This window comes from Pocillopora verrucosa, chromosome 1 (assembly GCF_036669915.1).
Source record: "Pocillopora verrucosa isolate sample1 chromosome 1, ASM3666991v2, whole genome shotgun sequence".
In the NCBI taxonomy this organism is placed as follows: domain Eukaryota; kingdom Metazoa; phylum Cnidaria; class Anthozoa; order Scleractinia; family Pocilloporidae; genus Pocillopora; species Pocillopora verrucosa.
The window spans coordinates 26830503-26900177 of NC_089312.1; the positions used below are offsets into that span (position 1 = coordinate 26830503).

At 38.3% G+C, this 69675-nt stretch overlaps 8 protein-coding genes, 1 long non-coding RNA gene and 2 pseudogenes across 24 annotated transcripts in view; 6 read left to right on the forward strand and 5 right to left on the reverse strand.

Moving 5' to 3' along the window:
- LOC131771671 (uncharacterized) overlaps positions 1-557 on the forward strand; it is a 2686-nt pseudogene extending 2129 nt beyond the window's left edge.
- A 4581-nt stretch (positions 558-5138) lies between these two features.
- Positions 5139-12003, forward strand: LOC131771622 (endoglucanase A-like). Of its 4 annotated transcripts, none has more exons than XM_066172461.1 (3): positions 5139-5221; positions 9616-9714; positions 10886-12003. In XM_066172461.1, exons 2-3 carry the CDS (start codon positions 9645-9647, stop codon positions 11902-11904), a joined length of 1089 nt encoding a protein of 362 aa, XP_066028558.1. In that variant the 5' UTR covers positions 5139-5221; positions 9616-9644; the 3' UTR covers positions 11905-12003. The 4 variants fall into 4 exon arrangements, with proteins under 4 accessions (XP_066028558.1, XP_058943444.2, XP_066028555.1 ...); XM_059087461.2 differs by lacking the exon at positions 5139-5221 and adding an exon at positions 7978-8086; XM_066172458.1 differs by lacking the exon at positions 5139-5221 and adding an exon at positions 8516-8782.
- A 145-nt stretch (positions 12004-12148) lies between these two features.
- On the forward strand, positions 12149-13959 carry LOC131771670 (uncharacterized; annotated as a pseudogene).
- Positions 13960-15106: 1147 nt separating this feature from the next.
- On the reverse strand, positions 15107-23116 carry LOC131771559 (uncharacterized). Its single transcript, XM_059087371.2, has 8 exons — positions 22865-23116; positions 22068-22207; positions 21456-21500; positions 20823-20932; positions 20239-20361; positions 19776-19931; positions 19291-19510; positions 15107-16464 (listed from the first exon to the last, which is right to left on the reverse strand). The coding sequence occupies exons 1-8, from the start codon at positions 22971-22973 to the stop codon at positions 15442-15444; spliced, it is 1926 nt and encodes a 641-aa protein (XP_058943354.2). The 5' UTR covers positions 22974-23116; the 3' UTR covers positions 15107-15441.
- Positions 23117-25860: 2744 nt separating this feature from the next.
- Positions 25861-30177, reverse strand: LOC131771557 (synapse differentiation-inducing gene protein 1-like). The gene is given in 6 exon segments (XM_059087367.2): positions 25861-26036; positions 26039-26096; positions 26529-26636; positions 26962-26988; positions 27630-27689; positions 29142-30177. Coding segments are annotated over 5 exon segments (318 nt in total). The 5' UTR covers positions 27666-27689; positions 29142-30177; the 3' UTR covers positions 25861-25947.
- A 291-nt stretch (positions 30178-30468) lies between these two features.
- LOC131771558 (uncharacterized) lies at positions 30469-34894 on the forward strand. Its single transcript, XM_059087370.2, has 4 exons — positions 30469-30636; positions 32293-32341; positions 33230-33340; positions 34091-34894. The coding sequence occupies exons 2-4, from the start codon at positions 32303-32305 to the stop codon at positions 34238-34240; spliced, it is 300 nt and encodes a 99-aa protein (XP_058943353.1). The 5' UTR covers positions 30469-30636; positions 32293-32302; the 3' UTR covers positions 34241-34894.
- A 7945-nt stretch (positions 34895-42839) lies between these two features.
- Positions 42840-47622, forward strand: LOC131771632 (annexin A7-like). The gene is made up of 5 exons (XM_059087472.2): positions 42840-42978; positions 45168-45208; positions 45391-45689; positions 46700-46819; positions 47331-47622. Exons 2-5 carry the CDS (start codon positions 45181-45183, stop codon positions 47463-47465), a joined length of 582 nt encoding a protein of 193 aa, XP_058943455.1. The 5' UTR covers positions 42840-42978; positions 45168-45180; the 3' UTR covers positions 47466-47622.
- On the reverse strand, positions 43610-45893 carry LOC131771635 (uncharacterized). The gene is made up of 2 exons (XR_009339209.2): positions 44527-45893; positions 43610-44389 (listed from the first exon to the last, which is right to left on the reverse strand). It is a non-coding gene; the product is annotated as an uncharacterized lncRNA (long non-coding RNA).
- Positions 47623-50690: 3068 nt separating the features above from the next.
- LOC131771631 (cysteine-rich and transmembrane domain-containing protein 1-like) lies at positions 50691-59356 on the forward strand. 2 transcript variants are annotated; one of them, XM_059087470.2, is made up of 5 exons: positions 50691-50848; positions 57421-57499; positions 57637-57923; positions 58059-58181; positions 58790-59356. In XM_059087470.2, exons 2-5 carry the CDS (start codon positions 57478-57480, stop codon positions 58925-58927), a joined length of 570 nt encoding a protein of 189 aa, XP_058943453.2. In that variant the 5' UTR covers positions 50691-50848; positions 57421-57477; the 3' UTR covers positions 58928-59356. The 2 variants fall into 2 exon arrangements, with proteins under 2 accessions (XP_058943453.2, XP_058943454.2); XM_059087471.2 differs by having other exon boundaries at positions 57640-57923.
- On the reverse strand, positions 58790-62561 carry LOC131771634 (uncharacterized). Its single transcript, XM_059087482.2, has 3 exons — positions 62398-62561; positions 61025-61387; positions 58790-60487 (listed from the first exon to the last, which is right to left on the reverse strand). The coding sequence occupies exons 2-3, from the start codon at positions 61357-61359 to the stop codon at positions 60313-60315; spliced, it is 510 nt and encodes a 169-aa protein (XP_058943465.1). The 5' UTR covers positions 61360-61387; positions 62398-62561; the 3' UTR covers positions 58790-60312.
- Positions 62562-62728: 167 nt separating this feature from the next.
- LOC131771633 (uncharacterized) overlaps positions 62729-69675 on the reverse strand; it is a 9209-nt gene continuing 2262 nt past the window's right edge. For 2 of the 12 annotated variants that reach the window (XM_066160720.1, XM_059087476.2), the window contains exons 4-8: positions 67239-67285; positions 66562-66641; positions 65016-65239; positions 64710-64862; positions 62729-64047 (exon numbers count right to left, since the gene is read on the reverse strand). In XM_066160720.1, coding sequence (XP_066016817.1) covers positions 63889-64047; positions 64710-64862; positions 65016-65239; positions 66562-66586 — 561 coding nt within the window. In that variant the 5' untranslated portion in view covers positions 66587-66641; positions 67239-67285 and the 3' untranslated portion in view covers positions 62729-63888. Of the gene's footprint in view, positions 64048-64709; positions 64863-65015; positions 65240-66561; positions 66642-67238; positions 67286-68787 lie in introns of all 12 variants that reach the window. The other 10 variants (XM_059087478.2, XM_059087475.2, XM_066160724.1 and 7 more) reach the window with 10 other exon arrangements.

Below are 69675 nucleotides of genomic sequence, written 5' to 3' on the forward strand. Positions count from 1 at the left end.
AATGTGACAAAAGCGATCCGGAAAACAGGAGGGAACAACGCTCAGCGAATACTGATTTTGGGATCTCCTAAAAAACTGCCAAGGACTTATCTGAAATCGATCCAGAAATCTATGAAAATGATCACTATACGATGGCTGAGTGGCATATTTATGCATCTGGTCCAAACAAAGTGCTCGGTTCCAAGAAGTACTGGAGCGACAATGGCACTTCTGGAGGCCGAAACAATGTCAAAACAGCAATTAAACACGCAACAGATTACACAAAGAAATCTGATTTGCTGACATACCTCGGTGCGTGGATGCCGCAAGATAACGCAAATGGTTCGATAACGGAATCAGAAGCCATCAACTTCGCACGGTTCTTTGTTGCCGAGCTGGGCAAAGTCAACATACCATGGTCTTTGAACGCCCTGGATAACTACTATAACACTAAAAACAAGACATGGTTGACAGGGGACCAGGAGATCCAAAAGAGAAAATTGAATATGTCCATGATTTTGGACAATATTCGTGAACTAATGCCACAAATTCTGAGAACATACTGTAGACGAATCTAGATTAGCAATCGTCTGCACATCAAACGCAACTCGGATAATTTCAGTTACTACAACACGACTGTAACTAGAATAAGATCAAATACATTGAAAACCAAATTCAGAGGAAACTAATACTGTATCCTTCTTTTCTGTGGTCTCTAGTTTGGTTAGATCCTGTATGGCAATCCTCGTCAATTACAAAATCGGCATCATCGATCATTTGGGTTGAGAAACCATGACAGAGCATAGACCTGCTCTGACTGAGGGGTGCTGAACCGGATGGATAAAGTACCCATTCGCTATGAGATTTTCGTTATTTTTGTTTAGATTCCTTTCGCATTAAATTGCATATGAATAAGAAAGGGATCAGTTTTCATCCAATGCTTCACTTGAGATGGTCGATTTTAGCTCCACTACTCAGTATGCAAAATAAACAGAAAAACCATTACGTTTATTTGGCAGTTTGGGCCGAGCCCCCGGCACCTTATTACATATGATTACACTACCGTACCATACAGAGCCGGGAACTTTGACAACGTTGTAGCATGTTACAACTTTAGTTCTTACAGTTCTATGCGAGTGAAAAGAGTAACACTGTAAAAGAAAGAGTAGTGCTAAGCGACAGAAATAGTTATTGCCTCAACGAAGGCTAGAAAAAAAACCTGCCGGAAAAATCCTCTAGGAACCATGGCTCACGCTCTGAATAACCCATTCCACGAAGGCCACACTGCTAAAACAGAAATGAAAACATTTACTACTACGTACACTATGGTCTAGAGTGGTCTCTCACGTGACAAACCTGTCTTACCTAACTCTCATCATATCCCATGATGCACTGACCAGGCACGGTCCTTACTGCTCTCGTGCCGTAGAAATATTTAATTTCCGGCCGATTCAAATTCAACGCCGGAAATGACCATATCGTCGTACGTGAATTCTATTTCCCAATAGAGTAAATAGATCCCTTTTTGTAGGGTGGTGACACTTCCAAGTGTTCTAAGCCACAGTCGGACAGAAGCTTTTGAAGTTTAGGTTCAATTTCGTGTCCTGTTAAATTTTTCCGACAAAGGAACGGCTCAATTAAGGCTAGGTAGTCCCGAGGTAGATCATAGCATATTGACTGGTCAGTATTTTGTCATACGGACCGTCTCCACGGAAACGGTAATAAGCCGTGTATTTTTGTTTTCGAAAGCCAGCAAATTTAGTAAACAACTTTGGTCCGAATGCTTGCTCTAGCCGTTCTGGGGGAATATTGGCCCTCGGTCGTTTTTGTACGGGTTAAAATTCTCCAGCGCGCGCTCGGTTGGTCAGGAGTAATATTCTGCATTCATTTGTCTAACTTTGGTAGCTTGCCGATTCCACCGACAAGCTCTCAAAGGATAATTCGAGTTGGGTTCAATACAAACTGGATCAAGCCGAATGAGAATTGGACTCACAATGACCCTCTAAGGTACTCTGAGAAGAAAGTTACAGACGTCTGCGAGAAACGGTTTACCAACTTACGAGCTAGATGCAGGGCAGATTTGTACCATACAACTACTCCGCCCTCAACTTTACATGGTTTCTTGACAAACTGACGACCATAGTTGATGACTGTTTGAAACATGATGTGGTTTCAACTATCTCTTAGTTTCATCTTCAAGTCGGAGGCTAACGCCACAGAGAAGGATCGCATCGCCTTTGTTGCCTGGTGGTCAGCCATGGCACGACGGTTAAAAGACAGTGACTATAGAATGAGTTTTAATCTTCTCATAGAACTGGGATTTGGTGCGCGTAAAACTCATGGAATACGTTGCAAAAATAGTTATCGCAAAAGTGTCGTCAAATACACTCAATGGACCAAAAATGTAACAGAAGCAATCTGAGCTACAGGTGGAAAGAACGCTCAGTGAATACTTATTTTGGCGTCGCCAGGAAAAAAAGCCAAGGAGTTATCTAAATATAATTAGATTCAACGGTTTATCAAAATGATGCATATATGATGGCTAAGTAGCACATTTTTACTTCAGGGTCAAACTAAAAAGATAATTTGTCAGTGTACTGGAGAGGAAATGGTAGTTCTAAATGCCGAACAAATGTCAGAAATGCAATTGAAAAAGCGACTAATTCCACGAAAGAAACAGGTCTGCTGACGTATCTTAGTGCGTGTGTGGCGCACGATAAGTTATTTGGTATGACAGCGGAGTCGGAAGCTATCAACTTTTCCCGTTTTTTATATATCATTACAGAGCTGCATCAAGTCAACATATCATGGTCCTTTTTACGCTCTGGAACACTTCTACGACACCATAACGCGCGAATGGAAGAGGGGGAATCAGAACATCAAAAACCAAGCACTAAACATGCCCAGGAATTTGGAGAATATTTATGAAGTTATACCAAAATAGCCATAAAATTATAATTTACGCCAGATTAGTTTAGTTATCGTCATTACGCCTCAGTTGCTGGTATAGTTTATGTTTTCATAATTTTGTGGTCCAAAAAAAAAAAAAAGGGAAAAGAAAAGAGAAAAAAGGGAAAATGAAATACGTTTTCTGAACGGCAAACAGTTAGAGACGGTAGCATGTAAGATATGGGCTTTCACATTAGTTGTCATCTTAAATAAAATACATACATACAGGAGTTAGTGAAGAGGGCCTCCGCCAGATTGTTTCTTTACCCTTTGGTGTAGAGCCTAACTAACGATTTCATATCATGTTTTCCTAAATCATCATAAAATGGTTCAAGAACTCCGAAATGAAACATTTTCTGGAACAGCTCAATAGATAGACGTCTAAAAACCTGATTTGCTTCAGCGTCAATGGATTTTCATTGATTCATCCAAGATCACTATAGTTCAATATATTTCGCATTTTATGAAATGCAGACAATCTAAACTAAAATTCAGGACTCGTCTTTAGCAAAAAGATATTTTTGGAATTACCATGACGCTATTATTGTTATTACGGAATTACGCTTCCTTTCAAGTCCTTACTATTTTTCTGTATGGAGCTTTTGCCATTTAGATTACTACAGGGATGTAATTTTTCCTTGGAATATTTAATTTGAAGAGTTAAGAGATGTGATGACATCTTGACCTCAATGACTAAGTAAGCTGTCCCTACTAACATTATATATTTACTGTTTTTCCCATTAGAACATGTTAACCAGGTGATTATATCCATCCTAGACCCACATGACAAAAGTCACTAACTTCCATTCTAGTTTTTAAAACAACCAGAAAATGACCAGATGAGCTCAGGTAGGCCGCAAACATTGGCATTTGAGTTGTCTCAAAGATTTCCTGACCAAATTTGACGAGAAGTTTTGCAAGATTTAACCCCTTTGTCACAGCTTACGGAAGCAGACAGGTATTTTTATCCTTCCAACTTGGGAACCTGGAGCGGAAACTTCGTGCCACGATGACATTAATTTGTTCATATTTTTTGTCGAAAGAAGTGAAAGTTGCGCTTCCTGTCATACTCTTTGCCGTCGGTTTTAAGTTTTTGAACATTTAAGATATTTTTCGGGAATTGCAAACTCATCATTAAGTAGTGAATAGTTTATTTTTTTTCGGTGCGATACTTCTTGGTTGAAAGTGCAACTACACTCTATTTATTATTAATATGCCCCGCACTCAGACGGGCTGGCACCAGGGTATTCACACTGCTCATAAGATAACTCTATTCTTGGTGATTTTTATATCTTTGCTATGTCGCAGCAGGGTTGATTTTCAAATAAAAAATTCGCTGAAAGCCATTTTACGAGTTCTTATTATGACCCCATTAAGATAAATATCCATCGGATAAATATAATGTTGGAGGGAATTAAGCCTGTCATTTCATTATTAATAGGCTTTTTCTGTGCGTCCTCTTGGTCCCAATGGCGAATACTCCATCGCCGAAAAACATAACATCGATAAGCTGCACTTAGGAATGACTAAAACCTCCCCTTTATTTCAAAAACAGGGAAAGGTAGACAAATGCTTTGTTTGAGTAATGAGCTTCTTCAGTGCCTGTTATCAAGCAGCTTCCATGTCTTAATCGGAGCGATATTTTTTAACTGAAAATGCCGTCACATTATGTTCATTATTCAATTTCCATTTTTGCTTCACTCCGCAATCAGAAGGGCAGACACCAAGGTATTACACCTTTCAAAGGGTAGTTCTCTCCCTGGAGATTTTTGCCTGTGACAAGTCGTTACAGGAATAACTTTCCATTCTCTACGTGGCCGATCTTTAATTTTTTTCGGAGTTTGTCAAGACTTAGTTGCACATTTTCGTTTTAAGGTCTGGTTAAGTGAATCGGAAAAAGTTTTGGTTCAATTTCCCTGTTTTTCCGAAAAACGTTAATCTGTCCGGCAGGAAAGACTTTCATTTCATTCTCTGAACAATCAGCACTAAAGTGTTATGTGCTGATAATCTGGGAAAAAGTAAGACATGAAACCCTAGGGAATTTTCCACATGTGAACTTAACAGACCATAAGATTCGGAGTATTTCGAGTACGTTGGTCTCAGGTCAACCTGTTATGGTCTGGGGACCTTGATGAAGTAAGACGTGGGCCGCAGGCCTGATTTTAGCAACACTCATTACTATAAAACGTAGTCCCCACTTCAGATGGTCTTAGATCATTAGTGCCTCGCTGCAACTGAACTGCTCCTGATCTCGGTTGCCTGATCTTCAAAAAACAAGTCAGCACCGTGACAAGTAAGTAACTTCACAATGACAAACTCTCTCTCTCTTCAAACTCATGATATTCTGCGTATATTATTTTCTTTTATCGCTTTAATGAAAGATCTCTCAAGATCAGATTTAATGTTTATCTTTCACGGCTTTCCAGCTTCAGGGTGGATGATCGCGCTGAAATTCTAGAACGTTTTGCGATTGGGAATCCTAGCAGGAATGAAAAAGCTAAATAATCAATTTTTACAATATTTCTGAAAGTTCTGCCTACACTACTGCAAATTCAGCTTGAAAATGAGTATTCATGCGTTAACACGGTCTTCACTTCCCGATCGTGCTTTGTTCTGAGAACGACTTAGAATGCACAATAATTTCTCAAGCATTAAGAAACTCTGTTTACTTTAACTGGGCGCTGGGTTACTTTTCAATTCAAAAATATGGTCAAAAGTCATTTCTGATTTGTTGGTAGGACCAAAAATTCAATTTTCCCTCCGTCGGATAAATATATCGCTTGATGGCTATAAGCCGTCTCATATTTAAGTATTTGGATGCCTTGTATATACGCCATCTTGGTCCCAAAATTGAATGCATGAACGTCGAAAACACAAAATCGATGAGCTGCTCTCAGGCATGATTAGAACCTTCCCTTTTTGCAAAAGCTGGGAAAGGAGAGACAAACGCTGTGCTTCGGTAATGGCTGCTTAAATGTCGATTTCTGCGCAATAAATGGTGCTGTTCTGAAAAAAAACAGAAAAACGTGTATTTTAATTGGAGAAGAAATCGTCATCGCTTGGAATCGCTCCTGGGACCTTTCACTTGAGCGGGGTTGTACTGTCCATTGCCAAAGTTTGTAATATATTTCTATGTGATAACATGTTTCCGCTAGTAGACTGATATTGATAAAACATTTTCTTCCTTATACGCGTAAATTTTACAATACGAAGTCCTTTCAGTGGCCTCGACGTTTCACCCCTCCGGGATAGTTCAATTTACGAGCCTAGGGGTTCGCTGCCACTTCGATTTGTTCTCTTAGTGGACATTTTGGAATTATTTCGGACTGAGTTAAGACTGAATTAAACGTTTTCGGTAACCAGGTTTTGGGTTAATTTCTATGTTTGACCAAAAATTACATTTATCTAATAAATTGGATCTGTGACAAGTAAGATTTGTCACCAAAAATTCTCATGTAGCGATCCTCTATCGTGAAAACAATGGACATTTTTGCCTTCTGTGAACTTAACATAGAATAAGATTCCAACATTTTAGAATCTATTGCCCTTTGGCCAACCTGTTATGGCCACAGGTCTTGATGAGGTCGGACGCTGGGGCCGCGGGCCTAACTTTAGTAACACCTATTTCCTTAAAACGTAGCTCATCTTAGATGGTCTTAGATCATTAGTGCCTCGGCAGCTGAGCAATTTCAGACCTCAGGGGGTAAGTTTCTTAAGAAACATAGTATGGTGTTGTGTCGGTTGGAGGTATAACAAGATATTTAGCTTATGTAAATAGCCCTTTATTTTCAAAGCGAGTCCTGGTCCACAACTCCTCACAGGATTATAAGTTTTCATTCACATGCAAATTAAACTTATTTTCATTCGAGTACCAGGCCTCATTATGAAAAAGAGGCTAAAGGTAATTCGGAAATGGCCTATTGGCCAATGTAAGGGTTAGCCCTCCAGATCTCATTTGCTTGATCTACAGAATTATGTCAGCAGCAACACCTTGACTACTAGGTAACTACACTAGGGACAAACACTATCACTCTTCAAAACCATTTTTTACTTCATAGACGACTAGATTTTATCTACTATCCTACGAAATACTTGGGATTAGGGATCGAAAATGATGGTTTTGGTTGAGTATGTAGTGACAGAAATGTCTGTCATGTTCTGGTGGTTAAGTCCTATTTCAAGTCCAATAATAATAATAATATAATGATAATTATGTATCATTGTAACCGATGTTTCACGGGAATAAAGGTCTTCAATGACTTGAAATCAGTTCTCCTCTGAACAGGGACATAAGTTGCATGTTTTTTGTCTGAAATATCTAAGCGAACACATCCATAATTCCTCGGTTAGAGACAAAACAAACCACAAGATTCCTTTGTTTTAAAATCCGATTCTATGAATTTGATATAAACTTAAGTGTGAATAAAAACAAGCCACACGCCTCGGATACTTGCTAATTTCATGAAGAATAGTCGATAATGGCGGATGTCACGCTAGAGTTAATTCAACAAAGCTCAACTTTCAAGCTTTAGTACTATCTTGGAGTAATTGTTCCAAAAAGGATCTAGCTCCCGTGACATTAGCGATTTATTTATTTCAACCAACATAGAGCCAATTCTAAAACATACTCAGGGGTATAATTGGTATAGAATGGCAGAATTATCATGAAAACTCTTCTTCGTACTAGGCCGCACTCTCTGCCAATGCCTGAAAGATTTGGTTCATGCTTAGCGTGCGTATATCGAGTTGTGGATGCATGCAAAAGTTTGGAAGGCAATCAAGAAGCTTAAGTTGCTCTCGGCCGCGCCTCGAGCAACTATTACGCTTCCCTGGTGCTTCCCAGACCTCCTGCGTGTATTCATTACTCGTTCTACGCAAAACTAAAAGCATGACTTGTGCTAGCAGATAGAGTTTTTTAAAATATCACTATTGTGTCGGGTTTCCCGGGTAATCGAGATCTACCCGAAAACTATGACTTAATGATAAGGCAAAAACGACCAAGAAATATTTAAGACCAAAAATGTATTTAAAGAAATTTAAATATGATGAGAAAAAGCTGAAAGAGAAAAACGCATCATTTGCATGTACAAGACCGCGTCGTAGATTCAGCATGCTTGAATCGTTGTTTACTAGCATTCACGGCCACGAAATTGTGTAGGTTTGTGATGAAAATTCTGAATTTGTGCGATTTCAAATTAATATCATCTATTTAACAATATTTTTAGGGCACAGCAAGATTTAAAAGCAATACTCACCAAAAAAAAAACAAAAAAACAAAACAAAGCGCAAAACGCACGAGTTTATTGTCTTTACGAGACCCTCCAAGTTGATTCGCCTTACTTGAATTTGTGTTTACTAGAAGTTACGATTCGAAAATAGTCCATTTCACAGTTGTGTGCTTGGTTGCCAAGCCTTTGAACAGGAATGAAGCTGTAAGGGTGACCTTGTTATGATACAAACCTTCCTGCTTTTCAAATGCAAATTACTTTGTTATCATGCTAACTAGATACTGGTCTCTATCACAGCAAGGTCACCTTCAGCCTCACTCCAAATAAAAGGCTTGGCCTAGTACACAACTGTAAAATGGCCTATTGCAAGGCTTTGCGCTGAAATTCGTGAAAAATGTACGATTTTAGTCAAAATCTCCTATTGAAAATTACTTTTGGTCCCTACGTCGCAAAGCCCCACTTGAAGTCAGAGAGATGACTTACATTCTCATAAGTTTTGTTTAGTATATCTGCTTTTCATTTTGAGCTCCAAAAGGTCTATCTCAATCAAGGAGGAAAGGAAACAAAATTTTGAAAGGTTTGAAACCTCGTGGCTATACTCAACGGGCACTTGCAGCTAAAATAAGGTGAAACTGCACACGTCGTGTTATGGATGCATGGCAGTGCGTACATAAGGATTTTTTTACCATAGTAGCTCCTTAGGAATTACGTAGGACTTGCCCCCTTGATATGTTATAAGAAAGAATTGGCTCATGCTTAGCGTGCGTATATCGAGTTATGAATGTACGCGGGAAGTTTGGAAAGCACGAGATAAGCGTAAGAGTTACTCTCGGCTACGCCCCGAGCAACTTTAGCTTCTTGAGTGCTCTCTGAACTTTCCAAGTGCATCCATAACTCGATATACGCATAACTAAAAGCATGAACCAGCTCTTTTATAACATAACGGACTCAACCCGTGCTTGAAGAAAGAGTTTTATTCTTATTGTGTCGGGTTTATCACTTAATCGCGATCCGGCTCAAAAGCTATGAATAAAAGAAAAGGCAAAAAGACCAAGAAAATATTTCGAGACCAAAATTTTATTTCAAGAATGTAAATTTGCTTAGGAAGCTAAAAACGAACGAATTTCTTACATGCTTAAGACTGCGTAGTAGATTCAGTATGCTTTGTTTAATAGAACTTCGGCCAGTAAATTGCGTAAGTTTGTGATGGAAATTGTGAATTTGTACGATTCTAAAATTAAAATATCCCATTGAATTCTGCTTTAGGGTATATCAACATTTTAAAATAATATTCGCCGTTTGAAAAACGAAGCGAAAAACGTACGAACTTCTTGCGTTTACGAGACCCGTCATATGTTATAATAATTGCTTCTTCGCTTAGCAATCCTGTGGCTCACCAAACGACACTTTCCTCTCGGACACAAGGTCTTAAATGTATCTCTCAAATTCCCCTATACAGATCGACAGGAATCGACGAAAGAAAACAACATGTTCGGATCATTGGTCCTGTTACCTTCAGCTTTCCTGCTGTTTATGGTTTTCATAACCGGGGAAACAGGTGGGTCCATCAACAATTTTTAATTAAAATGTGACGTGAATAGTTTCTTTAACAAAGATATAGAGAAGCCTTGACTGTGCTTTGTTCTGTTGTAAAGCACGTAGAAAGCAACTGGAGCACGAAAGAAGTGCAGGGAGAAACACTAGTGGTAGTCGAGTGTTTCTCCCCACTTCTTGAGTGCTTCTTGAGTCAAGACTTCTCCATTTGTTTTATAGTAAAGAATCCGTTTAGTTCCCTACGCATTAAATTCAATTTTCAGAGCAGAGTTTATTTCTAAAGCCAACAATAGTGTCGTAAGCTTGCTCTATACTCTCATAAAGCACGCAACAATAAGCCAATCACAATCCTCGTTAGAATGGATCAAATAAACTGATTGGTCGCATATCTGCAATAATTCACAAATTGAAATAGTTCGGCAGGTCGAATTGAACACTTTTTCCTGAAGTTTTCAGTTTTAATACAGAATCTTAAAGTGAAATGTGCAGTGAGATTCGGCGGAATTGTGGCTCATAAAAAACACCCCTTTTTTTTCATGACAATTGGAAAACAAATTGCTAAAATCATGTGTTTTATGAATGAATGACAACCGAATTCACAGGAATAGGGGTAGACTTTTTTTCTTACCACAAAGCTTGCGTTTTCCTTATCCAAATTGAAGAAAGCCTAATGGTAATGATGTTTTTTTTTTTTGCCTTCATTGTGCAGGCTAAACTTTCTCTTGAGCTTGTATCACCACGCTCATTAATTTGTTCGCACTCGCCGATTGTTCGCTTTTTTGACCGGTTTATTGAGAATCAGCGACTTGATTTTCAAATGTATAGGTCCCTCTCCGTGCCAACCCACTTACGATGCTAAAAGAACACTCGAAAGTTAAAAAAGCACCCGCTCCACGGCTGATGAGTCAAACCTTTTACCTGCGGATTCCGCACCCTAATGCTTGAGATCAAATTTCTAAAACAAATTGAGTGTTTTTGTCTGGTTTGGACTATTTTTAAAAATTGAAATTGTTTTTTAAACGACGTTTCGATGTGTACCTCTTGTCTTCTCTCGGTATAGTACTAAAAGTCAATATTGGGGATCGTTGTTTTTGCTTGGTGAACGAACTCTGAGGCATACCGAACATACAATAACATTCTATCTAATGCTCTTGGTCGATTCAATTTTTTTTCAGTAATGAACGTGAATAATCCGATTTCTCCGAAAGAGTACCAAGCTAAGATTCGAGCAGGATTTTCCACAAATTGGTTCAAATCAAAGTCGCCACAGAAAAAGTACTCGGAACAGAACATCATAGACGTCCATGAGAAAGGCTTTCGTAACTTAAGGCTTCGATGCAGGGCAGATCTATATTCATACAACTACTCCGCTGTCAACTTCACATGGTTTCTTGGCAACCTGACGACTGTTGTCGACTATTGTCTGAAACACGATGTGATTCCAATCATCTCCTGGATTCACCATCAAGCAGAGGCCTGCGCCATGAAAGAAGACTTTATAGCTTACGTGGATTTGTGGACAGCGGTGGCAAAGCAGTTAAAAGACAAGGACTACAGACTGAGTTTTAATCTTTTTACAGAACTTGGAAAAGACACTTGTAAACGAAACAACAAAAGTAGCGAGAGTCTTCGCAAGAAAACCCACAAATACAACATCTGGACCAGGAATGTGACAAAAGCGATCCGTAAAACAGGTGGGAACAATGCTCAGCGTATACTGATTTTGGGATCCCCTGGAAAAACTGCTAAGGACTTATCTAAAATCGATAAAAAAATCTATAAAAATGATTCCTATATGATGGCTGAGTGGCATATTTATGCATCTGGTCCAAACAAAGTGCTCGGTTCCAAGAAGTACTGGAGCGACAATGGCACTTCTGGAGGCCGAAACAATGTCAAAACAGCAATTAAACAAGCAACAGATTACACGAAGAAATATGATTTGCTGACATACCTCGGTGCGTGGATGCCGCAAGATAACGAAAATGGTTCGATAACGGAGTCGGAAGCCATCAACTTCGCACGGTTCTTTGTTGCCGAGCTGGGCAAAGTCAACATACCATGGTCTTTTAACGTCCTGGATCGCTACTATAACACCACAAACAAGACATGGTTGACAGGGTACCAGGAGATCCAAAAGAGAAAATTGAATATGTCCATGATTTTGGACAATATTCGTGAACTAATGCCATAAATTCTGAAAATATACTGTAGACGAATCTGGATTAACAATCGTCTGCACGCCAAATGCAACTCGGATAATTTCAGTCACTATAATACGACTGTAACTAGAATGAGGTCAAATATATTGAAAACCAAATTCAGAGGAAACTAATACTGTATCCTTCTGTTCTGTGGTCTCCAGTTTTGTTAGATCCTTTATGGCAATCCTCGTCAATTACAAAATCGGCATCATCGATCATTTGGGTTGAGAACCCATGACAGGGCATAGACCTGCTCTGACTGTGGGGTTGGTGAACCGGATGGAAAAAGTACCCATTCTTTATGAGATATCGGCTACCATTTTCGTTAAATTTGTTTAGATTCCTTTCGCACGAAATTACGTGTGAATAAGGAAGGGATCACTTGTCATCCAATGCTTTACTTGAAATGGTCGATTTCAGCTCCACTGCCTAGTATGCAAAATGAACAGAAAAACCATAGCTTTTATTTGACAGTTTGGGCCGAGCTCCCGGCACGTTATTACACACGATTACACTACCGTACCATACAGAGCCTGGAACTTTGACAACGTTGTAGAATGTTACAACTTAAGATCTTACAGTTCTATGCGAGTGAAAAGAGTAACACTGTAAAAGAAAGAGTAGTGCTAAGCGACAGAAATAGTTATTGCCTCAATGGAGGCTAGAAAAAAACCTGCCGGAAAAATCCTTTGGTGGAGAAAAATTAGGCGGGAGATCTGGTTAGGAACCATGGCTCGCGCTCTGAATAGCCCATCCCACAAAGGCCACGCTGCTAAAGCAGAAGCATTTACTACCACGTACACTATGGCCTAGAATGGTCTCTCACGTGACAAACCTGTCCTATATAACTCTATCATGTCCCATGATGCACTGACCAGGCATAGTCCTTATTGTTCTCGTATTATTAATATTTAATTTCCAGCTAATTCAAATTCAAGGTCGGAAATGACATTATCATTGTACGTGAATTCTATTTCTCAATAGAGTAAACAGATCACTTTTTGTAGGGTGGTGACACTTCCAAGTGTTCTAAACCACAGTCGGACAGAAGCTTTTGAAGTCCAGTTTAAGTTTCGTGTCCCGTTTCCACGGAAACGGTCATAAGCCGTGTATTTTTGTTTTCGAAAGCCAGCAAATTCAGTCAACGACTGTGGTCCGAGTGCTCTATAATAAACTATTTACTAAACTTGCTAACTCGAGCCGTTCTGGGGGAATATTGGCCCTCAGTCGTTTTTTTACGGGCCAAAATCGGGCGAAAATTCTTCGGTGCAGCCCTCGCGCTCGGTTAGTCAGGAGTAAATATTCTGCGTTCATTGGTCTACATTTGGTAACTTGCCGATTCCACCGGCAAGCTATCAAAGGATAATTCGAGCTGGGTTCGGTACAAACTGGCTCAAGCCAAATGAGAATTGGACTCACGATGACCCACTAAGGTACTCTGGTTTACCAACTTACGAATTCGATGCAGGGCAGATTTGTACCCAAACAACTACTCCGTCCTCAATTTTACATGGTTTCTTGGCAACTTGACGACCACAGGTGATGACTGTCTGAAACGTGATATGTTTTCAATTATCTCTTAGTTTCACCGTAAGGTCGGAAGCCTACGCCACAGAGAATGATCGCACCGCTTATGTTTCCTGGTGGACAGCCGTGGCACGGCAGTTAAAGGACAGGGACTATAGACTGTGTAGAGCTGGGATTTGGCGCGTGTAAAACTCATGGAATACGTTCCAAAAATAGTCCTCGAAAAAATATCGTCAAATACACTCAATGGACTAAGAATGTAACAGAAGCAATCCAAGGCCCAGGGGGAAAGAACGCTCAGCGAATACTTATTTTGGCGTCGCCAGGAGAAAATGCTCAGGAGTTATCTAAAATCGATTCAACAATTTATCAAAATGATACATATGATGGCTGAGTGGCACATTTATACTTCAGGGTCAAACAAAAGAGATAATTCGTCAGTGTACTGGAAAGGAAATGGTAGTTCATGCCAAACAAATGTGAGAAATGCAATTGAAAAATCGACTATTATAACATAGCGCGCGTGCTTACCCCATATAAGTCCTATTGAGCCGCTATTAACCAACTTCTTTTTTCACCCACGCCCGTGCGTAAATAAGATGACGTAAGAATTGGGCGATATTTTTCAGTGCGAACTCTCTTTGACTACCATGTTACCTGCAGGCTTTATGAAACTTCCCAGTGAGTATAGTTCTCGGTCCTCGACGAGCTATTAGAAATTTGTCTTTTCTCAGAGTTTAATTACAAAACGCTTAAAGAGATGGTTGGAGGCGCCATTCGCGATTTTGAATAAACTATTTAAAAGTGATTATGATCTCTACAAAGACACACGCTATTTAGTAGCACTCAGAGACAAGCGGTTCCTTCATATTCTGCTCCATGATTAAATTTGAGGTATACGCCATTTTTCATGGAGTGAGAAGTTATCGTCCTGTCGGCCATGGTAGTGCGCCTGCAGCTTCCCTGGCCGTGACTGATCTGGCGTTAAACTACTCAAAGCCGCCATGGTAACAGTGAAATTTCGCGTGAATGTGGATCCACAACGGGATGTAGGATCAATAACGACTCTTGTGAACGAACGAAAGGCGAAGGAATTAAAGTTTGCTGCTATAAAGACGAATAAGTTCCTTTTTGTTTTGTATGTTTTTTTCTCTCTCTTGAAATGATAACAACTTTGATGTTCTGGCATAACATTGGTTCAAACTTACGTCTCACTTAGTCAATAACTTGTAAATATTTTGAACCTACAGTACTCAATTGCTTGTCGTTGTTGTTATTGTATTAATCGGGAATCTAAATTGGAAGGCTTTCTTGTACCTCTTGCTTAGACACGCAACAGTTTTGAGCCGGAAGAGGCGTGTTACAAACCTCAACTCATGCACCTCCAACTGTACTAGAGACTATGAAGACATCAAGCATCATGACAGCAAGCTTTTCTGAAAAAAGTCCTCAAAATTGAGAGAACCCCCAATTATGAGAAGGAGGATTTTTTTTCTAAAAAGTGGACGAAAAAAGTTTGTCGCAAGTTCTGATCTCTATCAAGACAGTCAAAACGACCAAGGTTATAAAGGAATATAATCTACGGTTGAAGGTCTATTTTTTCCGTTGATTTATTAAAATTAATCGATGATTTGAAAATAATTCCGCAAACAGTCGTATCTTCCCTAAAAGCAACAAATAACGAAAAAAGAGAATTTAGACTAAAATTTTTATATTTTTAAGCGCCCAGAAATTATACTCCCAACATGATGATTTATGCAGAAAACGAATGCGTCAGTACTCCTTTTAAAATGATTTATTACGATTCCTCAGCAGTTTGCATCACTCTAAATCCATGACTGAAATTTTCATACGGAGTGCAACATGCCCCAGAACACGACTAAAATTACTCTAACTTATTACTTTTTTGTGACCCAGACGAAAAAAATGGCTGACACGATCTGGGCTTACTTAATGAAGTAGCTCAAATGTACCGATGTAAAGTTAACTAATAAATAGCCTTATGGCATTTCTTTACGAATATTGTTCAAAATCTTGGCCATCTTTAACTGCTGACCTTTGATGACTTGAGTCTCTGTCCGCCATTTGCTTTCCTTGGTGTCGTAGTAGTTGTCCAGAACGTTCAGGGACCATGGTATGTTCTCTTTACGCAGCTCCTTAACAAAGAAACGGGCAAATTTTATGGCTTCTGTTTCTGTTATGCCTCCGTTTGCGTTATCGTGAGGCATCCAAGCACCAAGATAGGTCAGCAGACCAGTCTTGTTCGAAAAACTCGTCGCGTAGCTAATTGCTTCTTCGACATTTGCTTGGCCTCCAGATTTACCATCACCACTCCAATACTTCTGGGAATCCTTCTCTTTGTTTGGCCCTGAAGCATAAAGATGCCATTCAACCATCATATATCGATCATTTTTGTAAATTTCTGGATCGATTTTAGGTAAGTCCTTGGCAGTTTTTCCTGGTGACGCAAGAATGAGTATTCGCTTTGCGTTATTTCCACCCGTACCTCGAATCGCTTTTGTTACATCCTTTGTCCACTCGTTGTATTTGTCTGTTCTCCTGCGAAGACTTTTGTCACAACTTTTGCCTTCCTCTTTACAAGTGTCAATTCCAAGTTCTGTGAAGAGATTAAAACTCAGTCTGTAGTCCCTGTCCTTTAACTGGCGTGCCACAGCTGTCCACCAACCAACATAGGCGACACGATCCTTCTCTGTAGCGTAGGCTTCTGCGTGGTGGTGTATCCAGGAGATAATTGGAATCACATCGTGTTTCAGACAATGGTCGACAACGGTCGTCAGAGAGCCAAGAAACCGTTTGAATTCGACGGTGGAGAAGTCGTATGAGTACAGATCTGCTCTACATCGAATTCGTAAGTTACGAAACCCTCTTTTGTGGACATCTTTGATGTTCTGCTCAGAGTACTTTTCCATTGGTTTCTCTGTCTTAAACCAGTTTGTGGAAAACCCTGCCCGAATCTGACTTTGATACTTTTCAGGCGAAAGTGGCTCATCTGAAAAAGAAAACTCAAAGAACATTGAACCAGAAAATGAAGCTTTTGTTTCGGGCATTTCTTTGCTTTTTATTCGCGTTTTAGTTCATTGTATTGCATGCTCGAGTATGCACACAATATGAATATTTTTCAAAGAAAGTACCGGTATCTCTTTTTCTAGGGAAGTAAACCTTGATACTTGCATCAAATTATGGACAATACAAACAAACTGAAGTTTCTCGATAAAACCACATTTAATTTAGCCTAATAACAGAGACTAGAAAAACTGTATGATGACCCACCTTGTCCACGAACCACAGACACCATAAACAGCAGGAAAAACAATGGAAGTGGAACCAAGAATCGGGACATCTTTTGTTCGGTGAGTTCCTTTGGATCAGTTAAAAGAAAAGACAAATAAGTCAGAGACAATTAAGTTGGTTAAAAATACTCAACCACCCGCAGAGGGAGGAAAGTCTTGTAGAACTTTGGCTTTCGTAGCTCTCGAACCTTTTCGAGGGGAATTCTTTTTTTCCAAAGGCCAGTTGAACACAATACATGACCATTCCTCAAATAAGCGAGAAGCCAGACGCGCTCTCATCGGTCAATAGATATACTTGGTTGCAAACAAGGTTTAACTCCTTTAATCTGGGCTGTTTTTGAGGAATATTTCATTTTAGTCAGAGAGAACTTTTTCTGCGTTTACATGGGCTCGTGCTTTTCTACACACGAGGTGTATGGACGAGCCCAGTGGAAGTAAACGCTTGAGAAAAGTTACAACATCAGCAAGGAGATTGTAAGGTTTATATGGGTGCGGATATATTCAACCTTCTTTAGACGTACATTAGTTGACTAGTACCATGCGAAAAAGTAATAGACTATTAAGATGGCTTTTGGAAAACTCTACGTTTGAATGGAGCTATTACCTCACAGAAGTGCACAGAGTTTTCTTCACGGGCTTCTTTTTGACGGTGACGGTAAATACTGCATCAGTCGTAGTTTTCCTTCACGGCCTAATTTATATTTATACCAGGGGACCAATAATTAAGATAACTAAGAATGAAACAAAACTAAACAGAGGTTTAAAAAGCTTGAGAAATTTTTTTGTTTACTCAGTTGCTAGAAAACAAACGCGCACTACCCACATGCAAAACCTATCTTCTCATTTAAAAATAACTTGGACATCTAGATACAAATAGCTTACAACTACCACAATAGGTTTTTTTCTAGTATATTTCACACAAATTTCGCGCACATATCGCTTTATTCGTGACAAGCGTGATTCTGCTAAGAATTAAAACGAGGCTCAATGTAGTTTTCTCCTACTTATTCTTCATAGGTGTTTTCTGAAGGGATCAAAGCCATCCATTCTACCAATAGTTTACTCCGTTCAGCCAAAATAAACATATTACCGTTATTATTTCCTGCGACATGATATCATTCCGTTCATACCGCCTAGCGAGGATTTTGCGCGACTCGTACAAAAAAGTTAAAATAGGATCAAAATTTAATCCACCGAAGTTTGAAGAATGTATTGAAAAGCTTGGGAAATTCTTGTTGATTATTCAGTTGTTCGGCAGAAACATATGCTATGTATTGAAAGATGGTTAAACTTTCATCAAATGAAGGTCAACACGAGTATTGTAACGCATGGGAAATTTTTGCGCTAGCTCAGTTGCACAACAACCAAAAATTCAGCTATTGAAAATTGGATTGATTCATAATTAAATGACAGTCAACACATGTGTTGCAAGGCTTGGGAAAATTATTGCATTATCTCAGCTGCAAAACTTGTGATTTCAAAGCGAACTTGTGCTGCGCTCTCGTTCGATTTGAAATTCACGCGTATGCCGGATTTCAAATCAAATTGCTTTCCACTCAGTTCAATTAGCATTACTAATCACTTTCCTCGTTTTGGCTGCTTTTAAAAGAGGCGCAATGGGAGATAAAAATGGCACTATATATATATATATATATATATATATATATTGTGGTGATTGGCAAAAAAATTCTCTCTCGTAAGGTCTGTCCGACATCGCAAGGATGCTACTTTGCAGCTGGGGGAGGGGGGGGGGGGGAGAGGGAGGGTGGATTGTTTAAATATTCGCAGTCTAAAGAATTTCTCCCCTAGGGTCAGGGGATGACCTGAGTTTGTCGACCAGGAAGAGTCCATTTGAGCAATTTGTTCATCCTGCATCATCTTGATTTTTGCATAATTTTATTTTTCTCTTTGTTTCCCTACTTTTTCATTGTCTGGGTAGGCGTGTTGTTCATTTTGCTGGCCTCCTCTCGCTCATAAATGCTGCATGCCAGCTAGACAAAGGGAAATCTTCCTTTGATTTGAGCACTGGAGAACGCAAGTTTCTCAAGAAAAGAAAAAACAAAAAAAAAAAACACTTCTCAAAACAAAAAAACAAAATAAAACAAAAACGGAACATAAAAGTCTTTGTATTTTGCAGTAGGTTTTGAATGACTACATAGCCTGTGTTACACTGATTTCGTACTAGTGTGGGGCTTGGTAAAAGAAATACAATGCCACCACAGTAATTATGAATGCAAAGAAAGCCATAAAGAACTTATCCAGAATACTGGCAGCAATCTTCCATTCGTTCGTTCTTCCACTCATTGACGTTCGCCTTCTTTTTCCAGAATTGTTGGATGACCCAAAAACTCGACCAAGACAGTGCAGAATGATCATTCGAACCCACATGGGCATTTCACCATCGCAATGACGGCCGTAGGAGTAGTTTAACACAAGACAAGTGGCAGCCAGTGAAAGAGCGATCAGAAACATTGTGACGATATAGAACTTTCCTAAAAGGGGAGCGCTATTTGAAGTCGACGGAAGATTTTGGTATACGAGCTGAAGGAACACTATCATAGCCAACAAGACAGTAATTCCAAGCTGCATCCTCTCTCCGGACTCTGGAGGCAGGTAGAAGCCCACCAGCACCATGGCTGTGATTATTATGGCGGGAACGATCAAGTACAGTGTATAGAACAAGGGCTTTCGGCGGACGTGGATAGTATATGTTATGTCCACGTACGGTTTTGGGCAGCAGTCGTAAAACTTTGAGGTCCTGAAAATGAAATTAAACTTGCTTTTGAGGTTTCTATTTAGAGCGTGAAGTTCTTAGGGTGTTGGAACTTTTCTCTCGGCCTCGTAAGAAGTTTCAACTTTGCTTTCGCTTGGATCTAATGGAAAATTGCTCGAACGTAGTAAACTAGATATGCTGAATTTTGGAATGAATATAAAGGAAGCCGTCAAAAAATATTGTGATAAAAAAAATCATAGTCTAAAGACTCTTTAAATGAGACATCTCAAAGCACAAGATGGACCACTACCTTTTCTGCTCCAGTCCTAAGAGCTGCCACTCGCCATGTTCCGTGTAGATGTCGTCACTGGAGGCATTGGTAAGAATGCGCATGTCTAAACGTGTTTCGTCGTGGGTCCAGCTTCCAAATTTCATCGGGCACTTCTGGTCATCGAAAGGAAAATATCTTGAATATAAACAGAAATGATACTTGAGAAGGGACTTCCATGCTTAACTAAGTAGTGACTTTTTGCAGGATTGAAGAGCTCATATATTTTTGCAAAACATGAAGTGAGTACTGCTACATGCCCTGAAAGTAGAACCCGCTTAGTATTTTCCTGAACCCATCCATACCTATGCCTAGAAGGAGTAAGAACGGTGGCGTGGAAATACAGCTGGGGGAAGATGGCTCTGGCGTAGGGTATAATTTTTAACGCTAGATTATCACCCAGTCGAAATGTTACAAATCAAATAAGCGTGTGATAAAAATTTACCGCACGTCGAGGTGACAGACCGTGATAAACATCGCGGGTGCAAGCCAAATTGTGCTTCCGTTCCAATATATGACAACATCCGTTTTGTACTTGTGAGTTCCACCAGAGAACGTAAACTCTGCGCTGAGTTTTGAGGAAGAAAAAATGAAGATAGCATTTACAAGTCTCAACCTTTTTCTTTAGCCGTAATTAAAAGTGCAATTACTCTTGTGCCAATGATAACAGTAATCGCCAAAATCGTCGTGATTATAATGGTAATTATAACAGGAAATACAACCACGACTTTCCTAGTCAATAGTTAACTGATCTATTTTTCTTGGTCCTAAGCTCTTGCAAATAAAATGCGCGGGTCTTAGCACCACATGCAATTATAATATCAGTATAGCGTTGTAACTGCGGGGAAGATTTTCTCAAATGCAATAGTAAATTTGATGATATGCTAAGAGTAAAAGACCTTTCTGCCACCACAGCGTATATTAGAGATCCCTAAAATTGATACGAATGTTGGGAATAATCTAACAGCCAATTATAATTAACTTCAACGTCACGTGGTATTATGCTTATTAATTGGAATGCACAAATACCTATTGTATAGCACAATATCCGGCACCCAAACCATCGAGGCGTCGACGTTGATTTCTTCCGTTCCACCGTAAAGAGAGGCGTTCCATGTGAGTAATGGGTTAGTCCATTCCTGAAGGACATTTCAACGGATTTGATTACACCAAAAGTACTAAACCGATTTTTCAAACAGATCAGTATGGGTTGAGGTTGCTTGTAGATTACATGCGAAAGGCAAGATAATTAGAAACCTTGCGTCCCAAAAGAGACTCTCGACTCATTCGTGGGCTCTACCCACACTTTGCTACATATCCCTTGACAATGCTACGACCAAAAAATTTACTTAATTTTCTCGACCCAGAGGTAAATTAAAGGAGAGTTTTGGTGAGTTGAAGGAAAAGGAAGGTTATACGTAAGGAAAGTTGGAAAAGACATGCTTGAGACGATTTGACACTCTTTTCTCAGTCTCTTTTATTTTTGCTTCTTTTCTTCGTTCGTTTTGAACTTGAAAGGTAGATGTATCTAACATGCAGCGTCATTTTCTTTGAGATGCAGTGGAAAAGGGGTAGCTCACGATGCCAGGAAATCAAAGTATTAGACTAAGTATATGAATAAATCACATACATCTCAGAACATGACATTAGAAAAATTTGTACCTGATATGTGTAGAGAATGACTTGTAGAAGTTGTTCGTTGTCCTTCTGGATAAGGTTGAAGAGCATGTAAAAATACGAAAACAAATTCTTCGCCGATATTTGTTATTTTAAAGAGAGGTGTTTCGCTAAATAATGGTGACATTTACGTTCAAACTTAAAAGCAAAATGTTCAATCAAGAGACAAAACTGAGTTGAAACTAAAAGTCTAACTGATCATGACAGAAGTAATCCAAAGTTTGGAATACCTCGGTCATTCAGTCAGTCAAGAATTATGAATTATTGACTTACTTGAGGAGCAGTCATTTTTAATTTCCTGAGAGGCGCGGGGGAGGAGGAGAATGGGGACAGAGGATTGTTTGGCGGAAGACGTGGGGGACGGAGGAGGGAAGTTCAGTCGTCGCCAACATAGTATAAGGGGGGGGGGGGGGGTTCGTAAGAATATTACAGAGCCTTCTGGGGGATCAGGTAAATTTTATCGTGAAACAACAAAAGACCTCAGACCCACCTCCCGTGATAACCAATGAACGGCCTTTTACAGCGGTCATCCTCTATAGTCAGATATGGTAATCGCCCCCAGTTCACTTAATTTCTTTGCAACTTATTCACACTCACCAAGTCGATTATTTGCTTGAGTTTCGCCCTGAATGTGACCACAACCTGATCATTTCTGTTCACCACTGGACGAGAGAACTTGCTGTAGTTTTGAAACAGGTCGTGAATTAGCCTCTGCTCGTCCCATAAGGAGGCCTCTGCTAGAAAATAAAGCGAGTATATGATTTTGTTATTGAAACCAGCGAGCTTTGAATGTTTATTTTTTTATCTACAATCAAAAAATTAAAGCTGAACTTCAACAGTAGGATTGGCCTTTTCAGATACATAGATAAAGATCGAAGCGCGGAATCTGAAGGTTTGAGGTGCGATTCCTTATGGGGACTCAGAATTTTTTCTTTGTCCCACGCTCGTGACAAGACGAAAAATATATTCGCTATAAATTAAGGTATTAAGAGAGGGGTGACGACAAATATTTAGGCCACCAATCAGGATAATAGCAAGTGCAGATAACAATACCTGCAATCGTCAAATGACCTCTTAAATATCAGACGCCATTAGCGAACAAGATTTTGTTCACCTAACAGTACATTAGGAGGGGTTGTCCTTAAAAAGAGTCTCCACTGAAGCAATATCTTTTTGTCTCTCATGTCCAGGTAACAGGAAAAAAAACCTTAATCGTCTTTAAGTCGTTTTTAAGCCAATCAATCTGGCCAGTACCTCTGAACATATTTGTTCAATTGGACACTAAGTGCAGGAGTATTAAAATCTAATTAATCACTAAATTATAAAATGCTTTCAAGAAAATGCCATTAAAACATGTGAAGAGAATTTTACTCAAAAAGTCATGAAATTCTTACCACCCGTTGTAAATATGATGACCAAGGATGTCATGAACACAGCAATGATATGAATTTCTACCGTCATCTTTAAAATAAACATGAATAACATGTTGGTTACCTGGTACATCCATTAATAGAACAGAGCATCTAGCGGTGGAACTGGGCATTCATTTACAGCTACGACAGTTCAAAACAAATCAAGAAGTAACAAGCAAAAGCGTTAAAAACTTCGCCTGGAAATTACCCGAAACAGCTGTGTTCCAATAACTCTCCTTTGATAGAAGGAGCCAGTCAATTTTTTTAATTTGTGGCAAAGATGAACTCGTAATGAAAAATTCATTTTTTTTAGAAAAAGGTTTTTTTTTAAACGGACTTACAATTACAACCAAACACATTTCAATTACATCAAACTTTATAAATGAGTAGTGACAAACACAAAACTCATAAAAAGTAAACCGAAACTCACGATCATGGTCGTCTTATTTTTACGGTCCGACTGGATAAATTTAAATAGTGCTCAGGAAAAAATGACACTCTTACCTGAAAACGGTTAGAAAAGGAAAAGTAAACAACCTTGTAAACTAAAACTTTTTTTAACTCGTTCTTTTTTAGTTGTCTTTTCCCATATAACGGAGTTTTTGTCGCCATGCAAAGAATGCCAAAAAATAAAGCAAACGGCAAACGCCGTCGCGTAAAAGAGAGAGAGTGTTTTCACGTGTTCACTGAGAAGATTCCGAGTTTTCTGGGAGAGCTTAGGGGCTATTTTTCATTATCAGTAACGTTCTTTGTCTTGCGTGGGATGAAAGAGATTAAGAAAATGATTCCTGGAATCCTATGGATTTTGAACTATTCAACTGCATTTATTAACTTGGGTATTTGTGTCTATAGTAAAGACGAAAAACTCAATAAAAGTCTGAAACCCGGAGGTCACTGAGAACTGTTTACGCAAGTAGCCATCATCCTCATATATCATCGCCAGAGACATCCTTACCTTGTGAGAATTAGGTTCTTTTACTGAGGTTCTTGTTCAGAATCGTTCTTACTCAAGTAATACAGTACCAGCTTAGTCAAAGCAGAATATAAAGCAAAAATTTGCATCACAGTTCACTGACTAAAACTCGTCAATTATGAACGAGCCTGTAATCAGCTTTAAAAACGTTACCACGTAACCAACAAAACGCCGTAAAATGTATCACTTGTAATCTTTTTTTAAGATACCAAACGGAATAAAAGTGAATAAAATTGTCTAGAGTTATTTCTGTTGAGTGAGATGCATGTCAACGTTTTTTACCTTCATTTTATCTCGCTTAATGGGCACGAATGTTCCCTTGAGTTGTGATGTTTTAAATATTTATGACTGTTTGATTTGCTGTCTGTAATAACGCCAATCTTCCCTTTTGAAAATGTTGATAAACTACCACGAAAACACAAGCTGTTCATGCAAAACTTTGACAGTCATGGGCATGCGATGTCGAGAACTGAACACTCGAAGCTTGAAAATTGAAATTAACAGGAACTTTTTAAAAAGTAAGTTGCCTGGTTTCTCTCTCTCTGTCGTCAAAAACTAAAAGATAGCGAGATTGAGGTTTGTATTGCTGCGCTACCAACATCAACCAGTAAAATCACTTAGCATTATAACGCGTTTAAAGTTTGACAGACACTTTTTTTGTGATGAAATTATTACGACTACGTCAGTGCAATCACTTATCGAGTTCCATAAGTAATTTCACACGCTAAAACTTTACACTGGCAGGGTAGCAAAATAATCATATACAGACCAAAAAGCAGTAATAGTAGCTGAGAGCTCAACAATAGACAAACTGGTGGACAACACAGCACGATATACTGTGACACTGAATTAAAATATTGACTTTGACGTCTGCATTCAAAAACGCTCGAAAGCAGGCAAACGTTTCTCCGTATGCGGTACAATGTTTCTCCTAACCGGAATTGAAAAATATCTTTGGAGTCAGTTATTTAAACTCGGAATTGGTTTTCACCCAGTCATATGGTTCCGAGTTCGTTCAGATTACAATAACTTTTCTGAAAAAGAGTTATTGAAGTGAGATAGATATCCCTCATTGTAGCGGGAGGGTTGGGGTAGGATTAGGAGAGAAGGGCTTTCGGTCACAGCAATGTCAGCTCGGGGTTGCCCAATTCATTCTTTTATGCCGGTAACATTCTCAAATCTCGCTAATATCACTCTGGCTTTAGGAGGCAAAGCCTGATTTCTGATTTATTACAATAACGATACAGTGCTTTATTTTAATAAAAAAATAATTGGTGTAACATGAGGGGAACAGTCCTCGACTTTTAGAATTTAGCCCTTCAGAATCCCTATCCGTAATGTGGACAACTTAAATTCCACAGGATGGAAAAGAAGCGACATTTACACGATAATGTAAATTGGAATGAGCTTGCGTATACTTCATTAATAAAATACATAAATTTTAATTGCTTGTGAAGAACTGAGAAGGCGAATCGTGTGTCACAAACATGATCTTCGTAATTGGTCTTACTGGAAATCTCCATGAACACGATTTCCGGTCTCTTGAAGACGGGAGAAATCCTTCGGTATAACTCAACAGTAATTGAAACTGAAGATTTGCATTTTCTTCTCTGTTAGACATGTTTCCAGGAAAAATACAGTTATATAGAGCGGCAGAAAACTGTTTCCGCAAAGCACAAAAAATAGCCAACCCGTCAAATACAATGGTGCAAAGTTTCCGTGCTTCTCCACGATAATTAAACTTGGGCTTGAGGAGAAGTTGATGGCTAAAAAAACTAGATTGCCTAAACTTCCTCGGATACGATAACACATGTTAATTAATAAGTAAAAATATATATGGTCTTTCGAGGCTGATAACTAATGGGAAGAACTCTAATATAATCATACTTCATCATGCATTTTGTACTGAAGTCATTTGTCTCTGATAATCGCATATCCCTTTAGTAAACGAATACATTATTAGGTTTATGAACATAAACATACGTAATTTCTATGCTTTCAAATGAGTGCAAGTTCGAATTAGACTACATTTTTCTCAACTTTACAATTTGAAAAGACCTCGAAAAGCATCCAAATGAATTCACCAAAATTTCTAAGCGAATTCTGGCACGATAGCTGCAATGAAAATGAAAAAGAAGATGATGCCAACTCCGAGGAAAATGGCAAAAAATGCTGAGACCGCGCATCTTTAGAAGCATCATTTGCTCTTTTTATGTCGTCTTCTTCGTATCGCGAATTAGTCTGAAATAAAAAATTAATTTTGTTTGGATCAACAATTAATCCAGTAGTAACTGAGAAAATTATTTGCAGATTGATATGCGCAAATTAATAAAAAGTTTGATCTAAAGACTTTAAATTTACGTATGAAATATGAAGTAAATGGGGTGACCATCGCGCTACCGTCGGTTTCTGTAGCGTGAGAAAACCTTCACATCTCTTGTGGGGGAATGCCAATCCAAAGCATTTTACTCCACAATTTCACCAAGTTTTCTTGACATTTTACAAATTGTCATTCTCAGTTCCCAAGGACACATTGCAGTAGATATCTGCTTCCGTTAGATCGATATGTCTCTTCCTGTAAAGTAGCTCCAAAACAGGGCAATTAAGATACAAGGAATTAATTCAAGGGACAGCCTGAATCCCTATTCAAGAGAAAAATATCACTCGACCTACCAAATGTGACATGTAAACCGCCAGGGCACCAATCAATGGACAAAAGAATACGGACACCACAGCCAGTTTGAAGTAGTCTTTCGGCGGTTCCTCTCGGAGAGGTGCATGCTGGGAAAAATGTGCAATTTTACGTTTAAGTTAAAACGTTTAACGAAATAAAACTTCTTCGCGATTCTGCAAGATTGCATATTAAATTAAAATTCGTAAAAAATTCTCTTGATTTTAGATTGGCCCGTTAACCTCGTAACCGAGTTATACCCAGCGTTAAACGGATGAGATTGTACTTATGGACATTTTTATACAACGATTGGACCCTCTAGGCCACACCGCGTAGTCATATGATATGAAGTATATTTGTGATGGTCTAAAGTTCATTGTTGTAAGAATATCACGGAAATTTTTGATCAAATTACTGATGTTTAATAACACTTACACGCTCCATCTGAACAGCAGCAGGTACCTAGATCAAAAAATTTTCAATAGCGGTGAATAAAAAAAAAATTCAAATCAAAACGAGAAAGGTTGATCAGATATGTAACTGACTGAATAATCATCGATTCTATAAATTTGATTTGAAAAAGCGAACTGATGAACGCAAATTGATGCTTGGTATTAACACAGAGAAGTAAAGTGCGAGGCCTTCCATAGCTGAGCAGTCGAGGTGTGGGCAGAAAAAGAATCGTTAAAAATATACTTCATGAACCTGCAATTATTCAGACCTTTTAATTGCAGAAATTACTGATAAGATAATTTCTCCGCACAAATTCTCTCGCAACTCTGAGACAAGTAGATGATGGGAATGGACACATTTATCATTTATAAGGATGTAACACAAAATGCTCTATAGTAAGTGATAGGAAAATAAGTTTGCAGGCGAGGGTGGAGGGAGGGGAGGGAGGGGAGGGAGGGGAGGGAGGGGAGGGAGGGGAGGGAGGGGAGGGAGGGGAGGGAGGGGAGAGAATTACAAATCAGCCTTGATAGTTAAATTGATAACTTTTGCACCTTGAGTTCGATAGGAAGTTAACAATGAATTTTATAAAAACATCGTAGTTGCCTCCAACTTCCCGTGACATTCCCGTTTGAATGCACAATGTGACGTACCTGTTCCATTTCGAGGGCCTTATCTCCACTCTGCATTTTGGATATTAATTAATCCAATTCCTGAAAACAAAGAAGTCATTTATAACTCTCAATCTGGCTAGTAAACTTTCCTTTCTCACTTTTTACGGTTTTTTTAACACCTGAATTGGCGCCAAAAAGTCGTCTATTCAACAGGCGTGCAAAATAATAGCACACCCGGCAGTTCTGAAGGGTACAAAGGATAAATTTAGAAAACACGCCCTGTGGGTTGAATATCAGTGCGCGTGTTGTTAAACATGCATGTAATCATCTTCTACCACGTGTGCCCCAAAGACACTGCGTTTTAATTTACAGCCACGACAACTTTTAATTAGGCTTGTTTGGCCCTCCCTGCTGAAAACTAGGTATAAAGATGAGCTGATATTATCCCTAGCTCTCCCTGCTCAGAAACTTGGCTCACAACTCAAACAAAAATGTCTTGAGCCAGCGCCAAACGCAGAACTTGATTGATCGTCACGTAGCACGATGCCAGCTTTTAGATGATCCATCTTTTTAGGCCATTTCGCCATTTCGCGGTTATGTTAGATTTGGTGGCATGATAAGATGGCCTCAGCTACCGACAGCAAGAAAGGCTGATAAAGTATGTTTAGTATTATAGTTATGATCTATAGATTGAAAAGCACAACAAGTGTCTTTATGCTTAGACAGCGGTGCATGACAGTAAGGATGAATAATTCTATTCAAAAAAGCAAACCTAAATGTTTAGTTTATCAGGCTTGGGGATTTCAGTGATGGAAAATCAATTGAGAATTTATATGCAAACCTTACTGCTAAACAGTTAAACATATCCGCAAGCTTGTTGTCTAAGGGTATAAACACACAGCATGTCAGCCACACGAAAATAATGGAGATAGTTTCACTAACAGATGATGAGTTTCCAGTTGCAAACCGCAAAAAAATGACAACATACGATCATCCAGAATTTTAAGAAAGATTAAAAGAAAAAAGTTTGCACGCCGCGCTATTATCTCTAAGGACATGTGCACAGGGTTTTCATTCTCAGTATTTTGGGCTCCATTCCAGTCGCAAATGAGGGGAAAGAAAAGGTGTACGCAAATTAACAAAAACGCGCACCAGAGTGGAATAGCACTTTTCGTCGCTTACTTGTTAACAGAAAACTTTGAATACGCAGACGAACATGGACGTATGGATGTCATATGCGTGTGGATATTACCGTAAGTCAATTAATATCAGTCGACCCAGGGTCTGACTGAATATATGTAGACGACTATCCATTATGCCTGTGGTATGCTATCATATCATATTACTGTTTCAGTTCTTTAGTTTCTCTACATCAACGCCATTCCAGCCTCTTCTCAGTCTTACTTACTGAAAGTTTCGGCTATTTGGAATTAAAATCCTTTCAAATTGTTCCTCAAGCAATCCTTTCTAGTTCTACTTGAATAATTCAGCATTTACTACAGTGTTTAAATAAGCAATATCCGCGCCTCGCACTCTTTGACTTGAACCTACCTCAAAAAATCAACGAAGCAAAACGTTTTGCACTCGTCCCAGACGTTCTTAACAGATTTAAATTTAGGTTTTGCAGATATCTTCTTTCGACGTCCAAAGAAATTTCCTTGGCGGCTAAACGAATTTGCGTCTAGAAAGGAAAAAACGCGAGTGAAGTTACGGGTCAGACTCAATCAGTCAAACAATGCGTATACTAAAGTTTAGTGATTAACATAACTCTCGTGCTATAAATATTTCGTCAGAGGTCACGAATTCTCACCACGCGATTAGGTTGGTTGAGTATCTGTCTTTCTCGTCGCTTCTTTTCTTGTGTTACATTTCATTCTCTCGGATACCAAAAAAAAATTCCGCCTTGCTAAAGCAGAATTAAAACGTCGTAAGGGCTGACTGAAAAATTATGATTTAAGAATAATCCAGTCTCTAGTGCTTTTGCCGTTCAAATATGTAAATATTTACATCAGATCTTGAACTGATAGGAGTAGAAGAAAATGGTATCCAACCGAGAAAGAAGGAAATAAAAATCTGCTGAAGCGAAGCAAAGTTAACGGCTTTCAACAAAATCTGAGTCGACTAAAACTTTAAAAAGATGGTAAATATTTTAATTTAATCGCATTGAAGCCCTGTAGCCACCGAAGACGTTCTGTAGATCTGACAACTGCATGGCTTGACTGATAAACTGTCGCAACTTGCGCCCAGTATTCTTCCCAGTTTCCGAGCAAGCTCCAGTTTGGGTCGAAAAATAGAAACTGCTTACGAAGGGGAAGGTAGACTCCAAGAGAAACAAAGCACGGTTCGGCGAGAAGTACACCCTTTAGACTCGCTGATCACTTTGCTCACTCATTTGCCATTTCTTTTTGTGTTGGCTCGAGCCAAACGGAAACACATTTGCATTCACTTTACTTCACTTTTTTAGTTTTGTTCTTTAACTTCCTAGTATGGTTAGCTCGTGTGGCAACTTGCAAAAGAGCTACTTTTTCGTGCCTCAACTTGGTCGTCGTCCCCCCTGTTGTTCGTGGTGCAGGCTTTGTCACAACGCGACCAAACATAAATAAACATACAACAAATATGATTTGGCCTAAAGTGACGCATGCCCAGTAAGGGTACAACAAATGTCCGTGTGGGTATTTACGTTTGTGGTTTCACGCTATTCAATGTCTACCGACACAGTTGTAAAATAGACAACGTATGTGAATACATGGGAATTAAAGTCCAGAGCGATTTGAACTAATCTGTTATGCATTATGTTCATCGTTTCATTTCCTGTATTATCATGCAAATAATTCAGTGAACCTCTGGGCGCATTCCATTCATGCTAATCCAAAACTGCCAATCCGCGTTACCAACTGAGAACGACGGGTCACGCTCTCGTCCTGTGCTTTTTGAAACCGGCTCTGTCTTTTATCGCCTTTAAACGGTCTGAACAGCGAGGAAACTGTGTTGAAGTGTTTGCCATAAAACCAAGTCTCAGAAGAAACGAATTCGTCTGACTAAAAAGGTAACCACTAAATTAATCATTTGGCCGTAGTAAGACACTCCGACATCCAGTCGAATTACTCGAGCATTCATGGCGAAATATCAACCATTCTCCGACGTAAATCAGATTCGATTCTTGTGGAGTTCGGCTTTATACGTTAAAAGAAAAACACAACAGAAACGTTGCTAACTCCTTTCCTGAGCTCATAAACAACATTCTTGATTGAAGATCAATGTGCATTATACAAAACAGTCGCCATGACCCGCGAACTCGGCAGACGACGCTAAATTTACTATAGACGAATGCGCCAACACTTCTGATATCTTTTAACTCTATTTTGCGGCAAAATTTCAAGCACTTTATGTCGATTCTCTGAGAACTAATTATTAGTTATTTACTGAACAGTCCTCCCAAAAGATGTACTTATAAATATCGTGACTCTTAATACAACCGATGAAGGAAATTGATCGACGGATTTGGATTTGGAAATGCTTATTTCCTTGAAACATTTTGACATAAATAAACAAGTAATTGAGGTGTTCCTGTGTCAGAAAGAGTTAGATATAACAGTCTGTCTTAGGATCTTCGATTGATGTCATTTTAAGGCATAGGTTTTTCTGTGCAATACCAAAACACTGTTTCAATTGACTTAGTTTTGCCGCCAAGTTTTCAGTAGTCTGTGTGTCTAATCGTGTCGTGATCAGGCGACCCTTAACTCATAATTCTTGTGCATGTGTCATCATCATGCTTCTACCTTAGCTACTGAAAAGTAGTGATCACGCGATACGCTTTATGACTCACAGACTCCACTGTGTATGTCATTAAATACTTTTCAAGCGTAGGTTAAAACGTGTTCATTTGATTTCTTTAATTCATTCGCTACCACACTCACAACAGAAGTGATCGTCAAGATTATGTTCAAATTCCTAAATAAAGTTTTTCAAAACCTATAACCTACGTTCGATAAACCTTCCCTAGGAAATATTTAACAACATTTTGAATGAATTCTAATCGAAACAGCTATAAGTTATAACTGCTTAAATTTCGCAACGTGGCAATGAATAGTGCACAGTATTTATGCTATCAGGCGTAACACAACGAACCGTTGTTTTATTGTTAATTCAGTCCTCCTTCATAATGAAATTTCATCGTTGAGGTTATTTTTATGGACTTATACCCAACTCATTCGCATTTAAGATCGCTCCTCTTCCAACAGAAGGAGGTAACGTTTTGCGCGATTCACAAAACTCTCGCATTTCATATAAATAGGATTTTGAATATCATTATTTTATGCTTTGTCTCAACAACGTGATTGAATAATTTTACTATCACTGGTAAAAACATTTAGAACAAAGGAGCGATGAATAATTAGGTACCTGGTAATCGATTCTTTACGACTGAGTCTCGCTAATAGATCTTGAAAATGAGATTCAATTGACGATTATGCTTTTATCAATAACAGCAACGAACGGCTCCTCGCGTTTGTGTTTAAAGTCAACTAAAACAGAGTAAAGACAATACAAGTTTATCGAGAGAAAGGACCAGGCTACGAAAACTTATCTTGTATGAAAATACGGTTATTTGAAAGGAAAAAGACAGTACGAGTACATTATTATCAATGAAATCTATAATTTCTCCAAGGTGATAATTTCCCGGGCTTTTATTTTAATTCAACAGTTACTGAGAAATGGAACACATCAGGGTTGAAGAAGAAGCTGCATACCGGGTATATTTATGTCTACGCGAAAATATTACAGAAGCATTAACCCTTTAACTCCCAAGATATCATCAGTAATTCTCCTTAGTGTCTGCCATACAGTTCTTCTGATGTTAGTTTTGGAAATTTGGTATTGGATCAACTAATAATACTCTAACTGATATTTTTCTTTATTCTCATCACTTGTCTGCTCAATATTGTCATTGATATTGTAAGGAGAAATTCTGTCTTGGTCACTTATGGGAGCTAAAGGGTTAATATAAATATACGTAGAGAGCGCTTTTCAATCGATTGTTATAAACCAGAGGCAATCACAAGAACCAATTATTATTGAGGATGATTTATAAGGCAAACATATTTATAATCAATAAAGAAAATTAATTTATGCAAATTACCTCAAACCCGGGAAATTGTGAGTTACTAAGTAAGAAATAATTGGTTGAGAAGAAAGAGCAAGTTTTCCAGTTTTAATCTCAGAGCTTTGGAAAGCAAAAATATTCCAATCAGGCAGTATTTCCGACACCCGATTGACAATTGCTCTGATACATCGGTGGTACAATGTATCGCAGAATTGTATAAGTTTCAAACTAAATTAAATTGTAACTGAATTAAAGCAACTCAACGATTTTCTGCTTTTGGAGAACGAATGTGCCAGTTAAAATATTTGAAGGATTGTATTCAGGCTTTGCATACCGAATCGTAACTTATCACTGTTAAAGTTATTTTTTAATTGTTTTCTTTTTCCTTTTTCCTTTTTCCTTTTTTATTTCTTAGAATTTCAATGAAAGCAATGACTATCTGATTTTATAACCTAAATTAGGCTCAGGAGTGAAAAAGCCCAAAGAGTTTTCGATTTGAAGAAGAAAATAAGACTATGTTCTCTCTTTCAACGAACAGGAAGCTTGCAGGAAGCTGCTGTTCAGTGATGGTACCAGAACTGCTCTTGTTATGTTGTCTTTGCTGACCCTTTTCCCTGTTGGAATCGTCTCCATTGTTTTCTGGATATTGGTAAGTCTAAGATATGTTCTCGACCCCGAGTAAGAAAGGAGAAGAAGGAATCATTTTTACGAATGTACTTTTGCAGGCGGGCATTATCTGTCCATTGATTTATCTGTTTGTTTTTTCCATGCAACTTTTTACATTCATTATCATAACCGTTATAACAGGCACTATCAATACCATGCCTCAACCATTACCGCCATTACTATGACAACCATTACCGCCATTATTATGACAACCATTACCGCTATTACTATGACAACTATACCGCCATTACTATGACAACTATTACTGCCATTATTATGACAACCATTACTGCTATTACTATGACAACTATACTGCCATTACTATGACAACTATACTGCCATTACTATGACAACCATTACCGCCATTACTATGACAACCATTACCGCCACTATTATGACAACCATTACTGCTATTACTATGACAACTATACTGCCATTACTATGACAACTATTACTGCCATTACTATGACAACCATTACCGTCATTAATATTCTATTGTAGTTCATCTTTCTTTGTCCATCCATTTATCAAAGAATTCATTCATTCGTTTACTTATTCACGTATTTTTTTATTCGTTCGTTTATTCCATCAGCCAGTCAAGCAATTTTTTAGCTCCTTAGACACTTATATTACATTTATTTCTTTTCAATGAAAAGCCCCATCATACATCGGTACGCCGTCGAGAAAACCCTTCTAGAACGCTGTTTTAAAGCTTTTCACTTTCAAATTGCAGGCGCGAAAGGCTGGAGGAGATGGCAAAAAAAAGAAGGAGGTTGAGAACTATCATGAGGCTGAGACAATGGCACTGACGTCAATTTCATTTGGCTTGTGTGTTGTGCTCACCATTCTGATCTGCATCCCTCAGTTGAAGCGAGGAATTTAAACAAGGGCTACAAAAATTCCAATAGTATACTTTCCTTCAGTGTTTAGCCTACATATTTTGTACTCATATCTCCATTGGATCCCAACTATAGATATTACTATAAAATTTTGCTGATTTATTAAGGATGATCTTCCTGAAACTCACTGAAAAAAATTTTTCGGTTTTGCTTGCCTTTTTTGTTTTGGTTGTTTTGTTTGTTTTTGCTTTTTGTATATTTCAGTCTTCCTACTTTTTAATGCCTTTTTGGCAAAATTAAGTGCTGTAATTTTTATTTATGTAATAATGGTAATTGTATACTGTTTGGCATGTTTATTCGTTGTAGATGAAAAAAGAACGACAGTTTCACCATAAAGGATTCCTTTTTCCATCTCACACTTGTTGTTAGATATTTCAAACTGTTTAAATTACCCTGAATAATTTCGGATCATTGAAGTATTGATCACTCCTTCTCAGCATTTGTCATCGGAATTTTACAGTAAGTTAGCTTCATTTGGCAAGGAAAATAATTACCCGGGATAAATTACAGCCGTGCAAACCTCTAGCGCCGTTCAATGGTCTAAAGAGAGACTCGTTTGTTTCTCGTTATAGCTTTGTAAAAATAGTTTGTTGGAGGAAAGATTTAGTGCGATTTAAATAAAGGATTAAAAAGAAAAATTTGTTTTTTTAATTTTCATGAATTACTCTTTAGATTTCTTTCGCCATTTACTCTTCCTGGTAATTTTTGGCGACATTACGTAGAAAGTAATGAGGTGGGGAGGAGAGCCTAAAACCTGTTTTGTTACATCTGCTGAAGTAAAAGTGTGGGTTATTGATCACAACGACTTAGAGCTTGCTTTTGTCGCTTTGTCCGTAAATTGGACAAATGTTAAGAAATTCTTTGGGGTTCGTCTTGTTTAGCATGTGTAATGGGCGCTAATCTGGGCGCTGATGTTTATCTCGGCTCGTAAGAGAGAGAAATCACGGTTGATTTCCTCAACCCAACTGTTGCATACGTCCTCGGGTCGAGATCTCCTTCAAATAGTTCCACGAGTCCATCGAAAAGCGCGCTCAGTACAAATCTCACAACTGGGATTTCTCCTATGGTATTTGAAACCAGAGCCTTGGTAAATTCAAGGCATAACCTTGGCGGCGTCGGATGTCTTCTTCCAGCTTAGTTGCTTTCATCTCGAATACTTCTTTGATCGGACCTGTGTATTGTGGGTTGTGGCAATATATTACTTTTTTACTAGCTGCAATGACTGGGGTTATTCCACACACAGTGAAAAGGATGATACACAGAATGGTTTGGCGAGACATTGTTCGTTCTGCAGAGTTAGGGAAGAAATGTTTTCGTATTGGTGAGTATTTCTTGTGATTTTGTGAAAAATTAGAGATTACAAGTGTAAGGTTACCCAAGGGAATATTCAGGGGCAGTAATAGACCAAAATCAACCCTGTGGAACCGCGGCGCACATGAGGTGAGGGAACTGTTTGACTGAACCTACCCATAATTGAAATTTGTTTGTTTCGATTCTGTTAAGTAATTTCAGAACCCCTAAAATTTTACTTAGATTTAAGAAGCCATCATAGTTGCTAACTGAGACAAGTTTAGCCAGATGAACTCGAAAGTTCAAGTAGGTGACAAATTCAATTGCTTCACTTAAAGTGGATGATATTGAATGTTTTTAAACTTACCTTTAGGTGCGAAAGAGGTACCCTCTGTTCACTTCAAATTGCTGAACTTGCGAAGGGGTCTAGAAAACGTGCGTGCGGAAACACCTCGTCTCATTTTACCTTTTCAGACACAGATAACACCGCCACACAATGATACCATTCACTTAAAAATGACTGGTTTTTTTTGTAAATACTATGGGGATTTATATGTCCAGTAATGACAAAAAGAAAGATTAACGAAGCATTTTGGTTCAAAATAATTGCACCAGTCATAATCTTTCATGTAACGGCTGACTTAGTTCCGTCCACCTTTTAATTCATAGCCGACGTTTTCAATCTTTTCTCCGGTTTGAGGAGCTTTCTAAGAAAGCACCATTTCAATAATTCAAGCAACTTTGTCGGGGATTTTCACCAAAGAGTGAAAATCTAACGCCTTCAAACGGTGATGTCTTTTACGTAAAAACATGTCTATTGTTTGCCTTTTCGGCTACCAAATCGCAAAAAGTTAATGACATTTACAATTCAGTGTTGCTCTTGAGACAAACGGATGCTCACAGGTAAAATTTCTTGAGAAATTGTTCAAAAGCAAAATCTTGAAAAGAAAATAAATAAAAGATTAGCTTCCACGAGACTTGATACCTGGCCACCTGAATGTTGTTAAGACGTTCCTAACGATTGAGTAACCAAGCCACATTTTTCGTTCACCACAATGATTAGCTCTGTCCACGAGATTATAAAATGAGAGAACTCATACCCCATACGTACCCCTATTCCAATGATAAATTTTTTTAAATCTAATTTTAGTGCACGTTCCTGCAGTACGACTATTTTGAAAACAAAAGCTAATCGTTTAGTGGTTCTATGGTTAAATTTGATGTGTGATGTTTGGCAGCCTGCAGTTTGGGGTTTGTGGTGTTCATTATGATGACGTAGTGACTTTTTTTGGTCAAGACGATAAAGACACCCGCTAAAAAAGCATGACCTCTGCGCGTTACTCTTGAGTTATCTCTCAACGAAAAAAGGATTGAAAAAATTCTCTTAATGCATGACTCATGATATCTCACTTGAACTGACATGCCTGTATTAACCTCTGCAACTGTCTGCTGAACGTGATTTGTTGGTTAAACTGTTTACAGAGGAAATTGTTTGAATAAATGACAGTTGCGCCCTTATGAGATGACTGTTGGATGCTGACGGGCTGAGGTAGGTAACCAGGATGAACTTGGTAACCTGGCTGAAATAAAAAGATAAGATTGAAAATCCCTACCACCAAGTCTTCCGTCTTCCGTCTTCCGTAGTTCATCCCCAACGCTGATCCCTAACCCATTACCCCTCGGAAGAACTTAGAAGGTAAATGGAGAAAAAGTTTATGCATATTATATGAATGTATATGTAATTCCTTTTATTTCTGTTGATGTATTATAATTAAAAAATGGAAAAATAAACAGACAAGCAAACAAACAGAAAAAAATAAACAATTGCTTTCTAGTATTGGCTATGAGAAGGAAAGTTTGATATTTTAGTACTTTCTGAAACGAAGCTGGATTCCAGTTTTCCAGATAGTCAATTTATGGTCACCGGATATCGAATGTGTAGGGCTGACAGAAACATACATGGCGGTGGTTTATTGGTCTATATCCGCGCAGGCCTCTGCTTTAAAGTCATTAAAGACCTTCCCAATCTTCGATTATGTGAGCGTGAACGGTACAAGACTGAATCGATTGTGCTGAAGGTGAGGATAGCTAAGAAGTGGGAAACCATCGTCGGTATCTGTAGACCTCCAACATCTGCGTCTGTCCCACAATCGCTATAGAAATTTGAACTATCCTCTATACTTGAGGCGATCACAATACTTCCTGGTAACTTCTTTTTCGTAGGCGACTTTAACTCGGATATGTTACTACCAGACAAGCCGCCAAGGGATGGTAGAGTTATGGCAAACCTACTTGATATTTACGACTTGAAGAATTTAATACATGAGGCCACCCGTATTACCAAGACATCAGAAACCCTACTGGACCTTTTTCTCACTGACAACTTGAGAAAAACACAATCATCGGGCGTAGTCCATGTTAATATAAGTGATCACTCTCTTGTGTTTGCCATGCTCAGGGCATCGGAACCGAGAATACGATCTCGGAAAATACAATTCAGAAGCCTTAAAAATTTTGATAAACAGCATTTTCTACATGATTTGCATAATGTTCCTTTCCAAGTAGCTGAAATATTTGACGACGTTGACGATAAGCTCTACGTGTTTGATTGTCTATACGAGGACATTCTTGGTGAGCATGCACCTTTGAAATAGGTCCGCATAAGGGGAAATCAAGTTCCCTTTATGAATGAACAATGGCGCAAAGCTATTCGCCAGAAAAACCGTTTGTGGAAACGTTTCATCCGCGAAAGAACTGATACTAATTATGAATTGTACAAGAGACAAGGGAACATTGCACTTCTCTAAGACGTAAAGCTATTAAAACTTTCTTCGACAAGAAAAGTGAGTCGGAAAACCCAAGGGAGTTTTGGGACACATACCGCCCATTTTTGCATTCAAGGAAAAGCACGCAAGCAAATGACATAATATTTAAAGAACACGATGTCGTGATAACAGACAAAAACAAATGGCGGAGCTTTAATAGTTATTTTGTCAACGTCGCGGACGGCGTTATTAGAGTTATGGGAAAGAGTTGGATGCGCATCCTAGCATTCGGGCGATTTTCAACAACAATGAACAGCTCGCTGTGAGAAACAAATTTGCTTTTCAATATACTTATAAAACCCAAGTGGAAGCTTTGTTACTCAAAATCAACTCCCGCAAATCCTGTGGTCATGACGGAATACTACCGCGACTGGTAAAAGAGTCTGCCAACGCGATTGCTGGTCCTATTGCTGCAATAATGAATCACTCGATCAGGACAGGACAGCATCCGTCGCGCTGGAAATTAGGTCAAGTTACTCCTTTATTTAAAAAGGACGATGAACTGAACAAAAGCAATTATCGACCAGTGACCGTTTTACCTGCGCTCAATAATGTTTTCGAGAGGCTGCTTTCAGCTCAAATGGGCGACTTTTACCAAAACATATTGTCCGAATACGTATCTGCCTACAGAAGGCACCATAGCTGTGAGACATCTTTGCTTAGGCTGACTGAGGACTGGAGGCGTAGTCTAGATAATAAAGAGATCGTGGCGGTTATATCAATGGATTTGTCAAAAGCTTTCGACACCGTACCTCATGCTTTGCTACTAGCGAAACTGAAAGCGTATGTTTTGCATGAATCCAGCTGTGCCCTTATCGGTGACTACTTATAATAATAATAAAAAAAAAAACTTTATTTACATGTCAAATAAGATAGCAGTTTCCCACTAAGTAAGGACACCTAAACTAAACTAATCTAATCTATATAAAACTATGCATTAAAAATTTATTGGAATATGATAAAAGAGCTCTTCCCATATAAAACTACCCTACCCCGAAATAGTAGACCCCATGTTTATAATACCCTACCCTGTATAATAAGATAATAACCTTAATATAATGAGATAATAAGATAATAATAATTACAATAATATGATCTTGATAATATTTAAAATATTTAAGATTTACATAAAATACAGTTCTTGCAATTATTCGAAGAGATTAAACTTTGTATATCTACTTTATGTAAAGCGTTTTTAACTTGACGGATAGAATGCAGCGAGTGAAAATTGGTGATACTTATTCGGATTGGATGAGCTTGAAGCGTGGTGTGCCTCAAGGTAGCGTCCTGGGACCCATGTTTTTCAACATGTTCCTCAATGACCTCATCTTTCACATTAAGTCTGTAAAACTAAACACTTATGCTGATGACTGCCAACTGCACACATCTGACGTAGACCCAGTAGCCTTGGAACAGCGGATCAATCATGATGTACAAATAGCAAACAAATGGTTCGAAGACAATGGGATGAAAGCCAACCCCGCTAAACACCAAGGGATAGTTCTTGGCAAAACCGACTACCCTTTCTCCTTCTCAACCACAAGATGCCTGGAACTTTTTGGAATAATTCTTGATAATGAACTTAATTTCAAGGAACACATATCCTCTGTACGTAAAAAAATAAATAATCAGTTCAGTGTCTTCAAAAGATTTGGCAAACTTATTTCTACCGAAATTATGCTTCGCCTTTATAAAACGTTTATGTTACCCCATTTTCACTACTGTTCAATGATATGGCACTTTTGTAATTCAGAGGACTCTGTTAAACTGGACACCTTAGATAGACGTATTTTAAGATTTGTTTTAAAGGACTGGGACTCGAACTATGATGATCTTTTTAGACAAGGCAGGTGTGTGTGGTTTAGCCAACAGGAGGATACAAAATATGATGATTTGTATATTCAACTGTCTCCATCTTGGTAAATATCCGTGCTATTTGAAACAACTAATCAAGCTAAGATCTGCTGCTTACTCCCCAAGGGGCACCAATATTTTATGACTTCCTAAGCCGTTTACAACCACATATGGTCTAAATTCTTTTAGCTATTCATCTGTTAAGTACTGGAACTCCCTCCCTGACCACTTTAGAAAGACTGTAGATTATAGTGAATTTAAGCGCAAACTGTTAGTGCACGGTTTCTGTTAATATTACATTAATATTACATTATATTATTATATTAATGATTATTATATTATTATATTATGAATTTTTTTTTCTCTTTTCAGCCTGTAACTTTTAAAATTAGTAATTAGGATCGGAGATACTAGCTTGTAAGCTACACTGAAATCCGAGGATAAATAAAGCTTATGTATGTATGTATGTATGTATGTATGTATGTATGTATGTATGTATGTATGTATGTATGTATGTATGTATGTTACGAACAATGCGTTTCGATGCGTCATTTTTGTTGATACAATAACTTTAAAATTTTCCACCATGAAGCAATTGTAGTCAAAAGTGTATCACAGTTGAAGTTTCCTGAAACAAATCGTCTCCAACAAAGAAAAAAATACCAAGCCCGGTATGATATGACAAAAACACTTATATTGTACCGTGATCATTTCTTTACAAACTTAAAGATCAATTAGATGCGATCGTAGAGGATTTTTAGCCTGTGAAGTAAATCTTCTTGAGACAATTTGATTATTTCAAAAGAGATTTCAAACCTCCATCCCAGGTTTGGGTAACACTTAACCTGCTGTCGTGTAATTTAGATTCAGAAATTTGGCAAGAGTTGAATCATGGATAAAACAGAAAATAACATAGATAACGGATTGGCGCACCCTCTTTGTATTCCTCTGGTTGAGGATTGAGTTTTTTCATATTTCAATTTGCACTGACCTGAAAAATCTGGTCCAATTTCATACATAGTCTTTGGGAGAGTACCCCTTCCCTTTCTGCATTAAGAACAAAACTCAAGCCTCAATCGATCAGTCCATTTCTTATTGAAAATGTTGGAAAAGAATATAGTAGATTAGGTTTGTACCAATCAGCCCGCTTTAAAGAAGCGGAATAAACTGGAAGAGCATTGAGGGAGGTTGATCGTGGACTCCTGCAGACTGACAAAGTCAGAAGTACCCCTCTTTAGTTACCTCTGCCAAACTCACCAACACAAACAACTGACGTGTGCTTAAGCTTGAAATTGTGTGGAAACTTGATAAAGCTGCTCAACAGGCTGACCGAAACTAGATACATGCATTATATTGGAAAGGTAGTTCCATGTTTATTCCTATCGTATCAGTTGAATTCAGATTGCATCTAAAAAAACTAAATACGTAATTATTTCAGTTTTCTACAGTGAACAGGGTTAATATATAGATTTAGCCAAGCCTAAAAGCGGAGCTCGCACTTTTTTCTTCCCGCACGTCTCAAGGGCACAACGCCTTGCCCCGACTAGGACTAGAACCCGGGTCGTCCAACTCGGAACCCACTGGACTACTGAACAAAGCCGTAGCGTTGGCGTGCCCCGCGGTACAATTGACCACGCATGTTAAAAGTAGCACCTTGTACGGTCGTACGGTCGTACATCCCAATTTTCTCGGCTTGATGGGTTACTACTATTTTGTATGAGGTTTATGAATAACAATGAAGAAAAACGTCATAAATGTTTAAAACTGTACCTGTTGATAGAGAAGCCACAATCTGTCAGATGTTTTTTGTAAATGATTGCTTTTTTCCAGACAGGGAAGTTACGTGTAGTGTGACACAAGGATGAATGTATGAAAGGAAGAAAGGCATATTGGGTCTTGGTTATAGCAATTTTATAGTAGCCGTTCGCATGACGGAAAATAAATGGCATTCTCTTTGTAAAAAAAAATCAAGCGGAAAAAAGGATGATTATGTTGCTTCTGTTTTCTGAAGAAAGTTGAAATGAACTGAAACATCACAATACTTTATCACTAACAAAGTTTTTAGAGTCCCGTTGACAGCGAAACAGCGAGGCAGTCGATTGTATAGAGTGATACGGTCCGGGCAAGGGTAGACCTGCATGAGTCAGTGTCCGCGGCAACGCTAGGCGTTTCGAAACCCTGAGCACAAGACATCCACAAACTAGAGTGGCTCTGATAATGACTTCCACACCATTTTTTGAAACTTCAATCACTGCCGACGACGATATGGTCCTGTAGAAGACGATTTTGAGCCAGGCAACAATGCGACACATGACCAGGGGCGACTGAATTTCACTCTCAGAACTCACATCATTTGCGCATGCCGGGAAAGAAAAGAAATCCCTCTAAAATGTGCAGATCTAAACTTACCATTTTATAATGAGTGCTTTCAAATACTCACAGAATATATGAAGATCTATGCAAAAGTTTTTCTTCTTAGAATGTGTTTACGTATTCGATTCTTACACTGCTAGGTTCAACAGTTAAGACGATATTCGTTTGATTTTAATTCTATTGTTTTCTTCTCCCACACACAGGTGTGGACTGCTTGAGCCAATATGATGTCAACCGCTGACCTGTGACGCAGCTACATTTGTTAGGTTACCTCCTGGCGATTTGTCGAAGAAGTTCGCTCATTCATTCTCTTCCAGTTCCGCGGGTTCTGAAAGACTTCAGGATTCTTAACCAGATATCTCGTTTCCTTTCACAAACCGGTAAGTATTGTTCTTTACACCAAATTTGTACTTTTCTTGTAAAATGCCGAAGAGTGTCGATCTTTGTCGACTATTTAGACAAAGTCCATTTGAAGCGGAAATTTCGATTACTTTGTTTTAGAACCGTGTCGCTCATGAATTTCAGACTTGATAGCTATAATTGTCCATTGAAACAAACTAATCTATGCAGTCTTTGTCAGGACTCCGTATCCAAGATCACGTGGACATCTTTTGACCGAAGCAATTAAAAATGGGAAATAATACTTCATGGCACCGCTTCTTTTACTTTGTGGAAGATTATGCAAAGTAAAATTAGTGAGAAGCAAAGAATTGCTAAATTGCCTATTTGAAATCAACTTCACTCGTCGAAGACTTGCTATATGTCAGAGGTTTTCACAAACCTCTGCTCATGCTTGAGAAATTCTGCAAGATTTTAGGACAATTCAGTGACAAAGATTCAGTTGAAAATTTCCCTCGGTCACTGATTGAGTCTCACTTGACATTACTTTTTAAACAGGAAGGCTAGCAATTTTTAAATTACCTCATTTTCGGATCTTATCGCTAGAAACTGAAACGCGAATCCTTGAATCCTACAAATTCTGTTTTAGATTCTGTCTATAATGAATCCACCCAAAGTTTAAATCTTTTAATTCGCATCTAAACTACAGTAAAATGCAAATATGATGTCTTGTTCAAGAGTCCGGGTATTGATTTCCTCTAAAAAAGCTTCCCCTAAGAAACAAATCTTTAGACCTTGTGAGGGTTCTACTGATCACTTTGAGAAATACTAAAAGTTTATGAATCTAACAAACTTGCACGTGGTTCATAAATTTACTTTCTGTATCTCATGCGTCTCTGCTTAAACGGCGTGCAAGATATTAGATATTTGCAAATTGAGAAGTGGCACTCTAAGCTAGGTGTTGGACGGAGCATTCAGTTGATTTCCGATTACTTTTGAACGATTTAAGATAAATATACGAACTTATATCAAGCAAAAACTAGGTAAAAATTATGAAAGCTTTCAGTTTGATTCCCACGCGAAATTAATAGATACTTATAAGCAAAGTAGAAAACGGCGAATGCATCCATGAAGCACAGAAACACTTTCAAAGTATTCCTTGATTCTCTCGCGAGCGGTCCTTCGGAAATAACATCGTGTCTCCTTGGAGCGAGTGACGAAAATCCAGTGCTTCTTCATAATCCAAAATATCCTCGTTCGCTCGACCACCTTCGACGCCGTTTTCAAATATTCAGGCATTTTCTCCAGCGCATTATCATAATGAACAATACAAGCAAAGCCCTGTAATGTCGGGCATAGTGCCAGTTCCCCAAGATTTCTTTCGATAAGTAACATACTCGCTAAGTCTAATTCTTCCAAGTCGAGGATGACGATTCTGGCTTGTGTAGGACACTGAAAAAGAAGTTCGAAATATGAAATGCCTATCTGAAAAATATTATTCGTGTGTCACGGTCTATAGAAACAAGTCCAGTAATACGCAATGATGTCTTATATGTAATTTTATAGTATTTTCAACTTAATGAACTTACTGAGGAAGTTTAAGCTTCAAACACCCTATCACAATAATCTGGAAAAACAAAATATAACCACTAAGGTTGAGAGTTTTCGACAATGAATCGGCATGATGCGATGATGCCGCGATTGGCGATAGCCGATTGAACACAGATTTAGCTCACGAAAACAATTAATTATACTTGCTTGACAAGCCATCATGAAACAGTAAATATAAAACCAATGTAAATATTACAGTTATGGTTTTCTCACGTTCTGTATAAATTTTACCAAAGTTTAAAAGCGTTACTATCCTCTACTTTGCTCAAAATTCTCCACAAGATTTACATCGACTTTTCAATATTAGCAACACAATAACCAAACAAAAGAGTCAGATCTCATAAACCTCAATCAGATTCAATAGTGGTCGAAGGGCATCTATTTCTCTCGACTCTTCCTTGCCGTTCGAGTTATTCCTTGAGTCTGATTCAAAATATCCTTCCTTTAGACGAACAGTCAAACGCCTTTCCACAAATCGCGGAGACTTGAAAATGAGGACATGAAAATCGTTGAAGGGTAATCATGGGATAAACAGCCCAAGAAAATAATACTGCTTAACCATGGTATACCTGGCTGTTCGTTCCTATTTACTAAAATCATGTATATTTTTTCTTTTCAGAATAAAACTGAACATGGAACAGAACACACAAGTGAACCCAGGTGCGACTCTCATATACTGACTCAAATTGCTGCAACTTTACTGACCCGTTAAACTCAAGGCACCCTTTTTAAATTCAAGGCGACTCTGACCACTTTCAATGGACACTGTCCACTGAGCAGTGTTGTGATGTACGAGTTCAATCATAACTGATCAAGATATCTTTAAAACATGCCGTTTTCAGATAATCCTCCACCCTACACACCACAGGCTCCTGTTACGGCTCAACCAGCCTACCAACCTCAACTCAGTGGTACTGCTCAGCCCGGTTACCCAGCACAGTCAGGTTACCCAGGACAGCCTGGTTACCCAGCACAGCCTGGCTTCCCAGCACAGCCTGGTTACCCAGCACAGCCTGGGCAGCAGCCTCAGCCTGGGTATTCTCCTCAATATGGTTACCCGCAAACGCAGCAACCAGGCTATCCTCCACAGCCCACCCAACATGTCCAACAAAGTACCACAGTGGTCAACATGCAAGCACCTGTAAGTTTCTTATCGGCTTTTTATAACAGAACTGAAACTCCTCCTCGACAAGATAACTTTGGTTTTATTAATTTTGGTTTTACCATTCGCTCCAACGTCAGCTTTGAAACTCTTTACAGAGGCCAATTTACGTTATCAACTTCGTCGACATAACCAACATTATCTTGCTATACTTCCCCTCTGACGCAGCACCACAGTTTCTCTAGAAACTTACCCCCTTTATCTTCCTCGACCAGCTAGCCATGAAAACTTGAAAAATCCAGAGGAAATGGGGATTTTACTCGCGTACCATACATCTATCAAGGAAAGGCTATATGTTATTGATTTTGCGCGTGAAAAATCTACGCTCAGGTTGAAGGATACCATTAGATTTGGCAATTGATAATGATAAACCAATAAGGCCCAAGAGTTGCTAAGGATAAAGAGGACAAATAGGACTCCAATAGTCAACTTGAAAACTTTAAGCTCAAACCCCTTGTGTACCTTAAACATTTTTAAACAAAATGGCGACTGCAACCTTCTCACTACCGCCCTCATACAAGAGCGCGGATCTCCCTGATTAGCAATAGAGCCAAACTACCATAAATTGACATTATTTAATCGGAAATTCGCAATGGTTAAACGTGAAACTCGCGTTTAGTGCATCCGACTATTCGGAATTTGCATGTAACATGGATGTTTCGGAACGCGAGGAGTTTGATATATCTGGAACCTGTACGTTGTCATTTTCACAAAGGAATCCAAATATACTTCGTTTTTGGGTTTTATATCACTATTTTTAGCTCACTAGTTAGAATTTCTCTTTTTCTGACCTTATGTAAGGCTCCAATTATGACATCATAGTTTCGAGCCCTTACACCTCTCCTAAAGAATCACGATCAAAAACGGAAATATCTCTAAATAGAATACCCTGGACGGGTAAAAACACAGTTCTCTTTCTATACATGCATTGCGAGCTTTCTTGTCATTTCAAAAAGTTTTTTGATTTTCTCTTTTGTTCTCTTTGGAAGGCTCCGACGATCATCATGCCTATGGCTTTTCCTCCTCCCAATTGGTTGGCCCTGTCCATATTCACATGCCTTTTTTGCTTCCCAATTCTTGGAATAGCTGCAATCATTTTCTCCATTATGGTAAGTGTATCTTTCATGATATCCTGAAATATCCTGAAATAGGTAGCCTCAACTGGGTTGTCTATCATTTAAGAAAATCTCCAAAACTAAATTATTTTCCTACCGTGAATGGCTCCTTATAATTTCATTATTCAGTCTAGTTTAAAAATGTGCAGTACTAAGAGTCCTGTAGCTGCTGTTATGTTCCAATTTCAAAAAGAAAATCTATTTCATGAATCTTCCTTTAACTCATTGATGTACTAGCCATTCGTTTCAGCTGGCGAAGTAATGTATGAAAGACAGCCTCCAAAGAATGATCGTCTATTTAGCTGTATATATCCTCGGCAAATTCTAATTATTTTCGTTTGGTGCAATTCTATTTCAAAATCCGAAATTACCTTCTTCGACATTGTATTTGAACAGTTTCTAAACAATACTAATACTAACAACAATTGGGAGTGAACATTTTAGTACTTTATCTAAAATTTTATTGTTAATACTCTTACCGATCATTCAACTGCTGTCTATTCAGGTGGACAGTTCATATGCAGCAAGAGACTACGACGGCGCTTGGAGGAATTCACAAATCGCCAAGTGGCTGAATATTATCTCTATCGCCATGGGATGCTTCATGTTCGTGCTTGTTATAATCTTAATAGCGGCTTAGTAAAAAATTAAACCAAACAAACAAACAAAACCATCAATCTCCCGCTTTTTATCAGTGCAATTAGAGTGAGCTTTCTCGAGTACTTTTGCCTCAATATTTAGTCAACCAAAACGCTGCTTCTGTAAGTTAAAACATTAAAACGAGTTTTACACACCCATTGTTTGCGGTGTCTTAATAGAAAGATTGAAAACGTACAAACTTGTCGAAGATCAGTATAAAGCATGCAGGGATGTGTTTAACAAAACTCATTAAAATTTGGTCATAATGATAATCGGAATTAAAATAGAAATGATAAATAAATTTCTTACGCAGAGTTGTTTCCAACAGAAACTCTCCACAAAGGCTGATTTATTTTACATTATTGTCTCGTTCCCTCAACAATTGTATGCTCTTAAATCTTACCTCCCTCGGTTAGTATCATGCAAATTAGAAGTCGGTACGACCAGTTTTTATGATAAAGGCTAAGTGCAAATGATGCCAAGGTTAACAGATGCTGATAAAGTCTGATATGTATTTTGGAGTCAGATCATTACTTCTCAAGCCTAAAAGGGAAAACGAGCAAGGAAAGAAACGCTACAATTATAATATGTGAACAGTCTTCTCCCAAATCTTGAAATGATAAGAGATACTGAGTTCTTGTGCTCTACGGCTGGCATGGTCAGCAAATATTTCTTAAAATAGTATAAATAGGCCTGCATTTCAACCACGTTGAGCTCATATTTCACATTGCATTAGTATCATGCAAATTAGAAGTCGGTATCATGCAAATTAGAAGTCGGTACGACCAGTTTTTATGATAAAGGCTAAGTGCAAATGATGCCAAGGTTAACAGATGCTGATAAAGTCTGATATGTATTTCGGAGTCAGATCATTACTTCTAAAGCCTAAAAGGGAAAACGAGCAAGGAAAGAAACGCTACAATTATAATATGTGAACAGTCTTCTCCCAAATCTTGAAATAATAAGAGATACTGAGTTCTTGTGCTCTACGGCTGGCATAGTCAGCAAATATTTCTTAAAATAGTATAAATAGGCCTACATTTCAACCACGTTGAGCTCATATTTCACATTGTATTACAAACGGTCAGGAACAAGCAAACCTTGCCTAATGGATTTATTCAAGAAAATAATCGCCAAGAATTACTTTTGTCCAATTTTATCTAAAATAGATTTAACAAACGTTCCGATCCCGAAAACATATTGTAAAATTTATTTCTTAGAATGCAATGCATTATCTTCATTGACTTTGAAAATTTTATGTTGATATATCCCACTTTGTAATGGTTGGCTGGAAATACCAAAACGTGGGTCAGAATGTGGCCATTATAAAGAAGTTCGCTTCCGAAGTCAAGTACTATGTAACTATGTAAAACATTTTAAATATCACTACTTACCGCTTTTTGAGATTCCAGAGTGTAACTGAGTTGTTCAAAAATTGTCGTCAAATGTGGTTCAAGTTTGGGCGCCGCCATTTTTAAAACGCTCAATAACCAAACAGCACTTCCACGGAATGGTGGGAATTGAAACGTACGGCTTTAAGACGGCTGCCGTTTATGTTCTCTCAAAAAAAAAAGAAAAAAAAGAAAAAAAAAAAGAAACGAAAATACAAAGGACAAAAAAAGGAGGAAACAAAAACAAAAACCAGAAAAAATATTTGCGTCAAGAATGCCCTTAGAAAGTGAAGAGAACAAACTTCCCTATCTACTCATCTCACCTTTTTCACTTTATATATTGCTTACGAAAACTCGCATCTTTCTTGGATCTTATCCCCGATGGGTGAGGAGGAATCCGGTCGTTTCGAACCCAGTCATACAGTTCCTCAATTCAGTCGTTTCGCGCTCAAGTTTCGTACTCAATTTTGAGTTTGTTCGTACCCAAATCGATGATCAATTCTTACGAATTACGGTCAAATCGCACCATGGTTAGATCGCTCTTTTTCAATACACTTCAGACTATAAAGTTATAATTTATTCCACGATCATTAATTCCATCATCGCTATACATCATACATCGGTAGCTCGGTGGCTGATCTGAAGGACAGAGTGAATACGATGTACTCGAATCGTCGCAAGACACATTATCACCTATATACTTTAAGTGAATATTAATGTCTATTTATATGAATCTAGGCATCGATAACTGGGTGGCTTGGTTTAGTGTATTCGTCCAATATATTTTATGTAATAGTCTAGAGTGTTATTTATTCGTAGGATATATACATTTGATGAACTGTTTGGTCCCAAAACAGGTCTCTGTCTGTTGTGGTGTTTAGTGATCATTGGTAAGTAATACTTCGCATTACTACATGGAGCGAAGTAACTTATGTTGGGAGCGAAGTCACTCATTTGATGGAGCGATCTACCTTTTGGTTGGAGCGATCTAACTGGGAGCGATCTAACCACGGTGCGATCTAACCGGATACTATTCTTACCCGTCCCAATTTTTACCTTTTCGACCTTTTTTTGTTAAAACAACTTTTAAGTTGTTTTAATTAAAATGATTAAAATTGTTTATATTTTTAATTGACAGGTCTATTGTTTATACATGTGCCTTTTTCTCATAGTAACAGCTTGTTTAAGTGAGGTATTTTTTCTCCCATTTTTATCAACGATAATAAATTCGTTTATTCTAACAAAGGAAATAAATAAACGCCAAACAACATTAGCATTAACCAATGGGAAATGTTTAACAACGAGCAGTTAAAGAAAGGCACAAACTTTTAACACAGGACAGCTCTCTGAAATTTTAAATCGAAATGATTTTGGGATACCTCACCTTTTCAATAAAAAGATCAGGACAGTTCAAATACCAGTTTCAATTAGAATATAGGCCTCGTTAAATCGATAAAAGTCCTCTTTTTCATTCTGACGCGCAACATATCAAGCAAAAGCTATCAATTTACAAAGCTCCTTAGCCAGTCTTAAAAATTGTTCAAAGTCCGCACGTAATTACTTCACCATTCTCCTCGCAAAGTGACAGTGAGCTGTCTGCCTAGCCCTCTGTTCACCTTATGTTCACGGTTAACAGAGAATTTATTCGGTACTTATCCGTGATCGGATACTTTTTCATTCTGACGCCCAACATATCAAGCAAAAGCCATCAATTTACAGAGCTCCTTAGCCAGTCCTAAAAACTGTTCAAAGTCCGCACGTAATTTCTTCACCATTCTCCTCGCAAAGTGACAGTGAGCTGTCTGCCCAGCCCTCTGTTTACCTTTAGTTCGAGGTTAACAAAGGATGGATTGGTTACTTATCCGTGAACGAGTACTTCCGCGTAGCTAAGGCGTTGTCGTAGTATTTGAGTTAGCCTTGATTCACTCCGCTGGGGTTTCACTTCGGTTTTGCACAACCTCTCCGCAACAAACATTAACTTCACCACCAAAAGGTAAGAGTTACTACTTCTATTGAGTCTTGAAATTAAGGCTTTCGGTGTAAAAGTGGCTTCATGGGAATTTAGCGAAGTAAGAGCAGACTAAATCCAAACGCATCTTATTCGCCTGACTCACGCATGCCTCTATCGAAGCTTGAAAATCTACCGAAAGAGTGACTTATGGAGAGAAACCGTCACGTATGTAGTTTTGAGTGAGGATACGACTCACCATAGATATCAAATTCTTGGAAATTTTAATCAAATTGGGTTGCCGTAAAACTGAATCGTTTGAAAGATAACTGCGTGCCAGATAGATTGAAAGAGCGGCTAATTTCGTTAAAAGTCAAAAACGTTTTAGATCAGATGGCCAATAAGAGAAAAATTAGTCGTATTAGTCGTATTAGTCGTAACTTGCTTCAAATGCAGACAACTGCGCTCGTCTTGAAATTTGCGTGCATCGCTTGCAATATTGATTGAGTCGTCTTTGTCTATATTGCTTCTTAGAGATATTTCCCTACCTTTTAACTCGATCCCGTTTTGAAGCCAGTCGAACTCTTGAGTTCTGCAGATTTCGAGTAGAATTCTTAAAGCGCATTCATCGATACGAAACATTTACAGTACGAAATATTAACGGCGTAGATTGATGAGGTTATTGTTTATGTAAAAAACGCTGTTACAACTGCAACGGAAAAATAAAAAAAGTACCATCAATATGTTCTCCAAGTTTAAAAAGGATCGCATAAGATGGGTATTATTGAAGTAAATATTACTAGTCGTCTAATTTGCCTAAAAACTATTTCTGGATCCTTGTCTTTCTTGTTGCGTTTTTCTCAGAATTTACGTGCGTAGGTGAACATTCCTTTTGTCTCTAGAAGACAACAGTTTCGAACCTTTGAACTCCTGTTTAGCGAGACAACAAAGCTCTCATTGTTCGGTGGTATTTTAATTTCTCTTTCTAGGAGAGTTCTTAATGCCCCAATTATTTATTAACTATGCAGTATTGGATGAAGATTGGTAACGTCGTTTCTGTTGTAGTTCGCGATCGAGTCGTTTCAATCGCAGGCAGTTTGTTCCGTAATGGGAAAATGCTACTGTATTTGTGCTTAGAATTAATAAAAGGGTCGCTTTAGATGGACAACAACGAAGTAAATTACTCAGAGACCTTGCTTGAAAAATGCAAAGAATTTTAATAACGATATTCCATTGAAGTATTTCTCGCTACTCTCTTCACTGAATTTGCTTACCCTATGTTCAGCGCAAAGTTTTCTTACTCAGATGGGACATCCGAACCTTTCCACTCTCGTTTTATGGGTCAGAAATCTTTTATTTTCTGGTAGCTTTCTCTATCTTTGAAGAAGAGTCGTTCAGGCATACTAATTAATAAATTAACTAAAGGTGTGTGTTACAAGATTTAGCTTGGTAAAGTTGTTCCTGATGTTGTTCGTGTCGTTTCAGTCGTTTAAACAAACATGCAGTACAGTCGAACCTCGATTATTCGGACTCGTTGGGACTAAATGAAATAGTCCAGATAATCAAGGGTCCGAATAATCGAGAATGTAAATATTAGAAGGAACAAAATCTGATTAAATTAAGAAAGCGAACTTTCATCGTGAAACAAAACATTTACAAATCAATGAAACAGTCTGTTTTTGACTTTGTGGAAAAACCAAACCTGCATTCACGATATGTATATTCGGTAGACTTTACACAACGAGCAAGAAAAAACGTACTTGCAGAAGTCAACCAACTCAATACAATGGTTCACAGAGGTGCACTTGCTTAAGTCATGACTACTTTTATTCAATTGCCTCCCAGCCTTGGAAATGACCCAAATGGCTCTTTTAAAAAAAGCCTCAGGGTAAACAAATTGTCACATAGCTAAACGGCTTAAGATAGTGGAAGTTATGGTCAAAGTCAAACGAAAATAAGTCTCTTCATGCGGGAATTCATGGTGTTGCCACCAAAGTTATTGCGCGTTTCTTTTAACGTTAGTCATTTTCTTTTTAGTCTCTGTCGCTTTTTTATTAAGTTATTTTGTTCTCCCAGAAGTTGCTTTCATTAATACTCTGTTACCTTTGTTTTGAATAATTTTTCTTTGTTTGTGTCATTCAACATTTCGACCGCTTCAAATGTTGATTTCGCTTCAATAGCATGAGGAGCTTGGCCCCGAAAAAAATTCGCAGCATGCATTCTACGGAGGCGCTATATTTCTGTCATCAGTGTAGAGAATTACATCAACGTTTTCAGTCGGTAGGTGTCTGTGCGGTTTCTTAAACCTGTTGATTATAGGCTAAAGGTTCACTTAATTATTAATACTGCATCTATGCTCGACAATTACGAAAACACAAGAAATCTGGCATTAAAATCACTTGGCGCGATCTTATCATGGAGGCTGAAGTCTTCGATCGATCGGCTGAGCTTTCTATAGTTACGGGATCCAATCTCGACCCCAAAAAGTCCTGGTATATGCTAACGAAAAGTTAATGTGAAATCAGGCCGAAAGCTTTTGCAAAGAACGAATTGTTTCGTCGATTCCGCTATGACTACAATACGTTCTGTCCCGCCAGCAGGTCTCGAGCGCGCCAACAAAGGCTGTTCGTTCAACGCCAGGTAACCAAATAACATGCATGTTATATTTAACAAATAGAGAAGCCTTGGCTGTGCTCTGTTCTGTTATAAAGCACGCAGGAAGCGGCTAGAGCACGAAAGAAGTGTAGGGAGAAACACGAGACGTAGTCGAGTGTTTCTCCCCACTTCTTGAGTGCTCTAGCCGCTTCCTAAGTGCTTTATAACAGAACAGAGCACAGCCAAGGCTTCTCTATTTGTTTTATAATAAAGAATCCATTAAATTCCCCGAGCATTACTTTCAATTTTCAAAACAAATTTTATTTCCAAAGCGAACAACAGTGTCGTCAGCATGCTCTATACTCTCATAAAGCACGCTACAATAAGCCAATCAGAATCCCTGTTAGAATGGTTCAAATAATCTGATTGACTGTACAAGATTAAAGCTGTCAAAAGTGTCAAACCATCAAAGTTAAAAAACCATCAAAGTTAAAAAACCATCAAAGTTAAAAAACCATCAAAGTTAAAAAACCATCAAAGTTCACCTTCTGCGATAGTTTACAAACTAAAATAGTTCGGTAGGTCGAATTTAACACTTTTGCCTGAAGTTTTTAAGTCTCTAATACAGAATCTTGAGTGAAATGTTCAGTGAACTTCAGCCTAATTATGGCTTATAAAAACACGCGAGTTTTTTCACATGACAAGGTAGAAAACAAACTGTTCAGGGCGAGTGTTTTTTGAATGAACGACAGCCGAATTCACCGGAACATGAAGATCGCTCGGGATGACAGCGCCGCAAAACTCGGCTGCAGTGACAGATGTGACTTTCCACTCAACGCATCGGAAAGGATATCAGAGCAAGCTCTTATTTTTTCACTCGAAGGGCGGCCGATGTAGTTTCTGAGGCTTGCTGTGATGACCGGAGATCGCCATGATGAGCGAGCCGCGATGGACTTCAGCATGATCATATTCGGTCAGACACCGTCATGATTAGAATGAATTTTAACAATTATGCCAGTTTGGTTATATTTTTCATCATTTCTGTTTTGTTCTGTTTTGTTTTTGAACACTGAACTTTATACACTATACGAGTGTTAGCTGTGTTTGATTTTTATTACCGTACGTAAGCTTGCAATCTAACTGAGCGTGAAAATCTTTAAAACTCGGAATGTTTATTTTGTTTTTCCTTTGAGGATTTTCGTATCTGCTCACGTTTTAATAACGTAAATTACGGCGCTTGGTATGTTTACAAACCTTTGTTTGATTCTTCTGTTGCTACTTGCCGGCTCACTTCAGTTCCGAAATTTCATTTTCAATTATTGGAAAAAAGCTAAAAAGAAGTCCCGGAAAAGGTCGAACATAGTACAATTTGGCAGATGGCGTGACAGCTGTAGCTCAGTTCTATGCTCTATACTCTCATAGAGCACGCTCTTTCAACCAATGACAGCGCGCGTTATATCCGAACTTTATTATAACTTCAATTGGTCTCTGTGCCGGATTAATTAGACAGGGAGAAATCCAGCAGATTCGCAAGGTCTCAAAATATAATCTTGTTGTTGATGCGGTAAATCAAATCGCCCTCGACCGTACACTTTGCCTCCAGTCGAAATATCATGGGAAATTGCAATGATGTCAGTCAAGAATAGCCGAGCTTGACAAAGACATTCGGGAACTAGTAAAGGATAATAATTATATAAGTTAATGGTGGATGCCTCAACTTTCAGTCAAAAGAAAGAGTCCAGACAAAGAGCGGTCTCCTGATATAAATAAGTATGAATTCAATTTTTCGTGCCCTCTTGGGTAGTCTATACCTGAGGATTACCTTTAATCTCTTGCGTACCCTCTTGGGTAGTGTATACCTGAGGGTTATTTTTAATCTCTTCTATACCCTCTTGGGTAGTGTATACCTGAGGGTTATTTTTAATCTCTTCTATACCCTCTTGGGTAGTGTATACCTGAGGGTTATTTTTAATCTTCTATGCCCTCTTGGGTAGTGTATACCTGAGGGTTATTTTTAATCTCTTCTATACCCTCTTGGGTAGCGTATACCTGAGGGTTAGTTTGAATCTCTTCTATACCCTCTTGGGTAGTGTATACCTGAGGGTTAGTTTTAATCTCTTCTATACCTTCTGAGGGTTATTTTTAATCTCTTGCATGCCCTCTTGGTTAGTGTATACCTGAGGGTAATTCTTAATCTCTCCTATACCCTCCTGGGTAGTGTATACCTGAGGGTAATTTTTAATCTCTTTTATACCCTCTTGGGTAGCGTATACCTGAGGGTTATTTTTAACCTTTTCTTATCCCTCCTAACTCAGAAGTCGCGTAAGACGATATTCATATGTGTGAATTTGTTCCCAATGACTTAAAATGCAATAACGATGTTTTAGACCAGCTTCTTCCCTGGTATAGTCGATTTTGACAAGACTGATGTCTTCGGAAAAGCTCAAAATGCCGTTCCAAACTGAAACCTTCGCACATAAAAGGTCATTATAAGAATAACTGCATTGCGCTGAAGCTTGAAGACCGAACGAGGAGACTATCAGTTGGAAGCGATGTGTATTCTCTGGATGATCTAATCAACACAGTTTCTGGACTTTAAAAGTTAAAAAACCATGACCTGTATAAAGAAGGGTTTGTCGGAGTTAACCTTACGTAGGCCTAGGTCTTCTATCATGGAGGTGAAATCAGCTTTACCGGTGCCGCTTTTTAGGCTATTTTTGAGTCCCTTCGTTTTACGTGTTTTAAATTGTTCTTGCTATATGTTTCTGTAACATTTGGTCAGGAATATTCGTGGACCTTGTGTTAAAGATTTACTGTTGTCTTCTTTAAGACATGCATTGTCTTTACAGAGAAAATAAGGTTAGCGTATCGCCCTTTAAGTTTTTTCGAATTAGACCCGTTAAGTTTGTACGAGACATTTCTCTGGACTCTTTTTTCTGGAAAATGAGTGAACAAAGTAGAGTTGCATCTTGAAAATGATTGGAATTGTAATCATCGGAAGTTGCGGTTTTTTCCATTTCATTCGAGGGGAGCATAATTGATCATGACCAATAAATATTCATGGCAAAATTGGGATCAGGGAAAAAGTCCGAATAACCGTGAAATCCGGATAATCTAGGTCCGGATAATCGATAATCGGATAATCATGATCAAACACATCGAACTTATTTCACGATGAATCCATATTAATCCTGTGAGCCAAAATATTCATACTCATTTAGTTCCGAAAGTTTAAAGTTGACTCAGTTGATTAACATGGAGCGGTTAGAAAGCACGTCCTTAACTGAATTTTAATACTCTCACAAAGAGGGATAGAAAAACTGAAAACTTATTTCAAAATCAAAATCAAAACCGCAAGTTTAAGAAATTGTATTCTTGTTGCGCCAGAAACATTGTAGAGATTCACAACTTAACTTAACGAGCTCAAACCTTACCATGTGTCTTGTTCTATTTACAAACATGACACTATCGACATTGCTGATTCTAGCGATATTCAGGACGCGTGTCATATGAACTACGCAATATATCTCGTTCATCGTAAAGTCTCTGTGGCTCCGTGGTAGAGCATCGGAGCTCTGAGGTTTGATTCCTCGTGGGTACTCAGAATTTTTTCTTTGTCCCATGCTCGTGACAAGACGAAAAACATCTTCCTCTATTTCTTTACCGAGCTCAAAATTTACCATATCTCTTATTCTACAATTAAAGTGGGAATTACCAATCAGATGTTCATATACATCAACGAATTGCTAATCAAAAATTTAATTAAAAAGCTCCTAAGGTGATAAAATAAAAAATTAAATTTTCGAATAATATATTTTGTAACCTGTGGACACAATGCCTTTGATTTCTATACAATACTCCGATTTCGACAAACTGAATTGACGGACCAATTACAACTGACATGTAAAATAACACAAAAGCCTCCAGTAAGCGGATAAAAAGTAGGAACTTTGAATGACAGATATTGAAAAAATTATTGTTTCATTAGATATTTACGCTTGTTTAAACGCTGTCATCTTCAGGTGAACTTGGTATCGATTGTCTGGGACTAAATCATTGATTGACTCAAAACTCAAGAAATGACCGAGAAGAATCCTCAAGGTAAAGTTATTTTTATGTTATGCAATTCTGGCAAAAAAGAAAATGATAAAATTGTAGAGTAATTCCTTAAATCATTTCTACAAAATTGCGTTTTATGATGACAAGGGTCAAACTGATCATATTCATAATCTTTGCAGTAGATCCTCCACCATATACATCGCCTGCGCAGCCTCCTGTCTCAGCTCAACCTGGTAGCCCTGCTCAGCCTGGATATCCACCCCAGCCTGGTTACCCACCTGGTTACGCAGCCCAACCAAATTACAATGCGCAGCCAGGTTACCCAGCGCAGCCTCAACCAGGGTATCCACCTCAGCCTGGGTATCCACCTCAGCCTGGGTATCCAGCACATCAACCGGCAGCGTATCCTCAACAGTCTGTTCAGCAAGTACAACAAAGCAACACTGTGATCAATATTGGCGCCCCTGTAAGTTTAAGACTGATTGTTGACATTATTTCCTGCCTTTACCGTGTAACTACATATCAGTTGTCTTCCCTCTTCAATGCTTAGTCTTCCTTTCTGTTTATAGAACGTTAAATTGACTTCTCTATTCTTGCACAGGCTCCCCAGACTATCGTGGTGCCAGTCAATCCTCGTCCTCCAAATCACATGTGTTGGTCTGTGTTAAACTGCCTTTTCTGTGCATGGCCCATAGGACTGGCAGCTATTGTGTTTTCTTGCATGGTAAGACAGAAAAAGTTTGAAAATCCATCATATGAGAAAACGGAAAACGGGCTTAGAATTGTACGTGCTCGACCTTGCAAAGCTCGGTCTGTGATGCTGAATAAGATCTCTATTGAGTCTCTGTATGAATACCATAAATGTTGGGGAATAAAGTATTCGCGACGATCATGAAGCTAACGTATGGATAACCTTTTAACCAACTATAGTCGTTTCAGCAAACTTCGTGCTCAGGATCTGTAATTATATAGTGCATTCACAGTCATTCTATAGCAAACTTGAACACAATTTGTTCATGATGTCCATCAGTCTCATTTCAAAAAGTAATATTGAAGTTCAAGACTTGCAAAAAGGTACTGTGGTTTGAAACCTCACACAATATTCAACATTATTTCTCATCACAATTGGCAGTAATAGCACAATTGATTGGCCAATTTGCCGTTGTCAAAAAACCACTAAACCACTGTTGATTTGTTAAATCGAAAATGGTTCTTTTCAACCGTTGCAAGATAATCAATACTGGGGCTATAAAACTTTATTTTGGTTACATAATCTCCTTTCTTTGTTGTTTGTTTGTTTGTCTGATGTTAGTTTCGTTTGTGTATTTGAAGGTGGACAGTTCATATGCTGCAGGAGATTACGATGGTGCCTTGAGGAACTCTAACATTGCTAGGTGGCTCAATATTGCATCTATCATCTTTGGCCTTATCATATACATCAGTATCGTATCCAGCTCGGTTGCACGCTAGTTAATTTAGTCTACAGAACAAGCAGAAGATTAAGGTAGAGCTCATTTGCCAAATCGGGTTTTTTCTCTTTTGCAAAATTTTGGTCATATAACACGTACTCAACTGTTTATCATAACATAATTTAGCATAAATTTCAATTATTTCCAATCGAGGTTTAGTTCTTTTCTAAATTCTTTTTAAAACCTGATGGCCATTATATTTTGCGGTTACATTTTACAGTTACAGCGTAATTTTTACCGCTCGTCGCTGTACTGAATGAAATCTTCTTTCGTGCGCTTACAATTTGACTGGATTTTAGATTTTATTAAAAAGATGGAATCCCGTCTTGCATGAAGATGGATGGATGATAAGCAGATTTTTGCATTTACGCTAGTCTTTTCTTTTTTGTATTGACTTTAAAGTTCGAGCAATAAACGGGTGTTTAGTATACCTCTTTTCATTGCATGTTTATTATTCTGTAAACCTATCATGTCATGTCAGCACTCACTAACCCAAAAGAATCAATAACGCCGAGGTATGTGACCCTGGCTGTCGCAAAATGATCACTGAGAAAGTGGTGTCTGGTTAGGTACTACAGGATTTATTCAATTCACTCGTCGTGTTCGTGGAAAAAGAAAGAATCGAGGCCTGATGAGGATTGGGCATTCGAGAGGCCCTGTGTTAGCCGGTAGGATTCTTCACACTAGCATCCGGGTCGAGATGTCTACGTTGAAATTCCAACAAGAAAAATTTCAGAAAACGAAACATACAGAGTAAAAGGCTTTTGAGCCGAGGCTCAAACTCAGTGTCTTTTCGCAAGCTAGTATTGTAGCGCATGCGTTAGTCACCTACCGTCGTGCATCGCTCAGTTCCAACAAATTTGTTGGCGGTCTTGGCACACTGTTTTACTAGAGTTGGCATAATGAAATAGTCAAATGGCCGACGGAAAAATAAATCTTTTGTTTCTCCCCACGAGCAATTTCCAAAATGGAATACACGCATTTTTTGACAGTCGTTTGTTGTTGCACACTGTTGAACTTATATCTCCGGCTTATAAACAAAAATAGAAAGCGGTCCAGTATTCATATTTCGTTCGTCTCAATCGTTATACGCTTGCTTTCAGCCTCTTTTCGCTACTTCTAATTCTATCATTCTTGAGTTTACGACGAGTTTAATGTGATCATCTTTATATATCTCAGATATGATAGAATTTTGCATTGGTACTTCTACAAATGTTGAGACATTCAACTTCAATGACATGGATTACTGATAAACACGAAAAGATAAAAAACCTCAAATCATATGTTACTGCGCCCGGTCAATGAAATTACAGTCGAAATGAACATGAACTCTTACAGCGCTGATTTTTCCTTCCCGTCGTAAACAAAAGCATCTATGTTTCAAGTTCATTTATGCCTCTCGGCATTAACTGTGTTGTATAGACCCATAGCGATGGTTCCTCCAACCAGGCCTACCACGGCACCTGACACAGCTGAGCCCCCTAGCAAAAAGTTCCCACTTGCACCTCCTACGGATCCAAGAATGGAAGCTTGATCTACTCGTATTTGGTTCCGGTTATACCTGGATCAAAATAGTAGAATGTATCTTTTAGCATTCTTGTAATTAAACCTACTGCAAACTTAACGGAGTACCAGGTAAAAACAAGTACAAAGGACTGCAAACTTAATGGACTACCGGGTACACACAAGTACAAAGATGTTTACCCCCTTCGTCTCCTTCGCAAGTCCGGCTCCACTTTAAAGCTGAGAACTGTGTATATGCGTGCAAATATGCCAGGAAATTGTGAAGGACAAGAAATAACTTGATTTTCAGAAAACTGGAAAAACACACCCTTTTCAATCCTTTACATCCCTACACGCTTTCCTCTGCACGTCACCTACAGCACTGACTGAGAGAGTTTGTTTAACAGTCCAGAGCCTCTTTACACGGCAATCATTGACATCATACTTATAACTTAAGTCTTTGACTCGGCTGTGATCGATATCACTAGGATAAATGATTTGTTAGTCGCTCTAAGGGGTTATAGGGCTAGGTTGATTTCAACACATCTCGAAAAAAGAGGCTATGCATATACATAAATTCTTAAAATCTTTCTACCTTAATCTATATGTACGATCAAACATTCCGTCATCATCAATGCCTGCACCACTGTTAGCCTTTGCAAAAGTCATTAGAGGTCCCAGAGGAATCCCAATGATCGCTCCATTTCTTCCATACCGAAGAGCTGTCTCTTTAACGGCCCCTAAAGTGCGAGGGCCAGCAGCAAGGCGAACTACGGGAGCAATAATGACCATACCAAGAAGCGCCCCAGCTTGAATGGTCTTGAAAGTAACATGAGTGTAGAGTTCTGTTGCCGGGTACTTTATTTTTCTCATTTCTTCATCTGTTAGCTTTTGACCCAGCATGTTCCTCCACCAAACAAAGTTACTCATGGCGTCTTTTCAAATGTGATCTGCAATGCTATGAAAAAATCGACAACAACGTTATAGTTAGTCACATGATTCTTCCTGACTCTCTTATGGAATTACAGGCTCCAGGCCCTCAGTCCGTGGAGACTAAGTACAAGGCGGGCGAGAGAAAACGAGTGGTTGTAGTTGTGAAGTAATTAACAGCTCGTTTATGTGACCCCCTGTTTTTCATGCGCCGCGGACTGAGAGTGTGACACAAGCTAAAACCCTTCTGGTGAGTGAACAAGTCACGCCTCAGCATAACACAACTGAGCACATTTGCTTCTATGGCAAAAACCTATCGAAATCCATGACGTATTGCAAAATAATTTATTGTGGGGAGATTTGTAGGGTGAGAAAGTGATATTTTTATGAGCACCGACTTCACTCGCCTTTAAAAGGATTCGTATGATATGTAAATTTTCTTTGATGGGCAAATCTGGACTGACGATCCAAAAGACCAATTCATTCCCTACCAAAAAATCATCAGAGTGCAAACTAGCTTGCTAAAATTATTTTTGAATTAAAAAAAAATCAAAGGAAGACAAATTGTTGCAGTTATCGACCTCCAAAAATTTCCTATGATGAACTTGACGCTGCTAAATGTCACGCAAGCGTTTCTCGTAAAATTTAAATGATATTTTTATTTCTTTCGGCTTTAGAAAAAAAATCTCCTTTAAAAAATTTAAAGTTGTGACATTAAACATAGCCCCTCTATTTTTTCAAAGGCCAAACCGCAAACAATAAGTAGTTAGAACTAAGTAAGTATCTAATGATCTAGTTTCTTTGATCTGTTTACATATAGCATCAATTAGCAGCGACATGTTTTTCCAAATGGACCTCGGGCGCTTTAAATTCGTTGCTTTACGAGGCAGAAACTTCGTTCCTGTGCTCTTTCAATCATTTCGAAGCGCAAGGTTTGAAAAACTTTTGGTTTCAACCAGCAGGTAGCTAAATGGCCAATCGCAAATACTATCAAGAACTAGACGCAATATTAGAAAGCTTGTGCAGAAATTCACGTACCTGACTCTGTGGATACACACCAATGATAAGAAGTTGTTTCTCGCGTAGCTTTGCCAATCGGCTATAACAAAGATCAGGCTACAAAATTTGGCTCTCTTGTCGAGTATTTCCTCAAAACAAAGTTTACGTGTGAAGCTAGGTGTGATATCGTGACCTTGTGCAATAGCAACTCACAAGCGAAAGCAATATTTTCGTTCAGCGGTAATTATCATGCAAATTTATATATACGTGTCTTAAAAGAAGAATAAGATCAGAAGTATCGTCGACAGTTGCCAGCTTCAAAGCATCTTACAGAGTTAAAGAGCCGAATGTAAGCCTCAAAAGAGTTAAATTCTTTATATTTATTATTTTTCAAACTCATAGTACGTTACAGTTACATTGGTTAATGCATTGAAGACAGAGCACAGGTAAATTACCAGTACTGTACTGCAAAATCTCTTTGTTTGACACAGAGATTCAGCACTCAGTGTTCGAATGAAAGAATTACATTATTTCGTTCATCAAGCAATTTTTCGGTTTCAACCAGAAGGCGTTTCGGAACTCATTCTTCCGTTTGCTTTATCGCTGCCAGCGTATGATTAACAATGTAAATGTCTTTAGAAGGAGGGCATATCGTATCTTTGGTTAAAGTTAATTACGTCTGGATCTGCCGCTGTGCCGTAAAATCGTGTTTGAAAGCCGGAATGACAACTTCGCTTGACCCCTTACACCTTAACATCAGTATACATATTCTCCAAACTGTCCTTCATGCATTTCCTTAGGTGCTCACATGGAAAATTTGTTTAGTTGGTGATCATTTCCTTTATTCTCGTAACCTTCATGCGTGATTCAAGGGTTATATTGTGGGGAGAAATACGATGCTGGTCTGTTTTAGAGGTCAAAGGGTTGGTAAAGAGAGCCATACTTCAAACTAACAAGCTGAAGTCTCATTGTTATGGTTTGACGCACAATCGCATAATTATTAAGAGAGGAAAATCGAAACGAGTTATTTACATGGGGTTTTGTAGGATGTTGAGGCAATCAAGTATGTTTTCAGTATTTTCTGAGAAATTCACCCTTTGAATGACTTGACTTTATCGATCCAACTGACTCTTAGCAGTTAGATCAGGCTGAGAGGTTTGCCTATCGTAGTTTTGTGCTGTCCGAAACACCACTCCTTTTTGCATCGGCCATAACGCAACCTCTTCCGTTAAAGTTTTTTTCTTCTTGTTGATCGTAGATTATCTTATGTTTAAGGTATATTTCTACCATGTTCTTGGTTCTACCATCCACACGCGCATCGCTAGTTGCTGGTGAAAGGCCAGCGAGGAAGAATCTTAGGATATGATACCATCATCCCATGCAGATGGTCCTACCTCCAAGCCAGGACTGAACAGAGACTCAGATTGACTGTCGCATATTCTACGCTGAGGTTCATCAAACCTTCTCCATTCTTGTTTCGCATGATATGAAATTTAGTCACGCCTGAAATTTGAAGTGAACTCCCAAAAACTATGAGATAGAAGGAACGAGATGAAAGAATATCAGATAAAATGACGCTCCAACTATTCCCAGCATGCCAAACACAATAGCCGTCATACTCCAGTACTTTGCATTTTTCGATTTCTGCACAGCACCTTCTCTGTTTCCATCATCGTAGGTTCTGTCCACCTGTAATGAGGTGAGCATAACAGACTGTATCACAAATCTAATAATCACAGTCACGATAATTATACTTCTGAGGCAGAGTAAATGCTTCGAGTGGTTTCAAATGAAGTGGAAACAAATTGGTACTAGTCTCTTTTCCAGTCGACGTTGGGTCTTGGCAAATAACCTTGTTACTCGTGAAAGGAGACCTGGCACAAGATTGGTACCAGAAATAAAAATTGTGCGATGGAGTGGTGAGATTTCTAAGATTTTAAAGTTATTCTTCATGTTCTTTGAAAATATTCAAACATCAACAAGATGGCACTGTGAGGAAAACTCCAGCTAAGAAGACCGTATGATTCAATTTTATTTCCTTTCTATTCAGAGATTTTTTGTTTCCGTGTTTGGTCGGTCACCACTGTCTTGAGGTTTTGAATTTATTTCTTCATTTCTCTTAATTGAAGCAAAATAGTAAATATGAATGAGATTCGTGATAACCGCTAATGTTCGAAGAATTATTTTTAAAGCCTAAAAGCTTAGTTTCTTTTGCCATGGTGGGTTTTTCAGGTCATTTAGTATTGATTTCGTTTTAGTCCACTTCAAATTTCAAACACTATCCAATCAAATAAGTAAAAACAAAGTGTCAGCCGCAGCAAACGAGCATGTATACCTCTGGGGTATTTTACCTGTAGTGCACAAATGAATCCGACCACACCAAAAGGTAGGCAGCAACAGATTATTGCAGTTATTGCCAGACAAAGGTGGTTGTCTGGCCGAGGAATAAGTAATGGCGGAGATTGCTGATATGTTGAATAACGAGATTTTCTTCTAGATTCGTCCTTCGACAAAAATAATGAGATTTATGTTAGTGCACTTGACGTTAACAGCGTCGTTAGTCTTCCTTACTGTTTGGCGTACCTTACTGAAGAAATGTAAAAAAAATAATTATTTAAAAAACTACTTATTTAGAGAAAGGCTGATAGCACACAAACCTGAGCCGAAGGTATGACTGTAACGCGGACCTGCCCTGATGGGTCTGTATCTTCTGATGGCCAACTGACTATATCAAGATTTACAGTTGAACCAGGCAGAGGTGTAACATGATCTCCTTCCTCTTCCTCGTCGGTTTGATCTGAGATGGTAAGAGATGATTTTTTTATCTCTTCGTTCTCTGATATATTGAGATTTTGCTGCTTGATGTGGCCATTACGTAAGACTGTAAACAAAGACAAATTAATCCGATTGGTCAAAAACGAAAATGCAATGTAACGTGGTCTTGAAGAGCTTTTTAAGTGTTGGAAACGAAACATCTTCTAGACATATCATTCACTAACCTGTAGTCAGGCCATGAGAGCAGACATACCTATACGCGGAAGGGTGCAAAAAATTATTCGGAAGAAAACTGGTAGCAGCTGAAGGGGAGAATTATGAAATAGATCTGAGGACGTTGAGGGGTTCAGAGACAAATTTATTGCGAAAGAAGATTCTAATTGGATTATAATGTGAGGCTTTGCCATCTTGGTCGAGCGGGAAAACATTGACGTTCCCGTGACATGATCTGGCTGTCATAACGCATAATTCAGTTCAAAAACTGTCATTCGAACGCCTAAGGAATGTCTCTTCATGCATGAGTTTTTGTCCAATCATGATCTACCATTTTAAACCAGAATTCGTCTATATGTTTTGGTTAAGACACAACGCAGGATACTGGAGTTTTCAGTCCAGAGTAATCGAACAAACATCTCAATGTATATGTGTGACAGAAGGTGCAGATAATATCTAAGGTTAAGATAAGGCAAACAAACTTGCAAACCTTTTAATTCAAATTATTTTTTCGAAAATGGCAGATGAAATATGCATATTTGTTTGCTGTCTGATTAACCTTTCAACTCCCAAAATCTGAATAGTAATTCTCCTTACTATCTGCCATATAATTCTTACGATGTCAGTTTGGAGAGAATGGTATTGCATTGGATCAACTAACAATCCCCTAACTGACATTTTTCTTTGTTCTCATCCTTTTTCTATTTGGTATTGTATTGATAATATAAGGAGAAATTCTGTCTTAGTTACTCATAGGAGTTAAGGGTTTACAATATTTCTGCTTATTTTTCTAACTCAGGCTAAGAGATTCCATCAACATAATTTAGGATAGTTTTCCATTTTGTTTTTTTTCTCCATTCTACGATGTTAGCTCTAGCCCCCTACTTTTTCCTCTTTCCTCAGGTAATGGGTCGATCAGTCTTCTCTTACATAATGATGTCTCTTTGAACCACTAAAAACTAATCCAGAGTGTTCGGACAGCTTGTCTTTTGTCATGATCACCATCTTCAACAGCCTTTCCTTTTACCGCATAAATTTGTGATAAGACATTGGCTTTTGTTCCGAAGACCTAAAGGTGTCCACCAGAACTAACAAAGAATGTGAACGCGTACATTTCAAAGTGTGACGTTTACTTCGATTTGTACACTTTTCATTTACTTGTAGGAATCATAAAACCCTAAAACAAACATACTACTCAAGAGAGAAAATTCATACCTCCATTAAGTTCCATTCCTCTCATCGGGCTACGCAATTTCTATCTGTTCCTGGCCAGTTTAGGGCAGAAATGATTCCTGCTGAATATCATATGAACGAAAAAAAAATAGTTGAAATCAACCTGGCATCACCATCGTTAGCTGTCAGACGATAAGGACATGACAAATTCGTAATCTTACATTATTTTCAAGTGCAATCTATGTGACATATTTCGTCATTAATCATCATTAATGCAACAGTTTACCTCGTATGAAAAGGAAAGGAACTCTATTCTTCATGAATGGCTCTAGTTTTCCTAAAGAATATGATTGCATACATATATAGAACTCGTAACACGAGTGATGAGTCAATGCGATATTTAATGAAAGTAACTAGGCGCTGTAGTGTGCCTAGTTTCACAATATCACACGTCAGCGCTACGCGATCAGGTAAAATTTACGACAGTACCAAGGATAAGATATGCTGATAAGAGAGAGAAAAGACCTTATACATGTAAATTAATGTTAATCTGAACTCAGTGACACCAGGAAATCCATTATATATTATCATTTGAACATCAGTGAATGTGATTAGAAAATGAACAGAACTCCAATTGGCGATAAAATGGTTGACACGTTACCATTTAAATTGCTCCATTTTAAAATGGAATACTAATATTTTATTCCTAACAACCTTACTTTCAATTCCTCCTCCTTGGTATAATATCGCACTTTGTTTCCTGTGACTGTACAAAATTGAATGGAGGAAGAGTTATATGATGCCTAACTTCACCTCGATTCAAATTGCATCTCTAAATACTTCCTTAAAAGTGGCTCCATAGGATTTGAAGCCATTTTGTTGATGTTGTTGTTTAAAAATCCAACTTCGATATCTGTTCTTGAACCACACGTGGTACAAGAAAACTGTTATATTTTCACTCACTATGTGGTTAGTCGAGTTTCACTTAGGCATAGAGATCTTCTGCTTAAGAACATACATGTAGTAGCAATTATGCGACCATTTAGGAGTAGCAAGTGTTTTGCGATATAAAGCGAACCATATCATATCAAATATTTTATATTTCGTATAAATGTTAATGCCATCATTTGAGACTGCTCCTTCATTTATTCCTTAAGCTTCTCTTTGTATATATACCAATTTGTTTAGTTTTGAAATAAAAATTCTAGCCGAAAATCCATTCAATAGTTTGCCTGAGTTCAAGGAGTCGGCTATGTCGCAAAATGGACGAGTCCATCTTACAACAAGAAAGAAACTTTAACCTACAAGTTTGGTAGTTCGGTCATCGTGCATAAATTAAAAAGGAACGGGTACTGGTGAAGAGTCAAGACACTCTGTTATGATTCTCCAAAACACTTTTCACTTTAAACTCTTCCAGATTAATAATAAACGTTGATTTCCACGGCAGCACACAAAGTTGTTTACAAACACAACACAATCTGAACATGTGACGTATACCATGCTTTTACGGAGTGTCGCTCCAGTATTGACCACTTGATACGGACAGTTGACTTTTTAAGTCAATATCTTTATTATCTTTGCGATTCGTAATGTAAACAAGAAACTCTGAAAGACCAAAAATTCCATTGAAGTTAACTCAAGCGGCTGAAATTTAAACTCAACGAAAATTGTCAGCTCTTGTCTTTTTAGTAATGGCGTTATCTTCCAAACTAGAACAATGAGTCGTGGACCGGGAAAAATGCACAACTACCAATTCGAATGTGCGCAGCTAAAAGCAAGTTGCCAATGAATACAAAAAGCGCCAGGCGGCTTTCAGTTATTGTCATAACAATTTCTCTTCATCTTTTGTTCGATAGATCAACTGCTCTCTGTATGAAACAAAATAAGTTTTTGAGGAAAAAAATTCCCGCTGCCTCTAATTCCACTTGATAGCCGAACTAAACCTACATCGGATGATTAAATGATCACGTAACGTAGTGATTCCTCTCTCGAGAAAGAAACTAATTGAACTAACCAATGTGGACAATGTTTATGTGACATTCACTTCCGTTGACGATCGAAGCACTGCTCAATAACTTCATTTGAAATGAACCACCAGAGAGGAAATCTAACAGCAACCAATTTACCCAACCACAAAGACGGTATTAAGTCAAATTAACACCTATGTCAGACTTAGCTTCGCGTGACTACCAGTAGGTAACGCTGTTTAACTTGAGGTCTTGACAGATTCAAAAACTATTAATTCAGATATGTTCTACAATATCTCACCTTCTGTTCATTTGCAACGTTCCTCTCTCTTTGGCACCTTCACCACCTTTAAATCACGTTTTGTTACTCTAACCGTTTTTACGGCACCGACGATCCATTACGAAATATTACCGACGCCACCCAAAAATCTTCCGTGTAATAATAAAGGACTCAATTAACATATGATTGCGCTCGTGACGTCTTCGCTACAACATTAGCCTTCCAAATTATCAATAAGGTATTCAGTGATTAAGAAGATACGTGTGTCTTTTCACTCGCATAGAAAGTAACTCATTACAACCATTTGTGAAATTCAAAGCATTTCTATCGCTTTCAGAAAATCCTATGGCGCCAAGTAAAACTTGATTCATACCTTGATCATCTTCAAATTACCGTAGCTTCTAAATTCAACCTGTCTGTAGGGTTCAATAACCCCAGTTACGTTAAGACGTCACGTAGCTCTTAGATGGCTTTCCTTGTAATAGTTTAGTTAATGGTGACAAAATAAGAGGCACTTAGGCGAAAATTAGGGGGGGAGGAACAATATTGGATCGGGAAATTTTCTTTTGTATTCACTTGGTAATTTCAAACCTTTAGATGATTTTCAATTTGTGCATTTTAATCCAAGGCACTTTTAATGTCTAATGACTCGATTTAAGTCTTACAAGACACTTAAGGCGCTCAGTCGTCCATGCGATTCACAATGAAGCAAGCGTTAACTGCTTTCAAATCAATCATCATTTGATTATTGAAAGTATTATTGCATTGGATTTATTGTACTTCGCTCTGTGATTGGTCCGCAAACCTAGCTGCATCCTCTTCACCAATCATGCGGCGCCACCGAAAAAAAACCCAACTGCGTGTTGGTTACTGGCATTTTCCCGCGCTTCAGGCCGTTTCCTTTTTTAC

Bases quoted from the DNA above. Each gene is read 5' to 3' on its own strand.
- LOC131771622 (XM_066172461.1), top strand. From the start codon at position 9,645: ATGTTCGGATCATTGGTCCTGTTACCTTCAGCTTTCCTGCTGTTTATG. The intron at 9,715-10,885 runs GTGGGTCCATCA...ATTTTTTTTCAG, and splicing joins TTTCATAACCGGGGAAACAG to TAATGAACGTGAATAATCCG.
- LOC131771559 (XM_059087371.2), bottom strand. From the start codon at position 22,973: ATGTACCAGGTAACCAACATGTTATTCATGTTTATTTTAAAGATGACG. The intron at 20,362-20,822 runs GTATTTGTGCAT...CTCAAAACTCAG, and splicing joins GATATTGTGCTATACAATAG to CGCAGAGTTTACGTTCTCTG. The intron at 16,465-19,290 runs GTATACCAAAAT...ATGTTCTTTGAG, and splicing joins TGATAGTGTTCCTTCAGCTC to TTTTCTTTTTCAGATGAGCC.
- LOC131771558 (XM_059087370.2), top strand. From the start codon at position 32,303: ATGGAACACATCAGGGTTGAAGAAGAAGCTGCATACCGG. The intron at 32,342-33,229 runs GTATATTTATGT...TTCAACGAACAG, and splicing joins AAGAAGAAGCTGCATACCGG to GAAGCTTGCAGGAAGCTGCT. The intron at 33,341-34,090 runs GTAAGTCTAAGA...TTCAAATTGCAG, and splicing joins CCATTGTTTTCTGGATATTG to GCGCGAAAGGCTGGAGGAGA.
- LOC131771632 (XM_059087472.2), top strand. From the start codon at position 45,181: ATGGAACAGAACACACAAGTGAACCCAG. The intron at 45,209-45,390 runs GTGCGACTCTCA...TGCCGTTTTCAG, and splicing joins GAACACACAAGTGAACCCAG to ATAATCCTCCACCCTACACA. The intron at 46,820-47,330 runs GTAAGTGTATCT...CTGTCTATTCAG, and splicing joins CAATCATTTTCTCCATTATG to GTGGACAGTTCATATGCAGC.
- LOC131771631 (XM_059087470.2), top strand. From the start codon at position 57,478: ATGACCGAGAAGAATCCTCAAG. The intron at 57,500-57,636 runs GTAAAGTTATTT...TAATCTTTGCAG, and splicing joins GACCGAGAAGAATCCTCAAG to TAGATCCTCCACCATATACA. The intron at 57,924-58,058 runs GTAAGTTTAAGA...ATTCTTGCACAG, and splicing joins TGATCAATATTGGCGCCCCT to GCTCCCCAGACTATCGTGGT.
- LOC131771634 (XM_059087482.2), bottom strand. From the start codon at position 61,359: ATGAGTAACTTTGTTTGGTGGAGGAACATGCTGGGTCAAAAGCTAACA. The intron at 60,488-61,024 runs GTAGAAAGATTT...ATTTTGATCCAG, and splicing joins GATCGTACATATAGATTAAG to GTATAACCGGAACCAAATAC.